Raw genomic sequence first — 51708 nt, 5'->3', positions numbered from 1 at the left:
GTGAAGCACCAGTGAGCAGGGCGCTCCGGAGCACCCAAGCACTGACAGCACCAAGTAAACCTCAGCACGAGACTCCTCCTACCTGGGGCTAATGCCTTCAGGCATCTACTGACCTCTCTTCCTGCAGGATGGGTTAAAAAAAGAAAAGAGGAAGAGGGAGGGGGTGGAGGCGGGGTGTTTTATGGCAATTTCCTCGCTGTGCGTGACACTGCACGCAGCGGGCCGGCTTCTTGGCGCGCTGCGCGTGTCACTCGCACCGGTCCGTCGCGCTTCGGTTTCTATATGTAATTTAGGCTCCATTAGGAGCACAGAGGCGCGTCGGGAGGGTAGCGGTGCAGCTGCATTGAAGAACTAAAAGTGACAGTTTTTCAGACCGTCTGGGGGAAGACGAGCACCTGGGCAGTTTGGACTAGACGCCTCATTTGCCTGAACTAATTTACAGTGAAAGTCAAGTGGCCTCGGATGTGTTTGCAGATCTCTTGCCACGATCAAGGAGGTGCCCTTAGCACGAGGTGTTTTTATATAAAGGCATTTTTGCCGGAGAGCTGGTGAAGGCACCTCTGGGTTCTCCATCTCCCGCTGAGGCCGCAGGTTCGTGTTGAGGATGCACCAATGATACCTGTGACCTTGAGCAGATCCATAGGTGTCTCAGCGACACGTGTACGTGCTGAATATTGCAGGACTGAATGCAAATCAATCGGGAGAACTGCAGTCATGTTGAAATCAGAGCCGTGTTCATGTATGTCTTTGAAAACTGATGAGTGTAAACATTCTTTATTGTTATTATTAGCCCCGTTGTGGTACTAATACTTGTGGTACTAAACATCTGTGTCCGAAAGGCATTTTTTCATCCTTTGCAACACAAGAAACGTGTTCCCAGCATTTTCTACTGACGGCGTTAAACCGCGGCTATGATTAATGCAGCAGGAAAAGCTCGAGTGACAGAAGCCTTGTCAGCACTGAGTTACATTAACCGGAACCACCCCTGGAAAACAGCACTCGCTCTGCAGCTCACGAGCAGAAAATAATTTGCGGAGACAGTTCATTTTGCAAGCAGCAAGGGCAGCAGCTGCTGCTGGGTAGGTGGGAAGGGCCGTGTCGCTGAGCAAGAGGGCGCCTGGACACCGACCGACCGCCTCACTCCTGTGCGGGGCTGCCTGAAACCTGCCTCCTGCTGCGCGTGGGAACCATCCATTCCTCATGTTTTTCATGACAAAAGCAAAATAACATGACTTTGTCACAGTGTGCAGAATAATCCCGCTGCTGATGGCTCCCAGGTATCTACATCTGGTTGGTAAAGGTACAAATCTGGCAGCCCTGGGAGCTGCTCACGCCACTCTGGGCAGCACCGAGGAGCCTGAGGTCACTTGGGCTTTTCCACGGACTGAGGTCACCCCGCGGGGCTGCAGCCCTGGGGCCACGAGGCCGCCGGGCACGGGCGCCCTCGGCCAAATCAGTGCAAACGGTGGCTTCAAAGGGAAGGGGAGCGGGCAGGAACACTGATTTGCTGTCATGATGTAAACGCAAGGCAAAGAACCATTATCCTTAAAAATTAGACCATTAAACACCACGTTTTGGAGACCTCCTGGAAACAGAGGGTTTTCCAGTGCCCAGAAGCGGGAAGGGGCCATTGCCATTAACACCAACTCAGTGTCTGACGGGCTGCTGGGCAGTCAGCTCTGGCCATGGGTGATACTTCCAGTTGAGTCATTTCAAAAGCAAAATGTGACTCCTTACCTTCTTCTTCTTCTCTATCCCCCAGGTTTATCATGTTTGATACACTATCATTTTTCATTTTTATCATTAAAAACTATGCAAGAAGGCTCTATTGTGTATTTTAGCTGATGTCCATTTTCCAGCCAAATGGAATTTCACCTCCTTGCAACAAAACTATGTCTTTTAGCAAAGAACTGCACCCGTCACAATTTCCTGCAGTAAGAAGTAAGCGCAAAAGCTGGTCCTCCTAATAAGTGTTAACCTATAACATCACTTAAAGAAATGTGTCAGAAATAATACCTCCTCTGCTTCATTTCTGAAAAAAAAATCACATTTAATGTAGATGTTTTATCTGGTTGCAAATTAAATTATTTTAATACCACCTAACGAGAGCTAACAAGAACCATTTCATTGGGAGATAAAACTACACAGGTTAAAAAAGAAATTGAGGGCAACTGCAAGCAGTTCTGTTCAGCAGGAGCTGTGATCGGCCTCTTCTCTGGGAGCATTCGGTTATCCTGGGTTCCTCCAGAGGACACCCTGCATGGGAAGGGCAATGCTGGGAGCTGCTGTCTCCTTCTCTCCTTTTTTTTACCCCCAAAAGCAGCACCTTGCTCATTTTCTTGCATGCCTTTGTGAAAGTGCCCTTGGATTTTCATTTTACGCCTCAATCCACATATGAAAGCGCCCAACGTTTATGCAGGGACAACATCTGCTGTTCGGATTTACAAATTTGGCATCCCAGGTGCCGGGGGTTGGGTCCCACAAGGTCCCCGTGGCTGCAGCGACCCTCTGGGCCCCACATTTTTAACAGCCTCCGGTGTCACAGGAAGGGGAATGGGATATTCATCCAAACCGCCAGCATCTACCAGCAGCTTTCACAAGGCAAAGGCACTTGTTTTCTGCTGGCCTCAGCACTGACAGGATAGAGAGGCTTTTCAACCCCGCTGCAGCCCTTCCTGGGTGAGAGTTACGCTATTCAACACTTTCTTCACTGTGGCTAATAGCAAAAAAATATACACATATATTAAAAAAAGCAATGGGAAATGAGAATATTCCAGATGCCTTGGCAAAGCACAGACAGGAGAAGTGCTGGGAACGAAAGCCGAGCCATCCCTGGCATGAGGATGGCTGGAAACCCCCGGGAGAGAAGCAGCCCGTGCTGGGAGCGGGCAGCGGAGGAGCAAAGCGCTCCCCGCACGGCTCCACGGAGCCTCCCAGCACCCCAGGGCCCTCGGCCCGCAGCGCGGCGGCGAGGACGGATGGCGCCCGCGGGACCGCGGCTTCAGCATCGCCCCAGCTGCTTCCCGCCACCGGCGGGGAAAACAGGCCAGGAACACAGCCCCACGCAGCGCCCCACGCAGCGCCCCACGCAGCGCCCCGCGCAGCGCCCCGCGCGCTCGGCCTTCCCCGGCCCAGCAGACACCCCGCGCGAGGGCTGATCTCACCGCTCCTTCTCCAAAAGACTCAAGTTCTGCTGAATGTTTTATCAGCGTCCAGCTCTCTACCCAAGAGGAGGCAGGGCAGAGTCTTAGGTCATTGATAGCTGCTATGATCTTTATTTTCTTCTGTAAACCCGGAAGAGTAAATAGCAATATTATTATTGAAAACAGTAGTGATTTTCTTCTGTATTTTCCACATGCTTATAAAGGACTTGGAGAAAGTACGGGAAAGATGTTATGTAAGAAAAGAAAGTGCAGGGCCCCGTCCAAGCCGCATCAGAGGGCTCTGGCCCGTAGCACTGCTGCTCCTGTCCTATGGTCACACAAGGGCCTCGAGCAAACGAAGCTGTGGCAGTGATAGCTGTTTTATTCCGGTAGCCTGTGAGTGGAGGCAACAGCCTGGAACCAGCAGGAAATCCAGCAAGGAGGTGCCAGGTAGGAGCAAGTCTCTGGTGAGATGGGGTCTCCTGGTGGCTCCCCACAGGGCTGTCGCGCTACCTGCCCTGCAAGAGCGGCTCCTCTCGCCATGTACGACCCTCTCCGGTGCGGCCTGCTCTGCCACGGGGCAGGAGGACTCCCTCATGCAGCATCGCCCCGCTCCAAAGGTACCCGCGGTCCTTGCGAGTCCAACACACAAAGGGAACTGCACGAAGCACAAAGCCGTTAATACTGCAAATACACTGAATTGTCAATATTCAATAACATATTAAACAAACTCACAGGAAAAAAAATAATAGGAGCTTTTTTTTTTTTAAAATATCCTTAGATTCATCCAAGATTTTTCTGGCGTGGGAGCAAGCTGTGACACTTGGAGTCCTCCCATGATGGGGAGGACAATCAATGTTCAATATGTGGCAATGCCCCAGTGTAAGGGGAGTTTGCAGCCCTTGCATCTCAACCTGAATTCAAATACTGTGCCAGGAAGGAAAAAATAAATTAAAAAATCTCAGCGTGCCCATGCGGGTCATGGAGCGATTACTGTTTGTGTCCGAGCAATCGGCCGGGGATGCTGCTCTGAGGCACGGGCTAACTCGCCTGCAGCTGGGTGTACACTGCGACTGCGCCCGCGCTGAGCCCACAGCAACGAAATGCCTCCTTTCCAGAGCAAACCGCCTCCGCAGCCAAACCCTTCACACCGACGCGATATGGCTTGGCCAGGCACTTCAGCCCCTGATGCGGGGCTCCCCGAGCCCATTTCACACACATAACAGGACGACTTCACAGGCATGCAGCGTTTGGCGGCGCCGGGGCCCCATGCAGCCCCATGCACTCCGGTGCGCAGGCCAGCGCTGCGCTCCCTCGCCCTCACAGGAAGCTGTTGTGCTTGTGCTGCTCCAGCGCCATCTCGGTGAGCAGCTGCTCCACGGACGCCTGGATGGCCGCCTTGACGAGCGCCGACGCCGTCTCCGCCAGCAGCAGCTCATGTTGCTCGGCCGCCCGGCCGCCCGGCCCCACGTCGCCCTCCATCACAGTGGGGCCGGGGCCACCGCGCGCCTCCTCAGTGCCCACCTGCCGGCGTGGCGGCGGCACCGGGGACGCCTCGTCTGAGTCGGCCTCGTCCGAGTCGACAGCAGCCGTGATGGTGATGATGATGCTGGCACCAGATGCCAGGGCTGGTCCTGGCCCCGGTTCCGGTGCTGTCTCTGGTCCCAGCTCCGATCTTGGCTCCAGTCCTGGCTCTGGTCCCGACTCTGTTGGCTCTGCTCCAGGCACCTCCTCAGCACCTCTGGCCTTGCACTCCCCTACAACAGCCCTGCTTCCCACCACATCGGCCGCCTCGGGCACCTCCTCGCTGGCGGCCATTTCCTGCATGGCAGCAGCGGGTGACTCTGTGGTGATGGTGGTAGCAGGTTGCTCCACAGTGATGGTGGTGGAGGGTTGCTCCGCAGTGATGGTGGCAACGGTGGCTGGTTGCTCCGCAGTGATGGTGGTAGCAGGTTGCTCCGCAGTGATGGTGGCAGTGGTGGCTGGTTGCTCCGCAGTGATGGTGGTGGAGGGTTGCTCCGCAGTGATGGTGGCAGCCGTGGCTGGTTGCTCCATGGTGGTGGCAGTGGCACCTGCAGCTTGCTCCTCGGTAATGGCAACAGCAGTGGCAGGTTGCTCTGTCGTGGTGGTGGTGGTGGCGCCAGCAGGTTGCTCTGTGGTGGTGGTGCTGGTGGGTTGCTCCTCAGTGATGGGGGTCGAGGGTTGCTCTGTGGTGGTGGTGCTGGTGGGTTGCTCCTTGGTGATGGTGGTTGAGGGTTGCTCCATGGTGGTGGTGCTGGTGGGTTGCTCCTTGGTGATGGTGGCTGAGGGTTGCTCCCTGGTGGTGGTGCTGGTGGGTTGCTCCTTGGTGGTGGTGCTGGTGGGCTGCTCTTCTGTGATGGTGGTAGAGGATGGCTCCTTGGTGGTGGGGCTGGTGGGTTGCTCCTCAGTGATGGCGGCTTCAGAAACATCTTCCTCCCTGTCTTTGTCAGCCACGGGACGCTGTGGGCTCCCCTCCAGCAGCTTTTCCTGGGGGGTTTCGTTGGCTGCTGTCAGCTTGGGGAATACTGGCGGCCTCTCGGGCTCAGGACTCTGAGCCCGATTGGGCTCTGCTGGCCGCTCACTTTTGCCAGTGGCACTAGCGTCTTCCACCACCACATTCCCGTCCTCCTTCCCCACAGAGACCAGTCCGGGGGACGCAGCCATGTCAGCCCGGTCCATCTGGGCCGCATCTGGCGGCTCCGTGCTGGCGGCAGCGACGCCATCGCCCACCGTGTCGCCGCCCTCCGATTCCTCCAACCCTTCCGTGGCGCCGCCTGGCTTCTCCTTGGCCCTGGGGCACCGCAGGCAGGGCAGGGCGCAGCCCCGCCGCCTCGGAGAGCCCCGGGCGCCGCCGGCCTCCTCCACGCTGACGGCCAGCCGCCCGCGGGAGCCCGGCGGCGCCTGCCTGCGCCGCGCGGCGCGCCAGCCCCGCCGAGGCCGCGCCAGGCTCTTGAGAGCCGCCCAGGCGCCGCGGGGCCGGCTGGGTGCGGGGGCGACATCGCCCTCGCCAGCCTCCGCCACCCCCGGCGCCTTCGGCCTCTTGAAGCAGAGCACGGAGGGCTTCTCGGCGCGCGGCTCCACGGCGGCCGCCTCGGGCTCGCTCGCGCTCTCCGTGTGGATCTCCCTTGCTGCCTTTGCCATGGCTGTGGCACCACCCTGGCTAACGCGTCAGGTGGGCGCACGGAGACGCGCGCCAAGCGTTGTGTTCCATGCGGCCTGCAAGGGGCATTTCGCCGCGTGAGTGCGTGACCGGCATGGTGCGGCAGGAAGGTCCAAGGAAGCTACTGCACCAGCTTCAAGGCTCTTTCATCCCAAGTAGCAGTGCCTCTGCAGCGGGTGCTGGGGGGACTCCGCAGGGTCTCCTCGCTCTGCTGACCAGTCACCTCCAGCAGCGCTCGACCCAACAGCGCTGGTGCTTAATCAGCAGTCTCACACACATATATATGTTTTTCCTAAAGGATGACAAGTCAAGCCAAGAGTTGACCATTTTTATTCACCCCAGGCACCTGGGAAAGCAGCAGCACTTCCGCTTCCATCGGCAAGGCCACATTCCCAAGGGAGGTGCTGGAAGGTGCGGTAGGGCGAGTGCTGCCCCAGCGAGAAGCACGGCGGCTGCGGGGGCTCCTCAGCGCGTCCCCCACGGCAGGCGGCGCGGTCACGGCCCGGGGGCGCTGCAGCCGCTTCCCCCTTTCCGACCGCTGCACCGGCACCTGCAACAAGACACAAAAAAGGGTGAAGAAGTGCAAAATGACCAAGTATTAAGAAGTTTTTTTTTTTTTTTTTTTTTTTTTTTTAAGAGAAGATCGCTCAGGGAGGCAGCCAAGGCCATGCTAAAGCAGCTTCACCGGTGCTGGCGCCATAGCAGTTTTCCCACCGATCAACATCAATATCCAAAGGGAAAACAAGGCTGCTCACGTGCCAACCTAGTTACATTGTTACAGCGCAGAAAATACTTCATGATGTGGTAAAAGGAGATTTTTTTATGATTACCCATGCACGTAACACACACGTTCCCATGCATAATTTTCTTCCCTCACAGTTAGCTCAGCCTCCTCCCCACTGCTCCACACGCACTCATAGCCCAACTAGGGAAATTACACCCCTAGACAGCAGATATCTGTATCTTTTAATGCACCATATGACATATGCACAACCCCATACGAAACAAGCCTCACGGAACACAAAAGAGGCACGGAGAAAGCTTATTTACACTGCGCGCATGTCCTCCATGGCAACCCCAATTAACACTGCGTGCGCTCATCAAAAGATATATGTAATCCTTAAAAAAATGCTGCCTCAAAACATCCCAGATCATTTTCGGAAATGGAGTGCAAACACATGTAATAGCAAATACCCAACTTCTTGGAGAGTGTCTCGGTGACTTCAGTAAATTCCTTTTCAGCATTTTCTGCTCTGCTTTTAAACAGCTTAACTTCTTCCCCACCCCCTGCAGAAATACTGCACTTCGTAGCTGTCTCACCTAACGCCAAGTGACGGTAGGAAGGCAATAAAGCAGGAGCAGGAAAGCGGAGCTCTGGGGGGCTTTTAACGACGCTCCGCGGCTGCGGACGCGGTTACTCCTCGCAGCGGCGCAGCAGACTTGTGCCCCCCTCCTTCCCCGACATTAACTCCGCAAATTCCCGCAGGCAGCGGGGACGCTCCCGAGCCCGGCGCGGAGCCGCTGCCGCCTCCGGCATCCCCGGCACGTCCGTCCCCGGGAGGGCGGCGGGTCGCGGTGCAGCTGGCGGTGGCACCGGGGCCCTCGCGCCCTTGCTGGCTCCCCCGCATGAGCTCAGAGTCTTCTGCGAGGCTTTTCCCGCCCCCTTTATTTATTTATCCATCCATCCATCCATCCATCCGTTAAGCACAACACGAGCGAGCCCCCCCGCGCGCCGGGAGGCTCCGGGTGGCGGCCGGAGGCACCGTCCCCGCGTCGCCCCTTTCCCCTCCCGCTCTCACCTGCGGCTCCCGCGCGGCTCCCGCGGCCCCGCGCGGCTCCTGCCGCTGCCGCCGCCGCCTCCCGCCCCGCAGCGCCGCCCCCGGCAGCGCCGCCGCGGGGGGCCGCCCTCCTGCGGGGGGGCCGCCCCGAGCCCGGGGAGCAGCGACCCGGAGCCGGGGTAGGGGGCAGCCCTGAGGCGGGGGGGCAGCGACCCTGAGCCTGTGGGGGGGAATCCTCTCCTTGCGGGGCAGCATCCCCGCTCCTGCGGGTGTCCCTGCTCCTGGGGACGTCCCTGCTCCTCGGGGTCATCCCTGCTCCTGGAGGTGTCCCCGCTCCTCAGGGTGTCCCCGCTCCTGGGGCTGCCATCCTTCTTGCGCAGCAGCCCCCCCGCCCCGACACAGCGTCACCTTCCCACACGCTGGGCAGCAGCGGCACCAAAGCTGTGAACAACCCCCCAAGGCCAGGTCTGCCCCAGACCCCCTTCTCGCTCTGCGCCTCGAACCGCAGCAAGACGCACCGTAGACCTAACCCCGTGTAACGGCCCGCAGGCCCCCGTGGATCCAGATTAGAGGGGCCTTGCTGCGAGCGGCTGTTTCTTGTCCTACCTGAGAGCCTCTGGGTGGCTGCAGGAGCTTCCCCCCGCGCTGGCAATAAGGGCGCTGAGGGCTTAGGTTTAAGCTAATCTTTGCCAGTAAAAACAGCTAAGGTACCTCTTTCTTGTGAGCCTTTTCTTCTCTCCACAGCATCCAAGATCTGACTTAAAAATAAAAATTGCAGCTCCAGCCGTTCTGATTGCTGGGAGGGCTCTGGAGAAAGAACCAGCAAAGGCAGCTGATGAACTACGGGGAAAGCAGCGTTTGAGACGCCTGAGTGTCCCCATTCATCTCAGCAGGGAGCCCCCTGACGCCCACAACGTGTTTTAAGGCTCTTAACAGCTTCCCAGCACGTTGGCGCGCAAGAAAGCGGGCGAAGCAGCGGGCGAAGCAGCGTGCTCTGAGCGCGCCGGGGCTTCCAGGGCAGGGAGCCTTAGAAAAACACACACCGCCTCCTCCCCAGGAACCAGCGCAGGAGGAAAAAGGTACAAAAAAACGGATTCGGAAGGGAGCTTGTGAGCTGAAATTTCAGCTAACAGGACATAAATGTATAGTGCAGCAGTAATTGAAACAAATGCAGCTTTTTAAAGGCTCCCTCAGAGATGAGCCTGCTGGTGGCCACCAAGGGCAAGGATCGTCCTTTGGAAAGAGCTCTGCTTCCTGGCTACAACACACTCTGCACTGGAGTATTTGCCCATTTTCGCTTGGGGATGGGGGTAGGGGAGCAAAGCCAGGATGGCTCCTTTGGGCCTGTCCCCCAGGCAGGCGCCCCACACCTCCCTCCAGCAACCCCTCATGTGGGGACTCCACCGCTGCAGGGTGGCACCAAAGGCACCAGGGGAAGAGGACGAGGTGCAGTTGGAAGCAGAGGGTCTGCTCAGGAGATGCACCAACTTCCATTCTTCAAGCATGGCCTGGGCTTGCTGCAGGCTCTGATGCTCCTGTGCCCGCACAAAAGCGGCGCTGAGGGGGGCAGAGCCAATCAAGCACTGCCTCCTCCTTTCTCTTTTACCCCTTCTGCTGGTCAAAACTCTGCATTATTCAGAAATAAATGACACGATGCAAAATGCTCAGTACAGCACAGCTTGGGGACTGGGCGCCACAGTGCCAGGCAGGCCGCAGAGAACAAGCCCTTACGTCATCAGCTTTTCCTCCAGGCAACAGGCAGAGAAAACAACCTCCCCCTATTTTGCTAAAAGAGATTAAATGTTGGGTTCTTTGTGTCATATCTGATAGGGCAAGAACAAAGTGGCAGAGTTGGTAGCAAAGGAGAGAGTTAAGAATAAACCACCTATTTATAAATCAGGCCTGTAAGACCTGGAGCAGGGGTGCTGCAGAATACACATCCTGCCATGTTGAAGTATAGATTAGAAAGGCTGTTGTCAATAATCTCTGGAGAGGCCTAGGGTGGTTTTTCCATGCTATTTGCTGCTGGTCACAATGATTTGTTGCTGCTGGTGTGCTGCTATGCAGTAAAACCTTCACCATCGCATGCCCGAGCCCCTACGTTGCCTCGCTGCAAGGTGGACTCGGATCTCTCAATCCATCTTTCCCAACCACATGCCTGACATCTCATGCTGAGCTAAAAGGAGACAAATCTGAGCATAAATTTGCACTTCTCCCGCCCTCCATAAGCATAAAGCGAAGGTGGAACACGGAGCACTGACAAGCAGGCAGTGCCCCAGGGAAGCCTCTGCAAGAGGAGAAAAAGGAAGATTAAATGTAGGAGCCGAGAGTGGCCTCGGAAGCGTCGGCTCCAGGAATCTGCTGCTCCCAGGGAGGGCTCGGCCAGGGCGGCCCAGGCGGGAGGCGCCTCCAGCAGCGCTCGTGCCCAGGCACAGGAATTGGGAAGCACCTCCCGACCCCATGCAACGACCAAGCAAGCGGCCCATGCGCGCGCTGCAAAACCTGGCTTTGAACATCATCAGAAAATGTGGACGCGTCTCAAGTGCTTTTACAACAATTTAAGTTATTCTGTCTTCGCTTCTGTGACAACCAAGTAATTTTTATACAATTATTCTCCCCTTTGGAATAACTCGCTATAAATAGTGGCTGCGTACTACACATGCGCCCTCTCAGCGCTGCACACCTACACGCCACTTCTCCCAGTTCTCACCAAAATCCCAATGTTTTCAGATTCCGTTCCAATTCAAGCAGATGGGCCTTGCAAGTCGCCGTGGAAAGGAGAAGCCAAAAACGTTCGGCTAGGAGCAGCACAGTAACCACATTTAATACCACGAGCACCTAAATTCAGGTCTTTTGCACTCAGCACTGAGCATCTCAGACCCACTGAGTAATTCTGGTAGTTTATTTCCCATAGATGACACGTGCCACCCAGCAGAGGAAGCAGGACCCAACAATGCACAGTCAGGCACTGTGGACAACCTGTTGCTGCAGTTATCACTTCTACTCACCAATAGCAGACAGTTAATCAGAAATAAGTTCTGCTCCATTAATCTCAGTGAATATTTTAAAAGCCAGAAAGCGCTTGAAGGATTTACCAATTTATTTGTGTTTGTTACAAATTTGGCAGTGATTATGCTTACGTTACAAAATGATTTCTGGCCTGCTATAACAGCACCTATTACAACTGACTTGATCACTGCTCTTGTTGTCCCTGCTCACCAAAACAGTATGTTGGAAACAAGGCTGGTGAATAGTGTAACAGTACGCGCTGGTGAGCAGGAAAAAACCTGTTCAAGAGGCAGGGTTTATATGAGCTCCTCTTCCTCAGCATCATTTCACAGCCTCAGAAGCAGGCAGAGACCCAGCCTCTCAACAGGTGACACGCAGAGGTTCCCTTCCCATTAGTAACACTGGATTGTAGTCATAGCCAGGCTTCCTAAAAGGGAAGTTTGTTACAGCTCAGGTGTCTGCAGGAATAATTCACAGCAGAAGCTGGGGTTAAGAGTTCTGGAGAGAGATGAGACGTGAAGGGATTCGTCCTTGTTCCCCACTTTTTACTGAAACTGGGGCAGCCTCACAGCCCACGGCGAGGTCTCCCGTAGTGCAAGAAGTGGAATGGAGAATTCAGTAAGGCAAGCAGGAAAACACAGTGTATAAGACTTCCAAAAATAATATATATCTGTGCCACAAAAACCGACAAGTCAAGACAGTTAAGCCTGAAGGCTGTTCCAAATGGCTCCAGCTTTAGGACTCTTCATTATTAAAATCATCTTACAAAAAATCAAAGGGCATCATTAAAAACAAGTTTTCAGCTACCATTACGAAGCAGAACATTTGTACAGGAAGCTGTACAGGTAAAATATAGGTCTACTTTATAGACTTACTTCCACCAACTAGCTTGTAATATAGTACTTTAAAAATTATTACGGATTAAAAACAAGTGTTGGAATCTTTAGCACTCCTCCTCAGTCACTTCTTGCATCATATTTCTCAGTCATATCTTGTTTTGATTTAAAAATATATATATATATATATCAAGGCATAGTTTCATTTACATGACTCATCAGGTATTCTTCTGCATGCTAGAAAGAAAAATAAATTTAATTACTATTATATAGCACTGCAAACAACTTTCAAGCTGAATTATCAAATGCTGCTTGGAAATATATGGCAAAATACGAGATTGGTGCAAATCCATTATTTCAAGATTAGAGAGCAGCTTTCAGCTATGTGGGCTTTATAACCTAAGTAAGGCACCTACCTTTTGTCAGTTAATTCTTTTCAAAAGAGCCCGTTTACTTCTCCAGACACTGGGTCCAAGTCTATATCGAAGAAACAGGGTCTCGTAGGCAGGCCCGGCATGGTGCTCATCTGGAGAGCAAGGGGGAAACTGTGAGAACGGGAGCAGCAGAGCTTGGAGCGAAGAGCCCAGAGACACGAGGATGGCAACAGCTCCCTGCACACAAACGTACCAGCGAGGTGATGGCTGCGTCCCGGTCTGAGCACACAACAAGAACCAGGAACTCCTGGCTCAGTAGATGGAACTGGGAGATTTTTGTGATAAGGATTCAGTTTGGCTCCTACCTCTGCCTGTGTCTGGGGCCAAGGTTTGGCAAAGCACTTAAACATCCTGCTGCCCTCAGCAGGGAGCCCCTGGGTGAGCGTGTGTGGACATTGCCGCGCTGACATAGTGACCAATTCTGGCAATTTTCTGGCGATTAAAACGAGGATGTGTTTCTGAATAAAAATCCCACTAGTTATAAAATCCCACTGATCAAAATTCTTTAACATCCTGGAACTAGAGCCATTAAATAAGCTATAATTATTATTGTTGAGAAGAGACTTTTAGTAATTTTTTAGAATGGCATTAGGCTTAAATAGAGCTGGACAGGTTTGTTTTCCTGCCGGGGATGCCACAGCCCGTGCAGGGCTCGCGCCGCACTCGGGGCTCACTCGGAGCCACCGGGCGCGCGGCCGGGACGGACTGCGCCGGCTCCATCCGCGCACGCGGATTCCTGCTCCCTCCTGCTGCAGCCCAGCAGCACGTGCAGCCAACAGGGATGCTCTGAACGGGGGCAGCTCACGGCCACGCTTGGCATCGGCACCAGGCAGCCGCGCACCCCACACTAAACACCCAACGTCTCCTATTCCACCTGCGTCATCTGCGCTCTGCTGCTGCCAGCAGTAGTTGTTAGGCCCTTTCCTATTACATTAAAGAGCTATTCTGGCAGCAAGAAGCAGAATATTTTATCCCTGAAGATTTATATTCAATTTTTAATATATGAAATTATATAATTTCATATTAGGCCAGCAATTTTCTGTACAAGAGTCGACAGTTTAATGCACTGTTTAATGCAATGTTATTCTCAGAGCTAAAGAAAAGACCTTTCCTGCACCGATGTCCTTCCCTTCCCAATCACGTGCACCAAGAAATAATGCAGGGCAATTCTCACCATTTACTTACACTTCAAAAATTAGACCACGTGGATGTGATCAATCCCCTTGCACAATTTCAAATAATACATTCTTATTTTGGGTTTTATTTCCTTCACGAGTGGAACTTTTGAAAACAAGCCCTTAAGAAACTCAAAACCAGAGCTGTCTGAATGAAAGGTGCTTTTTCCATTCACTAGTAGCACCAAAGCAAGCAAGCCAGCCAAACAATTTGAGTCACAGTATTTCACTTTCATTATTTTTCATACTTAAAGTTAAATGTAGGTAATCTTTGAAATTATGCTTCCTTTAAAACATAGCAAAAGGTTTCAATAATGTGTAACATTACAGTTCAAACTTTGATTCAGAAAGGAAAAAAACTCTCAAAACTGAGAAGCTCAGAAAATCTACAGTATGACATACATCTTTGATTTACTTCAGACAACATGAATATATAAGTATAGGTGATGAATTTCAACTCAAATTTCTCATGAGTTTTGTTGTTTTTTTTCCAGTTCACAGATGTACTTTGAGGTTAATATCCCTCCTGCTAAATGGGTTAAAAAATCCGCTCTGAAATCAGAATGCTCTGGGTTGCTTTGCACAAAGACATCCCTTCCCTGGCTTTGTAGGGAGGTTGAGGAGTGAACTTCACATCTTTAACCAAAAGACTGCTGTTAAATCTGTCAGAATTCACATCATGATTAACTGAATGTCCAAAAAAGCAGAAGAAAATTGGGGAGGAGCAGGAAGGAGAGAGTCAAACATCATAAGGAAGAGATCTGAGAAAGCCAAATATTAGCTTGAATATCTAAAAAGCATCTTTCCCTTGTGTAGCTCATTAATGCTGTGCACCCCTTCCTTCTGCAGTGCTTATAAAAAGCTAAAAATAAAAATTCATTGTTTGGATTAAACCTTGGTTTGCAAGAAAGGTGAGCAACAGCACGTACACCATCTCTCATTTTACCCCAAAACACACAGTACTCTCTGAAAATGGACAAGCCAGACTTTAATCAAGATGTGGTTATTTTTCTTATCTTGGCTAATCTGCAAACTCTTTCTACTTTTTTTTTTTTGTGAGTGTGTCAAATTAAAAGAAAAATACATCCAATGTTTAGCTGTAGAAGAATTAGCGTTTGAAGGAAGAAGGGACCCAACCCTTAAATCAGCAAATTTCAACCTCTGCCCCTTGCACCCTCAACACTTTTGAAAGACAGCCCAAAGAAAGCAAGCGTGTTGGCATGAAGACTTCAGGAAAAGGTGTAGATCCTTAAGATAGTTTTAAATAAAATAAGGGAAGCGATAGAGATGCTTGCTCCAAATACTCCACCTCTGAAATAACGTAGTAAGTCACTTCACAACATTTGTCCACACTAAATTTCTGGTTGTTCTTTTTATCCTGATATTCTCTGATGCAAATCTGGATGTTAGTGTGTTTTGCAGGTAATTCTTATTTTATTTTCCCCACTATCCCATTCATATCAAAGTTATTCCAGGATTCTGTTTCCACTGTAATTACTCCCTCTCCTTTAGGCTGACATTATGTCAATCACCTCAAATAACAGAAACCAGACTCAATGGCACAGAGAAATGAAGTGCTGTAACTGATGCACATGGTGCACAAATGGACGGTCAGCAGGCAGGGGACCAAGGAGAGGCTGAGAAATGCAGAGGAGCTGCAGTCTCCTGCCTCACTCATTGCTTTGTAGGCTTTGGGGGAGCTGTGTTGTCTTTCCCTGATCTGCTGGTACACGCAGGCTTCAACTGCAGTACTAAAAAGTGTTTTAATCAGGAATGCAAAGTCACAAATGCACTCAGGCAGGTCACAGATTTCAATTCATTAACTGCAGGGTTCACGTTTTCCTCAAAAGCCAGAAAGACAGGGATGTGGGACCCAGGGATTGCATGGAGGCCTGTTTGTGTATTCAAAGGATGAGCTGGTCTATTTTAGCATCTCTTGTCCCCTCTGAAAAAAAACTACTACAGGCCTAATACACTGAACTGATACCATTAAAACCCTATAAATGACATGGACTCTCCTCCTTTAAGGCATCTGCTGTAATTACCTGCATGTGCATTTCCCAAGATTTTTTCTCACCTCACAGTTGAGTTTCCCTCGGCCACTTACCGTTCCCACCAGTGGATAGAGGAACCCGGCACCAACGCTGGCCCGGACGTCTCGGATGGGCAGAATGAAACCCGTGGGGGCTCCTTTTTGTTCGGGGTCATGAGACAGTGACAGGTGAGTCTTAGCCATGCAGATTGGCAGGTTTCCAAATCCCTGAGCAAAGCAATGACAGGGGAGAGAGAATGAGATGTAAAGAAGGAAACAACAGCCATAACCTTCCTCAAACATAATTAACTGGATTCTCCCACTCGTTGGGTTATGGGGCCATTTTGCCCCTTGGCAGTTGCTTCACCCACAGCCTTTCAGATCTGTTGACTACTGCAGGATCCTTATTCCTTCCCCCACCTTCCAAGTATTAAGGAAATAACAACCATGGTCCCCAGCAGAACCAGCTGAGGAAAAGGTTAAGAATATGGAAACATTAGATATACAACCTTGATAGCTTACTTTCTATTCTCTCCCCCCAAAAGTTAATTTAAATAGCTCAGAACTGGAGTCCTCATTCAATGGAGGTCAGTTAACTGGAAATGTCCAATCAAACTAATTGCAAGTTATGAGATAGCTGCAATTACTTAGCTATGGTATGAAGCCCTACAGAACTGTAAAGCAACATCCAAGATACATAAAAGGGCAAAACTGTATATGCCAGTATAACGTAGATTTCAAAAGCAAAAATTTTTCAAGCACACTGCAAATAAACAATCTTTGGTTCTCACACCTTCTAGTCTAGACACCTTCTAGTCTATTCAAAGTCCTTTACACATCTTCATTAATGCAGAAACTATCTGAAAGGGAGGCAAATTCACAAGAAAAACAGGATAGAGAAAGAAAATGCAACACAAAAAGTAGACAGCATCATATTTAACAACCAGATGCCAGACAGTATAAAAGCATAAAGGATAAAGTAAACAAGTAAGACTGACCATTTCTTCACAGGAAGCATTATACCACCATGGGACTCTTTCCCCAACATACCTGTGACCGTCAAAAACTTATGTGGGTTCCGAAAGGACTGGTGACACAGTAGAAAAAACAGTCAAGCAAAAACCCTTACTACTTAGCCTATGGCAGTCCCCTAAAACCTAAACTGCTAGAAGATGGGAGAGCACAGCAGAGAAATATCTTTATATCCTTCTGCCCTTCCCTCTCCATATGCTGTTAGAGATGTACTACAGTGGGACGTACATTGGATGTTCTCCACTAGAAGCCAGTGCCGGTTTCTCACCAGCTGCGCTACTCCATCCTCTGCCACAGGAGCATCTAGTGAGCCCTGGATAAGACGATCATTTCCACACAAGGAAGAGCTTCTTTCCTGTGAGGGTGACAGAGCTCTGGCACAGGCTGCCCAGAGAAGTTGTGGAGGCTCCTTCTCTGGAGATCTTCCAAACCCACCTGGATGCCACCCTGTGCCACGTGCTCTGAGTGTCCCTGTTGGAGCAGGGGGCTGGACTAGATGATCTCTAGAGGTCCCTTCCAACCTCAACCACTCTGTGATTCTGTCATCACACAGATGACATCCCCTTTACGCACAATTTGAACATCCCTGTCGGACAGGAACATTTTTATGAAAGCACCGCTGCGTAGTAGGTGGTTTGGAAAGCTCACCTGCTTAGTGTACAAGGCGACTTTCTCCTGTGCTTCTGGAAGCAGTTCAATGTCACTTGCCCCATAGATCTGCTGTGCAATAAGTCTGATCTTATCTGTAACAGGGAGCTAGGGGAAAAATATATATTAAAAAAGTGTATATAAAATATATATCTTATATATTTTACATATATATAAATATAAAAATAAAAAAGATGAAAAAAAGCAAGTCAGCATGGCCAAACTATGGAGTCATAATATCCCATTAATTTAATGGCCCTTCACACATGCTGTGCAATGCAATATCCATCCGTAGCTTTAAGAGGTATTTCCATTTGCTATAAAACAAAACTACATCACAATAATAGGCAAGTTTTCATTTATCTTGTTGCAGTTGATGCTCTGATAAAACAACAAACAGAGCTAGCTTACTATGACAGGAAACAATAAAATACATATCAGTATTTTTGATAGGGTGTTCTTACATGTTAATTCACTTCCCAGAAAAGATATGTTAGTTTTCTCAAGTTTAAGTCAAAAACACAATTTTGATAAAACACAATTTATGACAAAAAGAAATAAAAACACAGATTAGGTTAGAGAAGGAAAGTGGAAACCATTTGTTAAGGAGCTAAAATAGATATAATGATACGCTGTGCATTTCATTAGGTTCTTGAATAGATGCTTGTTATTGAAGGAGGATTCAAGGTATAACCTGGGTGTCTGACAGCGAGCAAAGAGGTGTCTGGAGAGACTCCTCATTTGCATTAATCTCACTTCTTGCCTAACTGAAGCAACCCACAGCTTTTGATGCAAATCTCTGATGACTTCCCTGAAGAAGAGAATCAGGCTTTGGAAACATTTGGTTAACCTGCTTCCCCCCATCCTGCTGACCCAAGTCAGCTGCAGCTTCGCTGTGCAAGGGAGACTTGAGGAAGGCAGTGACACCTCAGACAACTGCTGTTCTACACAAAATATCCCCCAAGGCCAATTTCTCTCTTGTGTGGATTCTCTACAGGCTACAGAACTACAATCTGCTGTTGAAGACTATCTTGTTCCTGAGGCATTAATGTGGTCTTTCCTCCTGCTGTTTAACAGGTTAATGTTGCTACTTGTCCTATTGCTGGGCAGTGTTTTTATTGAAGTGCCAGGGACTTCATTACCTTCAAGTCTACCCCAGATCTAAGTCATAAGAAATACACACACTCTCTTCCACTTCACCTATGGTGTGACTCTGTAAGCCTCATTTGTGAAGTAAAAAAAAGCTTTGAATTGGGCACACTCTGCTTCCCAGCTTGGGGTATGGATCCTCATCCTGGGCATGACACACACCCTCAAGCTCTCTGGTGAGGCAGCAATTTCAGGAAGGTTCGTTCCAGGCCATTCTCTAACATGAAGCCATGTCTCAGTTCAAGAAAACTTCCTCACCCTGGGATATGGCTGCCCCACTAAAAACCCATTCAGCATCTCCAGCAGAGTCACAGCAACATTTTTCAGTGCCCTGAGTAAACATTATTTCACTTTGAGGTCAAACTGACAAGACTAGGTCTTTGAGGCTGGTGGAATAAGTGTTATTTTTTAAATCTCTTTCTTCTCAGATTTTCATAGCAGACTTTCAGGCCACCTTCAGCAACTTAAGCCCATGAAACTAGTCCTCACCTAATACAAAGAGTCATAACAACTCAACATCATAATGACTGACTGCACTTGACAACAAACTAAAACACTTTCCTAAGCTAAGAGTGAAACAAAGGATCAAGTAGGGCCTTCTGTGATGGTGCAAGTTGTTACCTCCACATTATAGAGGAACCTGAAGTTGCTGGGAGCCTGTGATGCTCTCTGAACAGCTTGGGCCAGTGCAACTGCTCCTTTACCTCCCTCTGCCCAGTGCGTGCACTCCACAGCATCGAACGCTCCCGCTTCCTTCGCCAGCTGCACTACGAGGGCCAGCTCAGCCTTGGTATCCGTTCTGTGAAGAGAACAATTGGTGTATTGGTACGAGAACACACACACGGTAAGGCAGCTGCTCGCTTTAACCATCCATCTCATCTCAAACAAGACAGATCACAGAACTCAGCCATCAGGAAGCCATTTCTGCATTTGGAGATTATCTGCCACAAGCCTCCACCACCTTGGTGGGGGAAGTAGCTCCACGCAGGAACGAGCAGCAACAGGAAGTTCTGGAACCACACGTAGAAACCCATGACTGACCGACAGCACGGTGCTCTACATGGTGACATTTCTGCTCCTTACTGGCAGCTCCTGTTTTCAAAAGTAACCCCTAAAAGCCATTCATACTACTGAGTTAGAGGTGCTGAGATGTGCTGTATCACATGCATACAAGCTAAAAATCCAAAATTGCTCTAAACCAACTGATATAATTTAGTATGAGAAATCCTTAGTCGGCTATTCTGCTGCAACTGGTATTAGTTTTAACACACCAGTTCAAAGCTCTTTTTATATAAAGAGAGACAACAGCAGAATTTATTTCCTCTGTAGTACAATAAGGGAAGGTCCAAATGCTTCATAATGGAATAATTATCCCATACAGCAGATCACTGAATGCTGTGTGGTCTATAGAACAGGCCCCTTATCTTTTAAATACTCAGATTCTGAAGCATCACAGGCACTTTTTGTACACAGTAATTTTGCTAGCAAGGGTGTGAGTGATGGTAGTTTAATAATCACTGATCTTAAAATCCTGGGCTAAATTAAACTACAGAGTGCAGTTGATATAACTGAGCAAAGCTCCCCTATTCATTCTTTGAGCAATGCAAGATGCTGCTTGCTGCAGACAAGGCACCAACAGTACTGAAAATAAGAAATTTAAGTTACGTGTAGCATTTTACTCCCTCCACATCCCAGCTCACTTACTTGAAGGCATTCACAGCCACTACTACTGGGACACCAAACAACCGGGCGTTTTGGATTTGCTTGCTCAGGTTACTGCAGCCTTTTGCCAAGAGCTGAAGATTCTGTAAAGACAACAGTCAGCAGAGGGTACATCGTAGGATGGGCAGTGAAACACTTGCTCCAAAACTATTATACGTCCATAGATAATGACACAGGTGCCAAAATAGATATCAAAACAAGGATCCATTTTCACACTGTTGCTTTCTGAACAGCCTGGGTCAGGGCAACATCATCACCTCGTGGAATGGCAGCCAGGAGGGAGACTGACTGTATCTAATGACTGCTGGTTTCAGCTGCCCAGCCAAGGCAGCAGGAATCACTTTCTACCATTATTGCTATTTTTAACTGCTCAAGTTAAGACTTAGGCTGAATAATTCCATATACTAAAACCTCATTTTCCTCTGTGAGGCATTCTTCTACATATCATTAGCAGTGAAATTCAGTTTGTAGCAACAGCTTTAGTTTTATACATATTTATATTTTGCAGCAGGGATTATTGTGGAAATCTGTACATTTTATCCCTTCCTATGCAAAATTTAGTTCATACAGAAGCTCCACACAAGAAAAGCTGCAATCACAAAGAGAGCAAGAGCATTATCCAAGTGCACATGGCCATTCAAAGAACAAGGTTAGAAGCTGAGCCTTTAGTTCCCTTTCCCTCCGCTTGCAAAGACAAGGGGAAAAAATGTGCTGCTGCTCAGAGTAATTAGACAGGCACTCTGAATATTTTCAGAAACAATATTTCAACCAAGCAATTACTCTCTACTGAGAGGGTCGAGACACAGAGCAGATATCACAATGAAAAATTAAGCACACAGACAACTGTGTGAGCTAAGAAGAAACAAAAGGCTCTATATACTGACTAGGTCAAGTACAATGAATGCTCGAAAGAGAGAAAAGAGCCGAAGAATCATCGCTAAATAAAATAAGAAAGGGGTGTAGAGGAGGGAATGTTACAGCTGATACAAAGAAGCATTTCCTCAGCAGCTAAGGAAGGGACATACTAGCTATTCAGATACACACTGCATGACAGTGTCTTGCAGTAACTGCAGTTAACTGATGAGCTAGCGGCACGCAAATGGCTAAAAAAGGTTACCTCTTCCGTATACTCCTTTGGTAAAGGAACCCCAGCACTGACCTGGAAGGAAAAAAAAAATAAAAAGAATGAACCCCAAAAGATTTTTATTCATAAGAGCAATTTGCTCTGGGCTGTTCTTAAACTGAATCAAGATCTAAGACACTACTTACGGCCAATGCCCAGGCGCCCCAGCGTGCAAACACTTCATTATGACAATAAAACAAGTGTAGCATATGACATGAAGCAGCTTGTAGCCAACAGAGACATATGGATTGCTTTTACAACAGCAAATCTCAAGACAATACAAGTCCATCAAACGCCACAGGGCTTTAAGTGACTGAATTGGAAAAAACCTCAGCACCTCACAGGCATAAAACGCTTGCCTAGTACTTACTGCAGGGCCTCCTCCATGCATCTTTAGAGCTCGGACAGTGGCAACCAACACCACCACATGGGGCCGGAGACCAGAGTAGCGGCACTTAATGTTGAAGAACTTCTCCATGCCAATGTCAGCCCCAAACCCTGCTTCTGTAACTAGAAATGAGGACGAAAACTTGTGAGAGAATGCTGAGCGATAAAAAGGCATCTCCCCTCCCTGCAAAAAGCACACACTTACCAACAAAACCATCTTTGCCCACAAGCTTCAGTGCAATTTTATCTGCCAGCACTGAAGAATTCCCGTGTGCAATATTGGCAAAAGGTCCAGCATGAACAAACACTGGTGTGCCCTGGACAAGAGAGGGAGAGGGAGGAAGGACGACAGGGAGAGGAAAGGGAAAAAAAGAGAGTAAAATTCAGCAAATCTTTAGCATTTCAGTAGGTAAGCACAACGGTGTCTGAAGGTAAAGAAATACTTTTTACAGACAATTCTGAAAGTCTTCCAGTCAAACACTCATTATCAGTATTACGACCACAGGACAAACAGGATTATAATAATCTGCAGAAGTAGAGATATTAATCCTCTTATGAAAAGGATGGCTATATCCCAGCAACTCTCCCACATGCTCCTGCACCCACGCACCACAGACTCTCCAAACACTTCCTGGTGCTGAAGGAAACCGAACGGGGACAGCGGGGCTTAGCAGACTCCTTCAGAAACCATCCCACAATCCAAGAGCAGACCTAGGAAGAAGGGAGCCTTCCCCTGCAGCCCTGAACTCAATGTAGGAAACCACAATAAACTGCTCCTCCAGCCCCAAGCAGAGCAAACCAGCACTGATTTGCCAAGAGCAAACTAGACTGGTTCCTTTTTGGCTTCAAGCACACACATGCACCAAGCACTTAAAAGCCCTTCTGTGCTCACCTCTAGTGTCTGCATGAGGTTGGGCTTAACAGCATCTTTCATCAAGACGGCCAGAGCACCAGTCACTCCCTAAAGGATAAAGAAGAGCAGTCAGTTCCCAGACCCACCAAAGGCTTCCATGCAGCTCCTGTGCAGTGCCAAGGCTCTCCTTTTGTCACCATGAGCTTTCGGGCTGTTGCTCCAGGCACCTTTCATTCTAGATCCCCACCACTTCAGTACCTTGGCTCTAAATATGGGCAAAGGGGAATCACCTTCTGCTACATCCTGCCCAAGTCTTTTGTGCACAAGCAACCTTTAAAGTGAATCCTTGTCCTTGTGAGAAGGGACATGCTGGCACCATGAAAGGCAAATATGGGAGTCTGTTTCCTCTTAAGAGGTAGCTCATACCCTGCTGCAAAGCTAACGCCCATAACTCCACCTGCACCCACCCAGGAAGGGAAGCTGTGGTTCTGTCATCTTGCGACTGACAGTCTAGTGGAAACCCAGCTGGCTGCTACTCAGCACTTCCAACTGCCACCGCACAGACTAAGCCAAATGCTCAGAGCACTTATGAAAAACCTGCAACCATTATTTCCTTTCCTCTTAATTTCAACTGGATTGCAGCACTCAATTATGTGAAAGATTTTTCTTTCCTTTTTTTTTTTTTTTTTTTAAAAAAAAAAGGAAATTCACTGCTTTGTTTCATTAGTTTCAATCTTTCAAGAAGAAAGCTTCATTAACATTTAATGGAAAAGCTTTAAGATTCAGTCATCTCGAGAGTAATGAAAGCCATGGAGTCAGATTCATATCCACGATGACATTTCAGGTCTGTGTCACTCAGTGGCACTTCAATACATCTCCATTTTTAAAATGTAGACAGTTTTTGCTTCCACATTTCTTCCCTACTTTTTCAGATGTCCTAGTAACACAGCTCTGACACTGCTGTCTCAGAGCAGAAGGGACTTGCCCTTGGACATATCGTTATGCCAATCTGGCCTTTGAAATCACAGGGTTTCTGCCTGCATAACGAATATGTAATGCAGACCTGGTGATCCAAGCCCACAGCTGCGTCTGCAAAAACAGGTATAACACCAGGAGAACCTGCTGGATGGATCTGATACCATCTTCTGCTCTGCAGTTTCAATTAAAATATTGAGGTTTAAAAAAAAAAAAAAAGTCTTGGGTGGAAACACTTTTATTACCCAGACTGCATAAAACGCATAAAGCAACTCCCTACCCAAGGGCCATCTGCATCTGCTGCAGACAGGAAGCAAGACTTTCCCCAAATAGGAGCTAACCAAGGTCCTTGAGGTCAAAACTGCAGCACATTAGCAACATGTACCAAAATTTCCAAGCTGTTTACAGGTACATTTAGGCATGTGCCTTCCTTCACCGCCAGTGAAAGTCTCAAATCACAACATTTACAGATAAAGGGTTCCCAGGCTAATCCTTTTTTGCAGGGCCAGAGTTATGCCATGCATCTAATTTAATATTTCTCAGGCTTGTCCTGGAAGGAAGAAAAGGTATAGACAGGGAGAGCATGAGCTGGAAGCTTTGTGCTGTCTCCCATCTTGCTAGAACCCTGATCCGGATACCCATCCTGGGGATTCTTCTGTCCCCAGACCAGCACATTCAAAGAATGCAAGCAGCTCCACAAACACCGCATCGTGCTAGCTTGCAAAACTGAAAAAATCTAAGAAATCTATTACACAGGACAAGCTTATTATTCCTCTATTGAGCAGCAAAACAGTCCCAAACCTGTTCTCTCTCTCTTGAGGCAAAGTGGCAGGGCACAGTTCACACACACATGGAGCTCAATCCCCCTTCTTTCCTCCAAATGGAGTTGCTTTCTCCAAAGCCTTTACTGCAAGGAGTGCCTGGGACACAAGCTGACACGCTGCTGGAGAGAGTGGTAGCTGACACACTCCACAGATGTGCCAAGAACTGGGTTAATTATTGCATGGGCAATTGCAAGACAGTGCCTCAGCTTGGGCCCTTCCTCTGTTCCACATACTAGTAACAGGCATCACCAATTTCACTATATTCAGCATTTCACACAGTGAAAATATGGGATTTGTGTCTCCCTCCCATGTCCTCCCCCCCATCACTGCCATATGAAAACCTTGCACTTATTTGCAAGGAGTTCAGCTCTTATAATATTGTCTCCCAGCAGAAGATATTTCATCATCTGTAATTAAACCTGCACAGGCTTTGTGTCTGCTCAGTGTTTTCCTCCCTCCAGGGAGCCTGAGAAACAAGATGGTCAGCAGGATGTATTTTGAATTCTTTCCATTCGTATTTATGCTTCTTCTCCAGATGCCAAGGTGCATTTCTCCCCCCACCTCGTGTTAACTCCCACAGTGCTAACTTCAACCTTACATGCAGCACATCAAACCCCTTGGTCGTGCTCAGGACACAGGCACCACAAGCTGTATAAAGTCACATACCTTCACTAAACCTAAGGGTCAAGATTTCACCTTTAATTTTCCATATACTGATGCCTTTTCCATATTATAACTATCTCTTTACGCAACCCAAGTCTTTCAGACACAATAGTGGGAATTCAGCATTTAAGGACCAAATGGCTCTCTTACAAGGTCATCTGCTGTAACTGGTTCTCCCCTCTTGCTGGAAGCCACCATCATTCTTCCCAGTCGTGTCCTCATATCCTCCAAGCCATCCGCGAGCGCTAAGACTGCCATGATTTCACTGGCCACTGTGATGTCAAACTGAGCCTGCAAGAGATGAACACAGACCGAAAAGGACTCATCGTAATTCCCTATCAAAACCCTTACCTCCACTAAATGATTGGAAAAAGGCCATCTATCATCTTAAAAAAAAAAACACACACATACATAAAAGCAATCTAAAGTATTACTCCGAGAACATACTTCACTTCAAAAATGTAGCTTTTAGCTAGATTCTTTTCTGCAGCCTGAGGTAAAAACAGCTTATTCCATTGCTATTATGTGAGACCCTCCTGGTGCATAAATTACTAATTCGTGGCAAAACGTTCAATACCAAAAAAACATATTTTTGAAGACTGAGCTTACTAACTTGTCTGACCATCACTAAACAGTAAAATATACAGTGGAATCCAGCAGATTCTGTAGAAATTGAAGAGATTTCACCTGACATAACAGACACCTCCATCTAAGCTAAGCACTCTAGGGACCTTTTCTAGTCAATAAAGAGGATCTTTGAGCGCAATCCATTTGAAGGATTAACTTGACAGCTACTTAAGGATGACAGGAATCACAGTGCATACTGCCTGTTTTTCCTCTATTGATTATACAATAAATCTAGGCAAAGAGCTCAGAAGCAGCATCTAGTTTTGGCCAGATGCATCCTGCCCAGAGGGCCTGGAGCAGCTAAGATTAGCAACTGCCATGTGTCATATTTGCAAAGGGTATTTGTGCATCACTGTTACTGTGCCACGGTCATTCCAGTTTATGGAGTCGACATTCAGAAAAGGAAAAGGGAGGAATGGATGATAACACTGGACAGAACATTGGCAGTGAATTTAACCGTTTGCTGTAAGGAGCTTTTTTGCTTTCTCCTTAACAAGTTACTGGTAGCAGCTGAAAATGAGTTGAGTTACAGAATCCTGTCTTAGGACCATGTTTTTTTTAACCTTCGTGTTTTTTAAAAGATGGAATAATGCAAGAGAGGGGGAACAATTACCGTTCGCGAGAATCCTTTTTCTGTTGGAGACTGTCCAATAGTGATTCTCCTAAGGAACCTGTCATTTGTATCCAGCACTGCAGGGATGCAGACAGAATCATGAGAAGTGACATTTCAAGTCATACATTTTAATCTCTATCCTATTACAACCACCCAACTAGGCCAGGCAAGAAGATTTGGTCTAAGATACTGTTTTGTCCTCAACGGCAGCAAGCACTACACAGGATTCTTCCACCCAACCATAACTGCAGTGCTGTTAAGATGCCCACAGGTGCACATTGGAGATACTACACTGGATCCAGAGGGAATCAGTCCCCCTGCTTCTGCATTAACCGTAAGACACCAGCATCCCCAAAGCAGAGCTGATTCCAATTACTTTTTCATCATCACTAGTCAACGTAAGATCAGGAAATTACTGCAGCCTAAAGGGAACAGAATTATCATTTTAGAAGTTAAATGATAGAATGGACAGATTCTACCCTTTTACTGGGAATAGTTTATGTTTGAGTTAATTGGGCGGAGCTGAACTAACCAATATTGGCTTAAATTTTGTGCTTCTTACTACCTGCTTGAAATATCCCAAGTATTTTATGGAAATTTCCCATGAGACAGACTAATTTAGTCAAATTAGAGGCTATGAAGCAGATTTAGAAGAATATGTGTCACACTGTGTTTTCATAAAAAGGACAAAAGGAAATACTCCTGGGGTTTAAAAGAGAAAGATCTGTCTGTATTTGTAATTCCTTTTGCTACTGAAAAACAAAACCATCCAGGCTGCTTCACCAGGAGAATCAATCTTATGTTTAGTTAACTAAGAAAGCAGCCACACATCTCAGAAAGCCACAGATTACTGATGTGATTTGGATTTGTAACGTCCAACCTAATGACATATCCCAGGATACTCAAGTTTTGGCTAAGTGTTTCGACTGAAGATGTGAATTCGGCTGGGAAAATCAGAGGACAGGCTGGAGGGGTAACAATCTCACAGAAAACCAGGAGACTTTCACCAGGTGCTACCAGAGTAATTTGTTTAACAGGAAGGACTGTATAAAACTGGGAAAATCCTTCAGAAAAAAAGCCTCCATAAGATATCTGACAAATACTGTTACAAAGTAACACTGAATCCACATGCAAATTCTGTACTTGAACAGATGTTGCAGGGCATACATGTTCCAAAATAATTTCTAGCTAAAAAAGCAGCTAGACTAACACGGACCCCAGAAGATGTTTATTATTATTAGAGCTTATTTTCACACAAAAGGTAAAAACCTATTGTTTCTTAGTGCCTTTACACTATTTAACCATGTCTGATGATCCTGATATCAAATACTATAATAGGTTTAGAAAAAGTATATTAAGTGAAAAAATATAAAGCTTCCAATTTAAGGCTTCAAGGAAAACAGAACATAATAGAACTTTAAAGAGGAAAAAAAAGAGTCATATTAAAAATTTAAAAACTGAGTGTATCAATTACATCATTCAAGTGCTGTCTTTAATGATGTTAAATATCTGTACATGGGATTCCTTAATATGGAATTATCCAGAGGCTGCTCTTACAATGAAGCCTCATAAGGCCAGGTGTTTCTGCTGTTCTGTGGGGTGCAAGTGTCTGGACAGCACTGCTTTAAACACCAGAACAATGTCAAGTCAATCAGTTGCTATTATCTCTTGGCAGCTGTAGCTGAACCAAATGATTCAAGTGGGACAATATCAAGACCAGTACCTGGAAAGATTTACTGCTTTCTCATGCTGTTAGTAGATTTATATTGTGACTTATAAATAAATCTCAGAAAAAAAATCCACAAGAAAAAAAGTCTCTGCTATTGTTCCATGATAGACAGTAATCTTCAACAGTTTAGGATGCAGCTGACTGATTACAGGGGGTGGGAAATCAGCATTTATTGGCAATTAAACTTCACAGAAGGCAGCAGACTCACTGCTGCTGCACATAACATCCTTGCAATTTAACAAGATAAATTTTTCAAAGGGAAAAAGGCTGCTGGCTACAGTTGCCATCTCTGAACTCTGACAAATCCAGAAACAGAAACCTGCACCAAAGTGACGTCTGCTCTGAATTCACAAAGATTAAGATTCAAGCTCCTCTGTCAGACCCTGTAGTAATGAGATTCCAGTTACAGTCCAAGAAAACATCTATCTCATCAAACACTCCAAAAGAGAGGCCAGCCAATTCCTCTCTCTCACTTTTCCAAGAAAAAAAGAAAAAAAAAAAGTTCCTGCTACATTTGCAAGTTCTTGTTTCACACACATTTTGTTTCCTATCAATTCCTTCATTTATTGACTCTCGTACCTCTTTGCCATGTTATGGTGGCTGGGTCAATATCCAGTCTCACAAACACGTTCATCTCTTCCTTTGTCAAAGCCTCAGGATCCGTTTTGCTAATGCCCAATTTCTAGATGGAAGAAAACAAAACAAAACAAGAATTAGAATGAAAATATTTACAGAAATTATTTTTTATTAAAGCAATTAGCCTTGGCAGCCACATGTGCATTTTCAGAAATAAGGAAGAGATGCCTTTTAGATACTCCTTCTCCTAGGACCCACACAATGTAGGAGGATCCCTATCAAGATACCTGGAAGCAGAGCTTGCCGCTGGCCAGCGAGTAAAGAGCAGTGCAGACAAGAGAGCTCATTGGGGCAGGTTGCCACCAAATTCTTTGTAAAGCATCTACAGAAAGAGTAAGGAACTGCAGAGCTTCCTCTTACACGCCTCGCTCCAATCATTATCCTCACGTGCTTACATCCATTCCTCATTAGCTTGCCGAGGGTCACTGCACGCACACGCACTGAAACACGCCGCTTTCAGCAGGCTGGTTAAGCAGCACAAAGGAGGAATTAAACAATTCAGTCACAAGGCTGCCTGCATCCCAGCAAGTTCATCTTGAACAGCCTGAGAGGATGGGCAGCTTGCCAAGTTGCTTAATTGAGAGAAGAATTATCTCAAGAAGCCTGATACAAGTGCAAGCATAGGAATGGGGCAAATGATTGAGGTTATTTATGAATGAGGTTATTTATTAGACCACTAACTCCACCTTTTCTCCAGAACAGCAGAGAATAAAGTCTCTGCCTTCTCAAGCACAGCATGTTTACAAATAAAAACAGGAAGCTCCCCCTTTCTGGAGTATCAGTATACCTTTCACACCTCAATCTTCACAAGCGGAGGAGCAGTTAGGGTAGCGTTCCCTCAGCATCCATCCACCAGTAACATCAAGCAACACGGTATCATTTCCTTGTTCAGCAGAGGAAGCAAACTACATGTTCTCTTATGTTTGAGACAGTACAGCCAATTAATAAATCAGAGCTTTAGCTTCCTAAGTATCGTTCCTAGATTGGTGTTCCTGATCTCCAAATGGGCAACTGATCCAGCTTCAATATTGTACAAACAGGTATGGTATGCAACTTGGAAAGAGCTCAACAGGCCCAAGACAAAAAGGTCTGAGACCAATGCAAAATCATTCTGCTGTTAATCCTCATTTTTGCAGAGGCCAAGGACACACACACATGGGGTCATGATGATTTCTGAGGATGAGAAGAGCTCTAATCCACTCAGGAGCTGCAGCCTCTAGGCTGCTCATTTAACTTTGTTTTTTGGGGGGGTGGGAAGGAGGCAGGAGGGTAACTATCAGTTTTTCTGTATTTGTTCCGAGTTAGAAAATAAAATTCTCTACCCTTTTTCCCTTCTGTACTCTAAACTTGCTTCTTTTGTGCAGAATTACCTCAGCAGCTGCCACATACAATCCTTAGTTGTAACCGAGCATAAAGGACAAAGACCCATCTTAAAGACAGGAAATTGACATTATTAATATAAGGCTCTAAGCCCTAATCTCTCTTCCTTCTACCTACTAAGTTATTCAAACAGGGTATGACAAATGGAATTAGATCAAATGATTCCTCCCCCTTGGGGCTGTGTCTCATTGTTATCTGTGCTGAAAAAAGGGCTACCATCCTTTCCCACTTTATCTGTAATCAATAAATGCCATCAGCATAACCTATGGGACAGCACAGTGGTTTCTGCAACCTGATCCTTGCTTATGCAGCCTAAGAATAAGTGGTACAGAACCAGGTACCTCTTTGAGATCAGTGAACTTACCTGTAGTCGTCGAATCTGAATGTCTGAGAACTTCCTAACGCCATTGACAGAAGGCACCAAGCGGTTATAGAGAGCCTTAGAAAATGAAACACACAGTTAGTGGGGCTGACACCCCCAAAATATCTTAACCAAAGTGGGTCGGGCTCAACCACATCCTAAGAAAGGATCCTACCTGGTCAGTCTGAGTTAGCTCATGGAATATACGTGCATCGACAGCAGCAGCAACCAGGTTGTTTGCAGCAGTGATAGCGTGGATGTCACCAGTGAGGTGAAGGTTAAACTAGAGGATACAAAATACATCAGTTAACTGAAAAACGCAGCAGGATGAGGTATTTCAATTCATTGTAGCCAGATGGAAAAGGAAATATTAATAGCAATGTTAAAGTGGGTGAGGGTAGAAGGGGAGAGATTGCTCAGTACAGTATGCGGAAGAAAGATTTTCTCTAAAACAGAAAAATGCCTCCCCCACATTTATGTCATATTACAAACTTCAAGAATGATGCCTTCATATGAGAAGGTTTTTGCATGACAACAATTCTGACAAGCTGCTTGATACCCGAGAAGACCATGGAGTGACACATGTGCACAGCACTTCCCTTACCTCCCTCCTGACCCACACTATTTGCACAATAGGTTTGACACCTACATTAGCTGAAGTGGCTGCTGCTCCCACAAAGATGCCCGAGCTGAATTCCAGCTAGCAGCCTTGGGTAGTGACAGCCGGGTAGAGCTGCAATTGCTTAGAGCTCTGTACAAGCTACCCACCCAAACACCTGTACAAGAACTCAGGCAGAGCTTGCAGACTACATACCACACAGTGACACTGCTAGTAGGTTTCTTGTTCTATTTAAAGATAATTTGAGCAAGTTTGTCTCCATGAGTTACTTTGCTGCACTACAGCTATACTGACAGGAGACTCAGAACATATAGCTCACATGACAGACAAGAATTAGGGCAAAGGGGAAGAAGGGGGTGGTTAAAACCATCTTTCCTCTGGAGCAAAGAAGGAAAATGACATTAGAAAAAGTCACATGACAACAGACTAAGCTACCACACACTTCATCAGTCTTGCTACTGTGGTGTTAAAAAGTCGTCAGTTAAAAACAGAGTCGAACTATCACATGCTAATTTATCAGTTCTAATTAGCATATCTAATTACTGCCCATTCTTATCCACACAACAAGAACCAATTACTATCACCTTGGATAGTAGTGAGATGCTCCTCGCTTTAGAGCATCTTGTTAGCTAGGTATTTCTTGGGAAAAAAGCTGCATGGAGATACAGCTGATGAGTTATCTCCAGGCACATGCATTTTATAAGGCTGGCGTTTATTAAAACGCTCCCCCGAGCCTACAGTAGTTCCATTTCTATCATGTGGGTCATGCTTAAATAAGGTCCCTTTCCGTCAGCTTCCAAGAGCAGGGCTGTTTGCCACGGCTGCACACAGCCAAGTATTTTGCCTTGTCTTGTTAACAGGCACAAAAATGAGGAGATGATTTTTCCTCAGTCGCATCTACCATTCACAGATCTTCTGCCACCTGACTAAATCAATCTGCCAACGCCTTGACGTTTTTATCTTTTATGGACTTGCCACATCAATCAGAACAAACAGCCCTTTGATCATTCCTGCTTTTCCTCTTAGAGCTGCCCTGCACCAGTGAGTGCACAAGAGAGCCTACAAGCAGTCACATGAGAGCTGGGGAGGCATGACAGCACATGGCAGCACATGTGCCTCAGCTCCCAGCCCCCAGGCACAGCATTTTACTTGCTGTCAAGTCGCGTTAGAAATACACATAAGTACTAGTCACCTGCAAGATGACGCTTTGGCACTATGCATTTTCAGCTTCCCATCACATATTAGCAATCTAAAATATAAGTAGACTGAAATAATTCATAGTAAAAGTGACCACCACTGCTGACAGAGCTATTTAGTATGCTTCCAAAATGTAGTAAGGCATTATCACCTTCATTTCAGTGCTGGGAAAAGGAAGCACAGGATGTACTTTGCTCTAGGGTATGCAGCAGTTCAACAGTAGAAAAGGGCAGGGAACAGATTCTTGCTACTCAGTTCTATGAAGTATTCTCTGACCGTGCAGACATCTTCCTGAAGCAAAAGATGATGTTTGCTTCTGAAAAGGTTCTTCTGAAATCAAGCGCCTGTTCTTGGACAGCTACACTGAGCCATGAACAAAGAGATTTCAAACTACCTGACTACAGTATCTCTTGAAAGTCTGCAGACTATTACGTACAATGAGGCTTCATATTAAAAATTACCTCTTCCATGGGGATAACCTGAGAATAGCCACCACCTGCAGCTCCACCTATAGAGAGATAATAGTCAAATTGTGAAAATAAAGCAGTCCTTAGCCCAGAGTGATATCACATGTATTTTCTTAAGAGACAGCTTAGTTAAAGTCCCAGCCCAGCAGTCTGGGACAAGACTGAAGAACATACTCCATGTTTTTCTTTCCTAGAGAACTGTAATCCTAACTGGGAATTATTCAGAAGAGCAGAAAAACCCCTCTCTGAATGCCATCTTTCCCCATTCACTCCAACTGCAAGCAGCACAAGAACTCATACCTTTTATACCAAATGTTGGCCCCTGAGAAGGCTGCCGAACACAGGCAAAGACGTTCTGATGAAGGTGAGCTCCCAAGGCTTGAACAAGACCTATGGTAGTGGTGCTCTTCCCCTCTCCCAGGGGAGTGGGAGTTATTCTGCAGTACAAAACACAACAGACACAATGAAGGCCTCAAGGTAGGTAAGACTCAAAACACTCACAGAGATAACAGTCACCAGTGAGTGAAATTAATACCAACTCAAGACCTGTTTTGGTTCAGATTTCAGCTAATTGGAAACTGGAATAAGACTGGGAGATTATTATGTGGCTTTTCTCTAAACCAACTTCCTGGTAATTGTTGGACCAGAAGGACTTTGAATATGATCCATTTTGCCCTTCAAATCAATCTCACCTGCAGAGCAAAACAAATGAGTGTCCAGGAGAGAACTACTAAATCACTTTCCCATTATTTGCCACAACTATTTCCCAAACAGCCCAGATTTTCAGAGTGATCTGTTAAAGCCTAGTGTGTCTCACATAACCACCTTACCAAAGGGCAATGAAGTGACAAGCCCTGTTGACAGGATTTCTTTTCACCATGACACCACGTACACAATGTCCCCTCAGTGAGGGAAGCACCTACCCAGTAACAACAACGTATTTGCCGTCTGGCTGGTCCTGCAGCCGCCGGAGAGCCGACAGTTGAACCTTGGCTTTAGTTTGTCCATAGAGCTCCACCTCGTCCGGGAGCAGGCCAATTTCTTTTGCAACTTGATCAATGGGCTTGGGTATGCAAGATCGCGATACTTCAATATCACTTAAAGAAAGACAGCAGGTCAATGATAAAACACAGATTTCTCACAAATTTTCTATCTCAGGCAGGCACAACCCACAAAGACCCATCTGTGATTTTGATGGGAATCTCGGCCTCTCCTAGCTAAATGAATCAATCCCACCAACACAGGTTGCATTAGAATAGATGCTTGTTCAAAGCAGATTTTTTAAAATAAAAAAGAACACATTTCTGTAGACATCTTTCATGCTCCCTTTGCATACTTCGAATTGTTCCTTGAGGGCTTTACATCCACAGCTCCTATGTCAAGGTGCTAAGTAAACTGAAAGCATTACCTGGGAACAGGCATCTTTAGAGTAAGCTGGTTATACTGGATGTTCCATTTTCCAGGCTGGAACTTCTCCAGAAACCGTTGCGCACTCTCCACTGTGCTCTAAAACGAACATGAGAATACACTATGGCAATCACTGTTGTACAAACCACAATGCAGGAGCTCAGAATGGATTTCCCCTCCCCTATAGCTCAGTTTGGGATTAACGCAAGATGTTTTGGTTAAAGCCACTACTAAAAATCCAGACTGATTTTTTACTTGCATTTTTTCTTTAAAACAAACAAACAAAAAACCACACACTTCTGCTGCACTGTTTTATTATTATTGCATTCTGTGCTAGCAGAGAAAAGGAGGCAGATGGCTTATACTGTTATCTCTCCTTTATCCCACCACCTTGTAGACAGCTCTTCACATACCTGCATTAACATGGCTACAGTCATAGGCCCGACGCCACCAGGGACAGGGGTGATGTAAGAAGCTTTTTCCTTTGCTGTACTGTATGCCACATCTCCTACAACTCTCTTCCCACTGGCCTTTGTGCTGTCTGGGAACATAAGCAAAAAAAAAAAAAAAAAAAAAAAAAAAAAAAAAAGCTATACAGGTCACATTTCATCAAAACAACAGGGAAGGCAGCACTGAGTGATCACAAGCCGTTGCCTCTGTTGGAGTAACCACACCAGAGCTGAGTCTCCAGGAGGTTACAAAGGATGCAGGTACTTTCTCAGTGGCATGTGGCACATAGGGTAGTTTGAAGACGATGCCAAAATAAATGCAGCTTCTGGCAGCAGCAGGACAAAAACCACAGCCCAAGTGTTGGATCTGCTGAGGTGTAAAAAGCAAATGGGACATACAGTAGAGATGTCAGCTGAACCATCCTCTCAGCTCCTGCTGTACTGCTCCGAAGAGACAGTACAGCTTCCAGCCTGAAAGCAATATGAACCAAAGGTTTAGGAGATGTGAGAGTGAACAGTTTGCTTGTCCCAAACCACATAGATTTGCATTTCTTCTTCCATTCTTGAGGAAATCGAGGCCTTATTGTTGAATAAAATCCCATGCCTTTACAGAAAGGGAAGACAGATTGTGCTGTGCTTTTTAGTCGCTCGCTACCTTCCCAATGATGCACCAGAAAACACTGCAGCACCCAGAGATGAGAGCCTCTTGTCAAAACAGATCTCACAGGCAGCTTGAAAGCGCTCCAGCAGAGTAACCTCTTTCCTCTCTAACAAAAAAAATGCCATCCCCTGCTAAGCTACACAAACAAGTCAGAAGCAGATACAGCACTTTTTTTTCCCCAGTGGTCACCTACTCACTGTTGAGCAGGAAAGCTCAGCTGCAAGAAGCTAAAGAAAAAAATTCATCTGTCAACTGGTACTGTCACTTAAGAAACTCACCGATTTGAGACACGACATAAAAAAGCCAATCTAAGTTCCTCTTGTAGAGTAGAGGATGCTTATTTTGTTTATGATGACTTCGGGGAACTTCTTAAGTGGTGTGAGAAAAGACTGAAGATCGATTTTAATGTTGCTGCACTGCAATATTATAGTGCATACTGTAGGTGTATACTTGAATGCAACATAATCAATAATCTTAACATACATTTGCTGAGAGGGAGGATAAAACAAACTCCCAGAACAGCTGATTACAGGAAAACTGAAGAGCAAACAAAGCAGCTCCCACCTGCATCAGTTTTTAGGCGCGTTGTTACTGACAAGGAGCAGTTTGGATGTTTTGCTGCACTTGTGTTTTAAGCAATGCAGTTTTTTTTTTCCTCCAGAGTTCAAAGCTTGAACAACATCACAGCCGCTAAGGAGTGTTTCTACAGCAACTGTCAGCTTTGCTGCCTGAACTGCAGAGCAATCTGGCCTCCCAACCCAGGGAGCACTTTAATTAAGGATGCAAAAGAAACAATAATGTAATTATATTTTCTTCCGAGGACATCAAGCAAGCTTACCAATTGCCCCAGCCAGGAAGACTCCAGTCCCCAGAATGAAGAAAACAAACATTGTATTAGGCACTCCAAACAAACTACAGCAATAAGCACAAGCCAAATGCATAAGTAAATTAAAAAAAAAAAAATCCATGTCTCTGCTTCCACAGGCCAAGCACTGCCTAGAGAAACTTGCAGCAATTCAATTGCTTCTTTCAAAAAAAAAAAAAAAAAAAAAAAAAAAAGGTCTCACATTCACATCACATTTCTGTCTTTCTATCTCCATAATTTCACCTCCTTAATACACATTCTCTTGTTCTTTTAAAAACAAACTAGTTACCCAGCAGTGGCAACACTACAACTGTCCCCAGTCCCTGGGAGTCTTCCTTTGAGCAGGAGGTTCTCTAGCCAGCTAGAACATACAGGCTGGAGCACCCAGGGGCTTTGAGACCAAAGAGAGGAGCTGCCTGTACACATGGGACACACATGTACAATTACCTCCTACCTCCAGAGATGGCTGCACAGGAGATGGCTCTACAGATCCAGAAGCTGCACTTAGGCTAGTGACTCAGCGCAGTCTGGCAAGGCAAGGGCTGGAAATGGTTTGCAACTAAACTTGTTTCAATTATTTTCCTCCTGTGTATGTGTAGCTGTAACATGTTTCTGGAGGACATGTGATTTCAAGGGTTCAAGACTACATATGACCCTCACTTGCAAAACATGAAGCCACCTGCTTGCAGGTGGAGAAAACAAGCTGCTGTTTTTTCTGGACATCAACAGGAATGGTATTTCAGAGGAAGTAAATACAATTTGATTTTACAGGTCCACAATGCCAACTTGATTCCCATTACACGGAGATCTAAGTAGAGCATCTGGTCAAGGCTTTCCACGACGTCTTTCTAGTTCATCTGCCGTTCCCATCACATGAAAGATCCACAGAGGCTGATTCTCTTCTGCTGCTCTCACACCCCAAGGGTCAACATTCCTTGCTGGCTAGGGCTACACAGTCCCATGGCATCAGGTGATTCTCAGTTTTATTGCTTTATCACAGAAAGCACAGATGAGCACTTTGGAGACTGCCACTTCTGGGAACAGCTTCTGGTTGCACCATTTCCTACAGCAGAGCTATTCCTACAGGCCTGGAATACAGCATCCAGGACATCTGCTGGACTAGCCCAAGCCTTACAATAACAGTAGTAGGTAGAGAAAAACAAATACAATCCCGTCTGGAAAGGGACCATGACACACTTGTCTGCTCTAGGTTTAATGTTTCAAAAGATCTTTCCCCCTCTCCACCCAGAGAGTGGGGAAAAAGTTCCGTTCAGCTGTAATAAACACATACACAAAGCCCAAACTGCATTCAAAAGCACAACGGCAGCACTCGCTGGGGCTATGTAGCTATAACTTTTCTATCTGCAACTTTGCAAGTCTGCATGAGGCTACTTTGCATGGACATGACAAATCAGATCACCAGCACAATCACATCTATAAGGTCTCCTGTTATAAAGACAGGCACATTCAGAAACCTCCTTGTCCACCTACTGCAAATCACATCTCCACAGCCTCAGCTCTGGCAAGCTCTAAGGCAAAGGTGCTATTCCCCTCCAGGATTCAAAGCCCAGACACTGCAAGTGGTAATATTATTTTCTACATAGCACTGCAGCTGGAGAAGCTGGCAAACTTGGGTCATTTTAAATTCCCCAAATTCTGGCTTTCCAAAAGATACCACTAAAAACTCTTGCAGCCTACCAGTTGGAAAGAAGGGATTAGACAAATTAAGCAGCGTCAGAAAACGACAGAAAAGTCAGTGGCATCCAACATTTTAAAAATCTGACCAAATCTGAATCTCAGTCTTGCTGCCGTGCAGCATTGCCCGGGCTACCAACAAAAGCAGCTCAAATGCTAGAGCACTGCTTGAGGCAGTAGAACTGCAAGAAAACAGGGACGTGTTCTCAGAGCTGCAGGTCACATCGGGCCCGAAATAGGAGCCACACCATCATATAGCAGAAACTCAGTGATAGTTTTATTTGCAACATGTTAGTGAAGGAGGCTCTGTTCCACTATGCTTTGTGCAAATCAGAGGTAGCCCTGTGGTTTTTGGCAAGTTGCCTAAGTTTGGGTAGGATGGTACAAATACAAACAGCAACAGCAGATGACTTCTTTTAATTTTAATTAAGCAGAGGACTAATGTTTTTAAATGCAACTCAAATGTCATCTTTGAAGAACAAGATTGCTGCACAGTACAAGAGAAAATTCTTTATATTCCATTAAATAATGGCAACAAAATGACTGATTAATTATGAAAACTACCTTTAAAAAGCCTTGTGGGCGTAGCAGAGATAGTTGGATGGTGACTAATTTTCCATATCATTCAGTATCTGTAATTTGGATTTAAAATGAGGTGAAAACAGAAATTGACAGAACGTCTCCTCCTCCTCCACAAGGAAAAAGTAGCTAAGTGAAATCCTACCCCAAAATCCATTATGTTCAAACACTGTTCTAAGCCAGAGCCACTGTCACCAATACTCTTGCAGAAGCTGTTTTATTCCAAGAGAACGGCCATTCAGGCCTGAGAAGTTAAAACTGTGGTTCTCCAAATCCACAGCTACTTTCTGTCTGAAACGCATAATCACATCTAACTGTGCAAACGAATGACAGCCAAACTCCCTACCTACAAGTGACAACAGCAGCAGGACTTCACTGTGTAGTTGTGCTAAATTATTTATGGATGTTTTGTTGTAATATTTCATAGGCCTCCTCTTTGTCCTACAGATCATCAGCCACATTGAAGGCAGAAACAAAACTGCTGCAATCCGCTTCAGAACAGTAATTCAAACACTTCTTTTTAATTACTATTATTTCATATTATGGGATCTTCAGGGGTTGCTGTTATTACCTAAAACAAAGACTTAAAAGAAAAAAGTCTAATGTTGAAGAAACACCAAGGAAACAGTATCCATGTGCTTACTTAGCAACTGCATTTATATACAAATAAACAAAACCCCACTCTTCATATGTTACCCACGCACCTGGCACATGGTTGATTCCACAGTCAATTACAACTGCACCAGGTTTGATCCATTCACCTTTTACCATTTCAGCCTTACCAGCTGCAACCACGAGGATATCAGCTTTAGCAACCTATAGGAAAAGCCAAATAAATAACTGTCAGTGGAGAAAAGCAGCACTGCTCCAGCAGCAGCTCAAACCAGCTTAAATTGCAGTGAAACTGTGGGCTCTCTAATTGTCACTGGTGAAGGGACATTGTCAGCAATTAAAAGTAGCTTAGCAGTTCCTTGGCAAGGACAAGGTCCCACAGCCAGAAACTGCATCCTAGCCTCAGCTGTTGCTAGTTAGCACTTCAGAATCTCTTCTGAGCTCCCCACAATTCTTAAGTGGATTGTGCACACTACTTCAGACAAAACTGAGTGCTCTGCATATTCTAATCTTCCTCCCTTCCATCCTCCCTGTGTGTTTTCAGTACCAGAAATACACTCAGCGCTCAGATAGCAGCCAAGAACAACCTCTACATAGAACTCTAAGCTCTGCTTCACTTGCAGCTGCGCTGGCTTGTGTTTTTTATGTCCAGGATTGTGAAACATGCAGCTCCGAGGAAAGGAAATTTTAATTCAGCAGCAATATCTGTTTAGATAGTCCTCAGTAAGTTTGGCAGATCTGGCTATGAAGCCACTATTAGAAACTCAGACTGAAGATCATTGTCACTTCTTGCACTGCTTCATTTATGTTTGTTTAGGAAGCTGCTAACACATTTTTTCCTCCTTTGATCTACATAAATGGAGATGTGTTACTCCTAGGATTTTGTTAGGAATTAGCACTTCAACTGTTAATCAACTTAATGAAAGCCTGATTGAACAGCAAGTCTGCTGCGTGAAGCTTTGCAGCCTTTCTGATCTGCCTTATGAGTTATATTCAAATACACCTACCCCCTTTCCAGCTTTAAGTACTTGCCTACTGAGCCTGGCGGTTTAGATTGCTCAACAAAATCCAAGTAGGTGGCAACACAGGAACACATGCTATTTCTGTCATTCTCACTGCTAAAGAATAAAATGGTACAAACTTCCAGGTATAGAAAATATGAAGGAAAGTTCTGAAGGGAATTTGGAGAAAAGACCATTTGGTCCAGCATTTCCCAGTCACTAAAACAAAAGAACACCTGGCCTTTTATTTTTCGGGGGGGAGGGAAGGAATGTAATATTTTACAGGCCACTACTGGAGATTAAGAAGGAATGATTAAACACTCAGCACCTGCCCACAGAAAACAGAAGTAATTATATATAGTTACCACCTTCTAAGTAACCCTCCCTGCCAATAAGATACAGCCACATATACCAAACAGTCGTAAAAATTGAGGACAAGTAAAAATTTAAATATAGCTCGCAAGCAAGCTTTTTCTTTTGCACGGATGTAGGAGTTCCTATAGTACAGACCACTTTTGGTTTTAGTGCTGGTGCTTTAGAGCGTGCTGCACTCACACATCCCACCTTCAGTGCTTAACTAATTGAAGTCTGAGTCAGCACACAGAACAAGTCTCACTTCAACCCAGCATTAACCATTCTCCAGTACAAGCACTCATACAACCATGCAATGAACCTGGAGGCCTGGAGAACCGCTTCACCTGAAAACCAGCCCAGCTCCAGCTGCTTAGACAACGCAGGGCACCAACAAGCTTTGCAGCAGCCAAAACTGTAGCTTAACGCATCCATCCTGTCCTTACCTCCTCAGCCAGCGTTGAGGTCTTTGAATGGCAAGTGGTCACTGTCGCGTGATTCCAGAGCAGCAGGTCGTGCATGGGAGCACCAACAATCTTGCTGCGGCCAACCACTACGGCTCTCTTCCCTGCAACCTGGACACCTGTGCCACAGAAAGACATCAGTACGATTAAAGTAAAAATAGGCCAGTAACATCCCTGTATAAACAAATTCAAATGGGTCTGGAACTTTTTGTCAGTTGAAATTTGGCTCTGTTACCTCATGATATTATTTTTTCTGCTGGGCTGTGTGTGATAAGGAGCTTAAGAGTTGGGAGGAAGGAAGGAAAGACAGCTTTAAAAACAGCTTTTTTTTTTCCTGTCTAGAATGGCAAAGGTGAAATGGGACATCTCAGCAAAAGCTACCACGCCACAAAGGCATCAACATATCCTGCAACGTGCACAACTTTTTACTGAAGACTGGCATGCTCACGAATAATGAAAACATCCTTACCTGTCTGCCTGATTAGTTCCATGCATCCTTTTGGTGTACAGGGAATAAAGCAGTCTCCAAGGTCCCCTCTGGAGAGTTTCCCAGCATTGATGCTACTTAAGCTGTATTTTAAAAGAAAAAGAAAAGAAAAATAGACAATTAAGATTCCCAGGCTCATGATCTCATAGCTTTCAAAATACCAGTGTTTATGCTAATTAAAAAAACAAACACACACACAAAAAACCCACAGAACTCAAAGGTAATTCAAAAGAAAAAAAAGTCATTCAGCTGGCATGCTCTCTGATGGTGAATTCAGCTTACCCATCTACATCCTTCTCAGGTGCAACAGCATTGGTTATTTTCTCTGTGTTGATGGGTTTATCAGAGTCAAGTGGCAGCTGCACTATAAAGCCATGAACAGCAGGGTCTCCATTCAATGAGGTAATGCATTTGAGGACCTACAGCAAGGGAAGGCCAACAGTCTGATGACCAACAAAGCAACAAACTAAAACAAGACCGAGACAAGGGAGGAAAAAAAAAAAAAAAAAAAAAAAAAAAAGCACAGTCCTCTCAATGAAAACACATATTCAGGGTATTTTGTGTCCTTTACCCAAGAGTATAAATTACCTGCCTCCCCTCCTTTTTTTAAGAAGTTATAGTTTTTTCTTGTTAGTTAGTATTTTAGGAAAAGAAATCTTTATATAAAATCAGAGGGCAAAGAAAGTTCACCTTTTTAGCTCAAAACCAAAAATTATTCTTCATTACTATGTCATTTACCTCAGCTTCTGTTGCTGTGTTTGGCAGTTTTATGTGATTGGCACTGATCCCAATCTGCAAATGAGAATATTCACAAGTTACCGGTTTCTGAACTGGCAGGAAAGATTGATCTAGACATTCTCTTATTCCAGCCCACTCTAAGGTACATTCTCTCATATTTCCCAGTTCTATCTCCATTTCCTATAGCTCTATTACTTGAAAATACTATCAGTGAAAGAAGATGAACGATTAGTGCTTTGCCTAGATAGACTGGTCTGTATCTCTACTGTCCAATTGGGTTTCCAGCATGAAGATCATCCTGTCGGCTGGGCAGGATATTGGTCTCAAAGGCCAATAGAGGAGATACCAGTTGTTCCCTAGGGAAACAAGAACTCATCCACATTTTCAGTTCTGCTATAGGGCACAGGGTACCATTCAGTTCTCGATGCAAGGCAACTGCAGGTGCACATCAACAAGGCTCAGAGGGAAGATAAGTGCATGGCCATGGCTCAGGGTAGACAAAATAGCAGCACTTCAGGCACATGGAATTTAAGAGTTTGTTATACCAAACATTGCACCATCCACATTATTGTTTACTGGAACAGAAGACATGGCCAAGTCTCAGGTTACACATCTAGACTTTTTCCTTATAACAAAGAACTCAAGCCAGCACTGGTTTTGTCAACACAGGCAGAACTTAAAGCTATTTGATTCCCATGATTTTTTCCCATTTTTGCTCTTGACCAGCCATAAGAGGGTTAAAGAGTTTGGGTATTACCTCAGCAGCAGCTTTCAGCTTCATATTAATGTAGAGGTTCGAATCATCCCGATTTCCAACCTAAGGTTGAGAAAGACAGTGAGTCACACCACAGAGCAGAGACCCAGTCAAGGGCTGGAATGAGTTTAACACTTGGCTTCCTTTGCCTGAGCTATACCAAGGAGACAGAGGTATTCCTGAATAACTGTAAGACACGCTGATACAGGCTACAGACACTCTAGCTAGCAGGAAAGGGTCCTTTCAAGTAAAAGGCTTCTAAAGAAAGGCTGTCTGGTTTTCTAAATAAACAGCATTCACAGCTGTTCAAAAACCTTGAAAACACAGAGCTCTCCAGAGCAGAAAAACAGCCTACTTGTCTTCTCTTCTGAGAGGTTTAAATGACCGCTTAATTAACATGATCAGCAGGTGCTTATATCATCCAATTATCTGATTAAGGTTTTCAGAAAAGCTGGGCCTCTTTGATAGCTATCTAACTTCTGAATTTCTAGGTAAGAAAAACGAAACAAGAACAAAGTGATGCACAGATACACAAAATGCTTCAAAAGAAAGCAGCAAGTAGAACTGAAGCCTGTGGTTTTTGGCAGTATTGGGCAATTACAATATCACATTTCAAAAGACTGCTTGAATCATCCGATATATTTTGCTAAAGATAATACTCTTTGCAACCACAAGAAAATGATAAGGAAATGGGAAAAACCTGGTAAGCACAGGTAAGGGAAACCAGTTTCCTCATGCTTGGAAGCTATTCCTAGTTCTCACACAAATTACAAGCTGCAGGAGTGACTTACCACGCACTGGTTCTTCCTCCCTACACAAAGGGGCTGACGGGAAGAGATTTCTTCATACGCTATAGTATTTTGGAATCCATAGTACCAGACAGGCACCAGGAGTTCTTGAGGAGTCCAAAGTAGTAAATACAGAACAGAAGCCTCTTCGCAGAACTTCTGTGAACAGCCTCTTTCAAGCCATCAATTCTCTGTGGCCATATAGTTTTTTTTTCCTGCTATATGACACTTGCTATTGCTAGTCACCTTCTGATCTGAACAGCTGACCAAAGAGCTTCTATTTTTTCTCAGCTAAAAGGAAAAAAAATCCACTTAATTCTGTCAAAAACACAGGCCCAAAGCCTGCACTGACAAGAGTTTTGCTTTTTGGGTTTTTTTCCCCACACAAACATTTCTACATAGATGCTAGCATTTAATCAAACATATGACAGACATCAGATTCAGCAACAGGATTTTGTTCCATCCCTGCACTCGTGCTCCTCTTGGCCAGGGCTTTTCTTTATTTTATTTGTTTTTCTTCTCCATGTTTTCACATAACAGCAGATCAAATCCCTTAATAAATCTCCCAACTCTAAGATTTCTGGTATCAACATGTCTCAGAGCTGACAGACTTTGGAGCTTACATAAACGCGAAGACTTGGAATAGACTCTGCTAGCACTGCTTCCTGTTCCTAGGCAAGAATTTTCATCATTTCACAAACACAGCAGTCTAAACAGAGAATACCAAATGTCAGAGGGGAGGGGAAAAAAAAGGGAAAAAAAAAAAGGGGGGGGGGCAGGGAAGAATGTTTCTAGGCCCCCGTAACTGACAAAAGACATCACAGAGCTGAGTTCCACGTGGGATGGAACTCGGCACTTTTGTCCATTATAAAGCATTGCCATTTTGCAAAGCAGTTTTAGTGAAGCTGATCAACTGCCAAATGACACAGATAAGCTATAGTTATTAAAGAACATAATACCTGTAGAATTGCAAGTCCTGGTCTGAATCCGGGGAATTTCTCCTTCATCTCAGCAACTTGTTGCTTTAGTCTCTCTCTCACTTGTCTGCAAAGCAGGAAGAAAAAAATAAAAAACAAACCAAGGTAGAAATTAGGCAAGGATCTGAATTCTCATACAATGGTAAAAAGTCTACATATGGGCACATTGCTCATACATTGAATACACAAGTCTCAGATCTCCAAATCAGATGAATGCCCACAACTCACTAAGACATGCTGGAAGTGTCATGCAAACTACTTTCTTTTTTTAAAGTTCACTTTGTGCTTCGCACTTAGCAGTTACACATGATACAAGGGAAAAACGATGTACAAAACACAACATGGAAATTGTTGGGACCTGAAACTCAGTACCTGGAGGTGAATCACCTTTCTGTATACACCAAATCAAGTCCAACTGTCTGCCAGAAGCATGGGTCACAACGGTGCTATACATACTGTTCTGCATCTACAATGGCAAAATTGCTACTTTTGGCCAATAATTGTTTCCATTTCCGTCTGCTTAGCTTAAGCTTGCTAGGATGCGCTGCAGTCCTACAGTCACCCTGCTGCCTCCTGTCTGCTCTGCACTTGTCCTGCATGTGAGGAGACAACATCCCCCTCCGACTGCCCCCAAACACAGCCAAGATTTTTCCATGCGAACAGAAGAATGGGAGAGAGAAGTGGAGCAGTGATCAAACTGAGCTAAACCTTGTACACAGCTCAGGTTAACCCTTCAGTAAAGATAGTTATTAAAAATATAACTTTGAGATGAGAACACGAGAGGATTCATCAATGAATTGATGGTCTCCTTGTGCTCACCTACCCTCAAAACAGTAACCACAGAGCCTGCTACTTCCTAAGAACCACCAGACTTCCTAGACTGCAGAACACGCTGCTGCTGCCAGTTGGTTAAAAATGCAGCAAGATACTGGACTAGAGGAAGCAGCTGATTCCACCTGGGACACCGAAATTCCTGTCATGCAGGAGAAAAGCAGGATGACAAGGAGAGCCAAGCCAACTCTATCCTGCAACCATAAGCTCCAAATCAGAAATGCCAGAGGCAAGACGAGAGGGAAGCGGGAACCCAAGGCTGCTCTTTGCACCCCAGACACATGGTTCCCAGGGGACCGTCACTGTTCCCAGGGGATGGTGGCAGCTGGCCCAGCCAGAAGCACCTGGAGGCTGTTCCCGCTTGCCTCTCTGGGGAACTAACCAGCCTCCTGCAACCCCAAATCCCACATCCCTCCCATTGCATCCCACAGCACGTGGTCAGAGCCCAGCTGCATCCGAACTGCTGGTTCAGAGCGTGTATAAGCATCTGCTTCTGGCCTAGATGCTCAAACCTCTTCTCCTAACAAGAGGTTTCCATGGAAGAGGTTGTTCTTCACCTTACTTCAGAAATAGCTCCTAGGTCTCCTCTGGCCAACACCTCTGTAAGACTTGACAATCAGACTTATTTGCTATTATACTGTTTATTCAGCTTACTGTGGAAGAGAAATAGTCCGACTTGAGGGTCTAATTTGCCCTCGCTCCTCTATGAGGCAGGGCTATGATACGCTTTTACCCGCAGCAGCCATGGCTGCCCACATATTATATTGCTCATTTTGTGTAATTAGGCACCAGCTCATTTCCCCTTCAGCTCCAGAGGGTAACAAACACATGAAAAAGTGTTGCTGCCAGTGATGATTTGTTTTCAGAGCCTTCAAGAGAGAAATCACTTGTTAGATGGCCACCTAGCGTTAATCAACGACCACCTTCGGCTACAAGAAAACCCCTTCAGACAAGAGGTTTGGAAAAAAAAAATCAGTGAAAAAAACCCCTTCATTTTAACTTTGCAGAGTTATGAATATATTACCAAATAATTTTTACAAGTCAGCAACTATTTACTGATACAGCTTGCAAGGTTAGATTGTGCCTTATAAGTCTTCACAAAGATTGAGTATTTATACTGGTAAATTATCAATGTGAAATACTTATTTTTCAAACACAAAATGCGCAATTCTTTGCTCATGGCGGTTCCTCCCAAAGCCTCCCCGCTGACACTAAGCCCCCTCGTGCAGGCGCAGGCCATTCCACAAACAAGCTCACACTGCAAACAAGGGTCCAGGGTCCATGCAGGTTAAGGACAGCACACAGCCCTGAGCATACAAGGAAACAAGGAAAAAGCCAGCTCCAAAACTAAAGGACCTGTTGGCCTCTTTCTCCCTGAACTGCAGCAAGCTGAACTTCACTTCATCAAGTGAATTTCCTAGCCCAGGACACATCAGCATCCTCCAGCTCTGCTACAGGCCCATCCCTGGAGCTCTGCAGGCAGATCCCGCTGCCTTTCCTGCAGGATCCTGCACATGCAGCCGTGTCAGTGGCTGCCTGGGGTGGGGGCACACACAGCCCAAAGTGCAGACCACATCTGGCTCCTGTTTCTGACCTGCCCACGGATAACAAGGTCCAGGGTCTGTGTGAACACTGTCAAAGAGATGAGTAGCGAATGTTTCTGTAGGAGGCAACGATGCTCCAGGAGAGGAGGGCTTGGCCTCCTCTGCTGCATCGCAACCTTTCACCAAGGTTTCAGAGTAGTTCCGGCATTTCTTTTGCAGCTTCCCACCTTGGCCTCTGCAGCCCACCAGGTCTCTGCAGCCTGCAGCCTTCCGAGCTCTGAACAATCTGCTTGAGAGCACAGCGAGTTCCTCATTAGGCTCCAGACCACGTCCTGCTACACAGCCAGTGACATCTGTTGTGGGCATCTCTTGTGCTCCTAAGGCCACTCCTCCTTGCAGCCTGCTGCACTGAGTGGCGCTGGAATGGAAATGCCTTGGGAAGAGCTACCTGATTGCTGCTGGTATTCAATAAATTTGAATTTATCTTCCATTTGAGGGAAGATACTGTTCAGATGACAGAGCTGGAATCAGCTGGCATGACTCAGGTAGCACAACCTGCACGGCCCTGGCACAGTCACTACCTCCCAGCAGAAGTATCTACTTCTTTCTACAGCCCCTCCAGGTCCCAGGGTTTTAAGCACTCTTTTGGCTGTGTCAGCCACAACTCAGGCTAGGGAAAACATGCTTTTGTTTTTTAGAGGTATTTACATCACTTTGTTCAGCAAAGACTACAAAACAGCTGACCTGAGGAAACGGTGACACAGAGGGAGAAGACAGGCAGCATATAAAGAACCTCTCAAACGCGCCTGGCTACAAAAAGAACCGTGTGACTTTAAAATTATTGTAAAGCAGAGACTTGAACACTTACACAAAATGGTTTGCCCCAAACAAGCTACAAGACCATCAGCTGATGGTGGACATCCATGTTGCAACACCCACACCAACCAGGACTGCATCCCAAAAAGGCTACTTTAGCACCCATCACAAAGGTAAAATAAACAGATAAGGACTCAAGCCGTATTTTCACAGCTACAAACAGTACTTCAGACCTTAAATGGTCTTTGTTGACCAAGATTGGTAGTAAGATTTTCTTCTTTCAACAGGCAGTCCCTTACACATGCTTTTTCCCTACGGATTCTTCCTTTCCATGTAACTTGGTGCTGATGTGCAAAGATCACAACAGTGGGGCCCAGCTGTGCAGGAGATTTTTTTTTTTTTTTTAAAGCCTGTAACCTCTTTAAAGCAAAATCCTTTTTTTTTTTTTTTCTTATTATTTTGTGTTTATACAGCACCTGACACAACAGGTTCTTGCTCATATTTGAGGCTGCTCAATAGCATGGGACTGTGATGGACCATAGAGCTCACAGTAGCTTATTAAAGCCAGTGCCTTTTCTTTGATGCAGGCCTGAAACCTTCTAGGTAGGATCTGGCAAACCAGATCTCACAGACATGTGAGATTTTTCAGTTCACACTAAGCTTAGATTGAGTTTCTAAAGCTAAACTCTTCTAGCCTTTTTTTCCACAAAAAGGCTAAAAGGTTGTCTCTCCTCCAATTACAAATTTAGTCTGATCATCACTGCAACCAGTACTTTAATCTCAAAGCACTAAATGACTTATCCCTAAGGGCTGGCTGTAGTGTTCACAGTTCTCTGCCATCACAAAAAATCAGCCACTAATACCAGGATTGTTGCTCCATTCCTTGTGCTATTCACCAAGTTAAGCCAAGGCCAGGGTTTTCTAAACCTGGGTTACGCTGCTGGAAATGATTGCACATACTGCTTGCTGCAGCAGAGGTAGCTGTAGGAAAGAGCTACTCTTCCTCTGAGCATCCACTTCAGATGCAAAAACAGAGAAGTTTCATTGCAAGGAAACAATTAAAAAATTAAAGTTTGAGCCTGAGTTGCTTGTTGATTTCCCCTAACCTTCCACATTCTGTATACTTAAAAAACTGTCCTTCTGATTCAGATTAAACCATTACTTAAGGGTACTGTTATGCAATAACTCATCTTTTGCAACTCATTTGCCCATGAGGAAAACTGTACCTGCAGCAAAATCTAGGGCTGAATTACTAAAAAGCTACTCAGAGCTAGCTAGGCAGCTCTCAGTATCTTTCGTAGAATCACAGAATCGTAAAGATTGGAAGAGACCTTTAGAGATCATCTAGTCCGAACCCACAGGCAGGGCCACCTAGAGCACATGGCACAGGACTGTATCCAGTATCTCCAGAGAAGGAGATTCCACAACCTCTCTTGGCAACCTGTTCCAGTTTCACCAACTGTTCCAGTATTAGTATCTAACAGCCTTAGCAAAAGAAGAATCAACTTTAACATCAAAATCCTACACACAGCTGTGTCTGCTGCCCTGTATATTGTCCCCATGTAGTTGTATACACACTACATATGCCAGCTGCATGCACTGCATGCAACTACATTTTACTAACACCAATTAGTTATAATAGTATTAGTATATAATTATATATATTACTAATATATAAAGCAAGTAAACAAAAACCCTACAGAATATTACCATGTTCCTTTGTACCTTTTCTGAACCTTTCCAGACTTTCTGGGTAGGAAGTAGCCTTATCTCCTCACATTTTTTGCTTATTTGTAGGGGAGCAAGGAAGTACACTCTCTGCTTTCCTCTATCATATTCAGAGACATACATAGTTTTTCCCTCTCTTTAAATATGTTTCATCAAAACAAGTATATCGCTATCTACCTGATTGCCCCCTGTCACCCATAACCGACATCACTCTGAACTAGGAACTTCTTTTACATCTCTTTGGAGAAGAAAGTTCAAAGTACTTATGAGTTTTTCTTTAAAACATACAGAGAAGCAAAAAAAAATTTGCAGCTGGAACACAACTGATAGTCAAACATTAACAGATGAGGTGAATCTGACTTGCAAACAGCCCCTTTTATTAGCTAAAGGATAAAGCATCAGGCAAAAAAACTCTACAAAGTAAGTTACTGAAGAAACTGTACACTTGACCATGAGATCAAGAATACCCCTCTCATAAAACAGACAGTTCAGTTAAAAATTCCTAGAAAAACCACGCACTGTCTTTTTTTTTTTTTTTTTTTTTTTTTTTACTGACAGACTCTTGGTGCACATGTGTGCATCTCTGGCTCACTAATGCTCTGGTGACCTGGAAGAAAGAGATACGCTTACGGCCCAGTTTTGTGGAGCAAACTATGGTTTTGCTATACAGGACATAAACATAACACTTTATATGGTCTTCAGGTCAAGACTGGATGCCTCCAAGATATGTTTGAACTAACCACTTCAAAATTTCACTGAAAAAAAATATTCCTTTCTCCTGTGTGCATCTACTAAAAGCACATACCAGTCAAAAAGATCCTAAACTCTGAAGTTGCTAAAGTAATTCAGAAAATAAGCATCAGAAGTGAAATAGCTCCCCAATGTATCTACAAGTGTTAAAATATCATACTGCCAGGGAAGCCAGAAGTTTTATGATGAATACTTGAGACACCTACAAAACATACTCATCCTACCTAACGCAATACCTTTCTTGACCTCTACTCAGTCCAAAGTTGCAATAATGTGCAGCTTGCAAGGGCCTGCCACACTTCAGGGGCAGTTTCCATGCAGGAGATGGGAAACATGCAGGAGACAAATCACTGCACATGACCAGCCCCAGACACCCGTCACACAGCGCTTCTGGCCTCCACACTGCCCAGAAACGTGGGGGTCTGATGGACCTGACTACAACACCGACAACGAATAACCCCAGTCATCATTCTAGCAACTTGCTCAAAAATTACTTGTTAAAAAAAATATATATATGTGAAGAGCCTTTTCTCGTGAATAGTCAGATCCTTTTAGGCCTAGTTTTCAAATATTTTTGACCTAGCTTTTAGCAATGCTCTGCTGTCAGTTGGAGGTTGATGTGCTGGAGTGAGCAACACATAAAAGCAAACCCACATTTAGAAGCACTGGGAAAAATAAGCAAAATACTATACACAGCACCAGCTGACCTACTCAGGACTTGTCCACCAAATAAAAACCGGGAAGCTAAAGAAAGAACTTCTCTTTGTCGGACAAATCCTTCCAACGTCTGCATTTTAAATACTTCCTCAGGCAAACTATTGCTCTCCAGGCTGCTCGGTAACTTCCAGCGCAGAAGCCAACACCTGGAGCCCCTCACCCGGGGCTCGCGGCCTGCCCAGCGCCGGCGCGGGCTCCGCCGGCTCTCGGGGCTGCCCGTTTCCCCCCCGGCACCGCTATCCCCGGGGACACCCTCTCCCCAGCCCGCGGGGCTCGGCTGCAGGCGGGCTCTCGGGCCCGCCGGGGCCGTGGTACCTACGCGGAGACTATCTTGCCGCTGAGGACCTCGGCAGGGGCCATGACGAGGAAGGGGGTCGGGGAAGCGTCGGCCGAACGCGGCGGGGCTCCCAGAGCGAGTGCGGGCAGCGCTGCCCCCGGCCGCGGCCCTACTCCGCGCCCCACGTGGCCCCAAACTTTCGGCGCGGCCGCGCAAGCACCGCCCGCGGGGGTGGAGGGGCCGTTTTCCACTCCCTTCCCTTCCTTTTCCTCCCGCCGCCCTGAGGCGCCCGCCCCGCGCGTCCCGCTGCTCGGCGGAGGGGCCCGGGCGAGCGCCGCGAAATGGCCGCCGCTGGCGCCTCTGAGGAGACGGTGCCTGGGCGGGACGCGGGGGCTGCGGGAGGGCGGAAATAAAAATAAATTTAAGTTTAAAAAGCTGTCCCTGTGCCCTCTGCAGCGTTTTAGCGCGGTTGTCTAACACGAGGTACCCGACTCCTGTGTTAGGCACAGAAAGAGGGTAACCAAGAGAGGGATTTGGGCCTGAGCATCGTGGAGTCTTCATGGGTGTTGGGAACCTGTTTCTAGGGAATGCTGCTCACAGTCAGCATTTGCCCCAGGCCTGGGG

At 45.9% G+C, this 51708-nt stretch overlaps 1 protein-coding gene across 1 annotated transcript; it reads right to left on the bottom strand.

Moving 5' to 3' along the window:
• Positions 1-11883: 11883 nt before the first annotated feature.
• MTHFD1 (methylenetetrahydrofolate dehydrogenase, cyclohydrolase and formyltetrahydrofolate synthetase 1) lies at positions 11884-51255 on the bottom strand. Its single transcript, XM_088539495.1, has 28 exons — positions 51127-51255; positions 44404-44488; positions 42660-42719; positions 41903-41956; positions 41447-41583; positions 41147-41247; positions 40660-40796; positions 38954-39065; positions 34414-34541; positions 34002-34099; positions 33517-33690; positions 32894-33030; positions 32588-32634; positions 30486-30593; positions 30314-30388; positions 28513-28615; positions 26205-26281; positions 25115-25255; positions 22542-22610; positions 21855-21966; positions 21633-21772; positions 21257-21298; positions 20122-20222; positions 19039-19216; positions 17269-17376; positions 15664-15816; positions 12360-12473; positions 11884-12174 (listed from the first exon to the last, which is right to left on the bottom strand). Exons 1-27 carry the CDS (start codon positions 51165-51167, stop codon positions 12384-12386), a joined length of 2808 nt encoding a protein of 935 aa, XP_088395621.1. The 5' UTR covers positions 51168-51255; the 3' UTR covers positions 11884-12174; positions 12360-12383.
• Between the last annotated feature and the right edge of the window lie 453 nt (positions 51256-51708).

Source organism: Tinamus guttatus, unplaced genomic scaffold, assembly GCF_059628265.1.
Source record: "Tinamus guttatus ecotype Peru unplaced genomic scaffold, ASM5962826v1 Tinamus_guttatus_pri_ptg000048l, whole genome shotgun sequence".
NCBI lineage: Eukaryota > Metazoa > Chordata > Aves > Tinamiformes > Tinamidae > Tinamus > Tinamus guttatus.
This window is presented reverse-complemented; position numbering and strand designations above follow the sequence as displayed.

What these genes read in the sequence shown, in the direction of transcription:
- MTHFD1 (XM_088539495.1), bottom strand. Translation starts at nt 51,167, where the DNA reads ATGGCCCCTGCCGAGGTCCTCAGCGGCAAGATAGTCTCCGC. An exon ending in CAGGACTTGCAATTCTACAG is followed by an intron (nt 42,720 to 44,403) that starts GTATTATGTTCT and finishes TCTCAACCTTAG; the next exon opens with GTTGGAAATCGGGATGATTC. An exon ending in TGGAATCAACCATGTGCCAG is followed by an intron (nt 34,542 to 38,953) that starts GTGCGTGGGTAA and finishes TTATGTTCCCAG; the next exon opens with ACAGCACAAAGGCCAGTGGG.